The 72,089-nt window shown below is 31.0% G+C and overlaps 1 protein-coding gene across 3 annotated transcripts; it reads right to left on the reverse strand.

Moving 5' to 3' along the window:
• Positions 1-1,190: 1,190 nt before the first annotated feature.
• BCHE (butyrylcholinesterase) lies at positions 1,191-51,301 on the reverse strand. Of its 3 annotated transcripts, XM_016142835.2 has the most exons (4): positions 51,040-51,299; positions 43,809-45,333; positions 7,320-7,486; positions 1,191-1,612 (listed from the first exon to the last, which is right to left on the reverse strand). In XM_016142835.2, the coding sequence occupies exons 1-4, from the start codon at positions 51,152-51,154 to the stop codon at positions 1,488-1,490; spliced, it is 1,932 nt and encodes a 643-aa protein (XP_015998321.2). In that variant the 5' UTR covers positions 51,155-51,299; the 3' UTR covers positions 1,191-1,487. The 3 variants fall into 3 exon arrangements, with proteins under 3 accessions (XP_015998321.2, XP_015998342.2, XP_015998331.2); XM_016142856.2 differs by lacking the exons at positions 1,191-1,612; positions 7,320-7,486 and adding an exon at positions 43,114-43,405 and having other exon boundaries at positions 51,040-51,301; XM_016142845.2 differs by lacking the exons at positions 1,191-1,612; positions 7,320-7,486 and adding an exon at positions 43,114-43,408 and having other exon boundaries at positions 51,040-51,301.
• Between the last annotated feature and the right edge of the window lie 20,788 nt (positions 51,302-72,089).

Below are 72,089 nucleotides of genomic sequence, written 5' to 3' on the forward strand. Positions count from 1 at the left end.
TTTTTCTAATTATTGCCATTATCAAGGGTACTTTTAAAGGGTCTCTAATGCTTTTGAACAGGCATCATCCTAATATTTCATATATTAGGGGATTCTGCATCAAAAGGAGTATTAAGTGAGTCTAAAACAAAAAATGGAATTTGGACAAATGGCACCCGAAATCAAGATGATGGTGTAGAACGAAAAGCCTGGTAATTAACCTATCACGTGTTCTTCTTCATCTTGGGATGAAGGAAGAACTGTAAAGCAAAAATGTTCATTTACAGCAGCACTAAGTATTATCAAAACCAACTTGGCTTGTATAACAACTCTCTCTAACCAGCTGAAGCTGATAAAGTATCATGAACTTTGAGGGTGGCAGACTCATATTGGATCTCATTTACGACAAATAAACAATGGGATATGCAGTAACCAACAGTGTACAAACCTATAGACTTACTTTGTCCTATCCTAAGGCCTAGTTTTCAATGCTTAATTAGCATAATCAATACTGCCCTTTTCTGAAACTTCTCTCTTTTCGTGAACTATTCAGTGAATTTACTCACTAGGTGTATTCCTTTGTCATGCAAGTTAGTAAATGCAGCTTCATAATTTTTTAAATTATAAGAATAATGTCAGTTGTCTGTTGAAGGTATAAACATTTCTCTCTTGGAATTGAATGATTTCCTATGAAAATCCTGATATTTATGAGTCCAGCCAGGATTCTTCTATCCTATGTTACATGACTTCTGACTGGAGTTTTCATCCACATTTTTTTATTTTTGAGTTATAGGAAAAGTATTCACATATATATGCTTGAGGAGAGTCAGGGAGTGGGGAGTTGAGAAAGGGCAAGAGTTGAAAGAATATACAATCCGAGGAATCTAAGCATACATATTTTAAAAAATATAAGACAGAAGTAATTATTTTATTTTACGTTTTGTCTCTTGATAGCAACATTTTATTTCTATACAAGCAATCAGCTTCTTATTTTGAGTCTCTCTCATGTTATATAAAAAGTAAAAGGGCCAATTATTTTCTGTTTGTTTTTATAACTCATATTGACATTAAATTTATAAATTAGAGGAAAAAGTATTGCAAATTATAGATAGTATCCAGTGGTTCAAGTTCTAATTAATTTTAAAAGATACCTTTTTATAAGTGGTAATGAAAATAAATATGCAACTAACAGCAGAATACGGACACTTTTTGGGGAAAAAAATATTAAAGTCGTTTGATAAAGAGAAAGTTTGAAGCTGCAAATCATTGTAATATGCACATAATTGCCAAACTTTATATTGTAAAATATAATTAAACATGTTCTAGCCATTTGGGTTTTGAAATGCTAGGTGTAATGCTAAGTGAAAGATGTGAAAAATCGATATTATCCTTCTGGCATTTTTGTTCAGCTATATAATAGCTTTCTTACTAGGTGTGTAAGAGAGCTACTGATATTTTTGCCTTGATCTATAGGAAAATGAACATTCTATAAAGGGTAAATCTATTAATTAGAGACCTGCACAACTTTCTTTTTTGCTAGTGTATTCGTTAAATTGATTTTTCCAGTCCATCATGTAATTGTTCCAGCGATGGAATCCTGTTTTCCATTCTTGTTCTGCTTCATCAATATTTCCTGTAAAACATGGAATAAATTGAATTAATATAAATTTTAATCTCTGTTTATGTTTAAAAAAGAATTTTTATTACAGATGCCATTTTTTCAAGTACACTGCACAGAAACTTTTTATTCGTTATTATTTGTCAGCTTTTCTCATAACCTGAAAAGCTTTTAATAAAATTTTTATACAGTATATGAAAATGCAACTAATACATATGCATAAAATGTATATAAAATACAAAATGTGTAAAACATAAAATGCAAAGATAAGTGCATATATTTTGTGTGAAATTATATTATATTACATATATTTGTTTTTGTTTCTAAGAAGATATATAGATACTATTCTATTTTCTTGACTCCTCATTCATTACAAACTTCTCATTTAATGAATCTCACTTACATATATCGTTATATAGCAGAGTATCATTTCTAAAGAAAATGTTCATATCTCAATATTTTGCTTAGAGATAACTCGACAATTGGCATTCTATATAGATTTTACACTCATCCTATTAAAATATATCTTAATTCCAAACAATGCATAGTCATTGAAAACAATTTATTGAAACTCCTATAGGAAAGCAGTTTATGAATGGCTTTGCAAATTAGAAAGACAACTACAATAGTCTCTGCTTTTTAGTAGTTTGTAAAGTGTATATAAGTATCAAGGCAGAAAGGTGTTTATGCCAGAAATAATGAGGCAATAAACCAAAAATGGTTTATCTACTACAAGAGTCTTGAAGTTTTGACTCATTTGAAAAGGTATTACATTAACGAATAAAGTTTGTGAATAGAAACTCTTAAATTATAAACTTGCAAGATCATATATATATATGTTTCTAATATAAATAGATATGATGAGTTTAGAAGATGGTTTAAATTATTTAAATTTATAAGTAATTTGTACCTTGGTAGTTCTCTTACTCTTTAAACTTTTAAGATTATGAATTATCATGATTGTATTAAAAACACAATTTTAAGTTATTTCTACTGTCCTAAAAATAAGAACTTATAATTTTTTAAACATACACTTTTAGTCAGGAATTTTGAAATTAATTATAACTTTATAAGTTGGTAATTTAGAAAAGACAGTTCATATGATCTCATATGGTATAAATAGAAGAAAAAGCTTCTTCCTTTCATTCATACTATTACCAATGGAGCACATTCAGTGATTCATTTTTAGTTTATATAAAATCAAAATATTGAAAATATATGTATAGCTATTAAAATGTTCCCTGTAATTTAAAATAAGTTTAGGTTTGAAATATTCATAATGCCTGGACATTGAATAAATATTTGAGAATTTATACAAAAATGTCCTTTTTTTAAGTAAACATGGCTTTTAAATGTTCAATGACTATAGTTTCTTTGTGGGTGATAGAACTTTTCTGAAGAGTCAAAAAACATTAGCTGTGGAAGAAAGATATTAAATATCATACCAAATGATCACTTTTATGTTGTTTTTTAATGATAAAACTGTTTAAAATGTTACATGAAATAAGAACTCTAAAGTTCAGAAAGAACACAATTTTGATAGAATCAATAAATGCTTGGTAATTTAGCATTTAGATCATGAATTTTAATACTTAGAGAATATGTTCTGGATCCAATTTTCTTTTCTTGTTGATGGAATAATTGCAAATCCATTAATTTATACATATGCAATTCTTTTTCCTTATGTGTCATAATCAAACATCTATATGATTTAGTGTGCAAGTACTCTATAAACCTGCCTACATTTTTCATTTGGAAGTACTGATTGAGACAATAAAATATAAAACATTTAATTATTTTCTAACGGAATCTAGAGGAATTGAATATATCATAATAAAACAATAATAAAAAGTTTGATCCCCATGACATAAATCAAAACCAAAATCAAAAGCTTTCTCCTCCCCATCCTTCTCCTTTTTCTCCCAAACTGGAATGCTATTTAAGTGTCTGTAGATTTACCATCTGTGAGATGTAGAAGTATTTGTTTTTCAGTTAACAAAATACTGCAATGTGAGATAAAGAAAAGAACATCGGGTATAGGCTTGAAATGACATGGATTGAAATTCCAATTTGACCACTGCCTATATTAGTGATAGAAAAATATTCATAATTTCTCAAATTAATTTTTAAAAATAGTTTTCCAACTATAAGTGGAGTTGGTAGTCCCTATTTTGCAGTGTTCTTGTAAAGGATAGATGAAATGGTATTTACATTATGAAATGAAGTTCTGTGCACCTATTGGGAGCTCCAGTAATGAATTTACTGCCCTCGTCACAACAACTTTATTCCTAACTTTGCTCTTTATTGAATCCATGTAAGGCTAGATCAAAACCAGTAGTTCACAACCATAGTAACATTATTTTTCAGGATTTTTGTAATCTGTGTTTTATTCACATTGCAATCTCATTTGGAAAAAGAAAAAAAAAGTCAGTCTTTATTCTCTACAGAAAGAATTATAATAATAAAGCTACATTTTGCTTTGTCAATTAAAAAAGAGTGAGCGATATTTCACTAGCACTGAGTCCATTTCAAGTCTGAGAAGTTAGGAGAGAACACAGGAAGAAGAATCAACTCAAAATCGTTAATGGAAGTCAAGTTGAAAGAAGAGATTAAGTTGATTTTGAATTCTGCTGAATATTATAATAAAACTCCCACCATATTTCATGTATTTTAAGAGTTCACTGAAAATCTCTTCTGTCCTTCTTATTACTTGCTTATTTCTATGTTCGTCAAGCAACTAAAATTACCAAAGAATGCATAATTTTTATGCAGTAGATCATATTTACTAGTTGTCCTGTTACAATTTTGAATGTGCATTTGTTAATAGACCAAACTGCTATAAACTCAGGATAGGCTTTGTGAAGATTTCATGTACTTTTAAAGTGAAACAAAAAGATAATTTAATTTAATTATTAAGTTACCCAAAGCCTTTTGTTTTGTTTTGTTTCACTTTTAACGAAGGATAGAAAATTCAAAAATATGAAAATAGCAAAACAGTTTGATTTTTTTTTTCCAAACAGACTTTCCACAATCATTTTTGGTTTCCAGTCTTGCTAACTGATTAGCAAATAGTGGTGAATAGTTTTTCAAGATGATCAATCCAAGTGGTATCTCAGCTCTTAAATTTATATTTGATCCTTTTTAGTTTGGGCAAGTAACAATGTTTCATGATTTATTCAAAGGCCAAAAGAGAAAGTACTGTATCTAATGTTTGTTTTTATTGGGAAGATGTGAAGGTCAGAGATTTTTTTTTTTCCTTTAAATAAATTTATTTCCTTTAAATAAATTTTTCACTTTTAGTGAAAAATATTGATATCTTATTGACATTGAATGAGTCATTTCTCTGTTTAATTTTTTTTCTTTTACAAATGATTCTGAGATAGAGTACCCTACATTCTTAGTGAAAACTCTAAATTTGATAACATTAGAAACAAATGTACATTTTAATTCTTGCAGGTGTGTACAATCACACAGCATAAGCATGTACTAAAGTAGAGTTGAAAGTTAAGTGGTAGAATTCATGTGTTTAAACTAGTCTTAATGATCATTTTATTTGAGAATATTGCTCAAATGTAAACTACTACTCAAGTGGTACTTATAAAGCATATTGAGCTTCCATCTTGAGTGAAATCAGTATTATATATCTCCTTTGAAGAAATACACCCTTTAGTTATTCTTTGAAATTTTCTTTTACTTGTAGAGCTGCATTTTAAAAAAATGATATTTTCATAAAAACTTCTGCCCAGGTCATCTGAATAACCTCAATTTTCAAAACATTAAAAATCAAAATGTTTGAAGTTTTGCAACTTCAAAAATATAAGACATGGCAAGAAAAATGTGCTCTTAACCTTTTTAAACCCTGCTATTATTTATTATTTATAGAACCTAAGAATATGTAATTTTAAATTGGTTTTGTTTCGATGTAATTTTTATTATTAATAAATATATTGTTGATGTTATAAAATCATATGCATTTACTCTAGAATTTATAAAATGTTTACTGTAACTTTTTAGAGGATTTATCTGAAAAAAATAGTGCTAAAATCTTAAATTATGTTTTCAAGGCACATGAAACTATCCCAGAGCATGGTACTAATCCAGGGCAGATGTGATATTTCCATCCAGTGTTGCTCAAACTAGAAAGTTGGTCAGCACTGGAGAAGATGAAACAGTAGCCAGCCTAAAATTTTGGAGTTTGTTTATTATGCCTGCTTTATGGCAGTTGAGTATTTATAAATAGAGATTATGAAATGTATCTTCAACAATTATTGATATTCAAATTTTATTTTACCAACAAATAAATTATAATAGACCATATGTACCTGAACCAGAACGATTTCGTTTAGTTTCTAGTAAATTAGTCATTTACAATCCCCTCAACCTTTTTTTTTTTAAATTTTTCCTCAAATTATGACCCTCTCATTTAAAATTATTTAAAGTAACAATTCAGAGTGTATAGTTTGTGGTATGTTAAATGGAATCTCTTCTGGTCTCTTGGCAGAGTAAACGGGTTACCTCATTGTTATTCACACCCAGAGGACACAAGGGCAGCACTGTAGCTCTGCCAAGGAATGCAGAAGCCCATCTCTGGATATACATTATGTCACAGAACATTTAGTAATACACAAAGCACTGGTATATTAGAAAAAATTCCCAAACAGATGGAGTACATAATTATAATTTTGGTGAGTAATGTCTGATAATCAAAAAGGCATATTAAACAATCAAAGACAGCTCTGGATGTTCATATTTGTCTGAAACTAATCTCTTCTTTCTCTAAAAAAGAAACTCAAAACATCTACTATATTTGGATACCTCATATATAGTCTGAAAATTATGGTGTTACAGTGAAAAAAAAATGGTAGATTGTAAAGGAACTGGACTATATGTCTGATAGTTGAAAGTCAATTGCATTTATTTGAACAATTAAGGTCGAGAATAGACCAGAAGAGCCACATGGGTTATAAACAGCTGGATATTTTAAAACCAGACATTGAATTGGATATGTATTTAATTTTCTCACAAAAGATATGATCACTCAAGTTGATTGTTTAAGTTGATTTTAATAATTTCTTACTAATGTATTTTGAAATAATATAACTCGAATCAATTTTCTTAGTATTTCTTTACATGTCTAGGTAATCACTTCCTGAAGATTTAGTTAACTAAATTACTATTTGTTTATTATGTTATGTAATACATATTCTTAGATGAATACTTCCAAGTTTGGAATATTTAGAAATATTTGGATTGTGTTTTTAAACATGTAAATTTTAGTTTTTTCTCCCTTTAGAAACCAAAGGTTATATTTATCAATAAATTCTTTTTATCTTTTTTTGAGTAAAATTATATTTATGACAATATTACATTTGTTTTATTTTTTGTTTTATAAATTATTGATTTTCTATGTTTATTTAATCATTATTCATTAGTTAATTCCATAAAGATTGTCTGAATAGCAAGTAGTGCCCTATTTTAGTTACACTAATAAGTTTTATACTCTTCTAAGGGAAAATTTCTACTTTGATTTTCTTTATTTAACTACTAAAGTGCTGCTTCTATCCAAACTTGATGGAAGAAAGTTCTTAATATAATGTATCCAATGGAAACAAGTAATTGTAAAGTCACCGATTCATATCGTAACCGCGCCTTGTGTGCTCTACCTTTCCCCTTTTTACATAATCCACAATCAATTATTTAACCAAATACTAAAAAAACACACCTGTCATTTCCAAGACTTTAGGAAAAAATAGTGTCCAAAATCGGCATTGTTGAGCCCGTAGCTTAGTATATATTTTTGGTGACTCTGTATTCAAGGTTAAATATTTTTGTTCAGTGCTCTTAAAGACAGGCCATCTCATACTGCTATTCTGGGTCCCATTTGGATTTCTAAAAAATTAAAGAAAGACATTATAATTCTACTGAAATCATTGTTAGATAAAAAAATAATATTATTCTCAACAACCAACAAAAGCTTTTTAAAAAGTCAGAAAAAAATTGTAAATTTGTTTTGATGATGTTGAATATAAATGAGTTGAAAGTTTTTAGTACCTTGAAGCAATATGTGAGTTAAAATTGTAGAAAGCAAAATTCAAAGAACTTTTTTACATGCATTTCTGCTTAATATACAGGGAGAAAAAATTTTTCTATTTTTATAGTGCTAAAGTTTTCTTTTTTAAACATTCTCAAAAGAGCAGTGTTAACTTCTTTTTCACCTTTTTCTCTTATGCCAGGCCCAGTCTTTTCACAATGAACATTAATACCATCTGCTCAATGTCTCTTGCATCTATTTTATTCTATTTGTTCTTATTCTTAGTGTCTTTTTCTTATATACTTCCTTATTATGCAATAACCTTGTTACTTTAGGAAGCTGCCTTCAGTCTCACTTTCAAGTTAATCTTACAGTCTTATAGATCAGTTCATTGCTTAAAATCCTTTCATTAATTTCCCAGTAGGTTCAGATAAAGGTTAATAAACATGATGACACCCATACTTCCAAGCTTATTTTCAGATAGTCTCTTCATGAGTCAAACAGAAATTAGAGATAGTTCCTTAATCATTTCCTCCTTTACTTCATTTCTTTGCCTTTGCCCCAGCAATTATCTCTGCTTGAAATCTCTTTATTCCTTAAAACATCCTGTGCCTAAGTCAATTCAGAACCTTCATACTCTCTTTTTATGTTGATATTTCTTATATCTTTCATTGTAATTTTTTAATCAATAACACATGACTATGTTTTTAGAAATGTACAGTTTTGGGTTTGTTTACACCTTCATAGCACTCAATAATATATTATTACCTAGGTCATAAAAACAGATACTTGAAGAGTGAACATTTTGAAAGTGGCTGTAAGTAGTCACTAAAGATTCTATAGATTTTGCTCTAATATATTTTTAAGCTATAATTATGAGTCAGATATTGCTTTAGACTCTAGAAATACGAATAAATATGGGAAACATAGCTTCCTTAGGAAATTTACAAACAAGAATATCCATGAAATCAAAACAAAACAACAACAACAACAACAACAACAAAACAATATATGGCAGCCTAAACCAAGCGTAAACAAAGAAACACAAACCATCAGAAGAGGGAGCAATCATTTCATGTCTGAAAGGAAATTACCTGAAGAAATGAGATTCTACCTGAATTAAGAAGAGAAAACAAGGAACTGAACCAGAAAGAAAAGTTGGGAAAGCTAAAGAGAAGAAACAGAATTAACATAGACACAAATAATAAGTGTTCATCTTAGATTAAAACAATAAAAAATGAGTTTTCTTGGATTCTAGAATAGAGGAGATCATATAAGTGTTATAGCATTAGGATATAAATGTTATCACATTAAGAACTGACAGCCAGAAAAAAAGTGATTTAGACTTTAACTTGTAGGCCTTTACTATTCTTGAGGAATTTTTGACTAAATGGCTTACTATGAATATAATATTTTAGAATTATTGACCTGGGAGTGGTTTCTAGAATAATTAAGAAACCTATAAAATCATCACAGGTATTTTCATCATAAAGAGAAGACTAAAGTGATAAGGATTAGTAAATCATGCCTTTCTCTAGGATTCATTTTACCTTAAGCAAAATCATATAAGAAAAATTCTAGTCGAACTTTCCTGAAAGCTCAGAACACAGAATTCTCCATCATTCAATATCTTCTGTAGATGTTTTAATAGACAGAAAGTTGGGAGTAATGATAGCAGATTATATGTAATCTGCTAAAAACCTCTGAACCCAATAGATTTTGGGAAGAGAAGCAAGCATTCATACAGCATGATTATCTAGAGATATATTTTGCCATCAAGAACTTGTATCAAATAAACACCATAAATTCATATTTTATCACAGAAGTGGACATATTCAACCATGAATTTAGGAGCTTTAGTGATAAAGAGCTACTTGATGGACTAGTTGATTTTATGTAGGAATTGGATGATTTAATAAGAATTATTAATAACCAGAGTTATTCAAGCTAAACCCATATCATAATAGGATTGAAACGTCCTGCTTTAGGGTATTATTTGAGAGAAGTCATGAAGAAAATTTCTCCAGATCACAGATGGCACACTTGTCTAGGTGAATTATGGAGTCTTTTTTTTTTTTTCTTTAAAGCTTTAGAAACTAACAAGTACAGCTGCTGGAGGCTGGATATTAAACCAAGAAAACCATTGGTCTGATTCGGTACAGCAATTCTTATGTTCCTAAATTGCCCACTTTCCTTCTAATTCCACTCTAATTAACTTATGGCACCATTTTAACTGCTCATTCATTTCAGGCTTCTGCAAATGGTGACTTAAACAGAGCTGACTGGTACTTGAGTTCAAGAGTGAAGCACTAATGGCACTGCCAGTGTTCATTTAACAAACTTTGTCCGATGAAATAACTCATGACATTCCAAGTTACAATTCAGAGATAATAAAATTCCTTTGCCTATGGAAGCAGATACAGTTTTCAAAAAGTGATTGTAAGAGTTATTGAAGTGATAAAGCATTTTACTCTACAATTTGAAGAAGTCTCCAAAGATTTTAAACTTAGCGATAGAATCCTCTTCCAATCTGTGTCCATTAAAAACTTTGTGAAATGCAACATTTTTCCAGATACACAATTTTGGAACATTATATAATTTAATCTCAAAATTATAAGATACATTTAGAAATCTTGACTTTGCTATTTTTCAAAAATATTTCTTTTCCTGTCCCAAAATAAAGACTTCGAAGTGATACTATCTAAAATCCAGGAAATATAGGAAGTTCTGCTTTATTTTTATTATGAGACTCTTTTTCTACTTTGTGGTATACAAAAGTGGTCTCGAGATCTTCCATTACCCTTTTGTTCTTCTGTAGGTTTGAAAGTTTTAAGACAGCTATTTAACCAAAAAAGGTAAATTACTTTTCTAATATTCGTGTTTCATGAAACTGCTTGCCATTGATATTTAAGCCCAGATTTTATAAACAGATATTTTAAATAACATTAATTGACTCAAGTTGCCTGATATTAAGAAGTAGTATGCATTTAGCTTCATGCATCAAGCTTCCTCGGGGTTATAAATCCCAATATTGCCTACCAAGCTTAACACTGAAATCATGATTTATTTTTTTACTAAAAATTCAAAGACAGCGATGACTAAGTAAGCTATACAGTGATTTTAAAGTAAATATATTTGTTTTCTTTACAACTTTGTGAAATGAAGCCATGATTAGTAGTTGTAAATTAAAAGGCCATTTGAAATATTTCACTGTCATAAAGGGTTAAAAGGGTAACAGTTTATATTGGATAATTTTTTAACTATACAAATATTCATAGATTCATAGTTCATATCATTTCACACTTAAATTGCATTTCAGCTTAAACAATAGAGGGACTATAAGAGAAACTGAATTTAGAAAAAAATCATTCATTTATTCATTTATTTGACAAATATTATTGAATGCATACTATGTCAGACTTAAATCACAGAAGATTCAAGAAAGACAAAATAGGCAGAAATTCCTGCCTCTTACTGTTGTCATTATTTGAGGAAGATAGTTAAAGACACAAATAAGAAAAAGATATCTTAGAGTAATAACTTCTAGAGATAATAAAATGGAGAGTAGGGATAGTAGAAAATGACCAGTAAGTATATGTGGGGAGGAGCAGTGGTGAGGATGTGTGTAATAATGAATTTAATTGGCTTTTGTCCACAGTTTCTGTGAGGTAACATCTAAATCTTGAAAATTTCCCATCATAACTGATTGTTTAAGCTAACAAGGTGACTAATGATGGGCACCTGATGGCTTTTGTTAATGACATGATCCAGAGTGAGGCTTCTCATGCTGATAATTTTAGGGAAGGAACTGACTATGGCTGAAATACCGACCATATGATTAAAGGGTTGAAACTTTGAGCCACATGATGTCAACCTGACTTCCAGGAAGGGGAGAGGGCTGAAGATTGAGTTCAACCACATTGCTAATAATTTAGTTACTCATGCATATATATCACGTAAAACTCTGGACCTCAAGCTCTGGTGAATTTCCTGGGTTGGCAATATTCTATGTGCATATCACCACAATTAATGACATTGAGGTTCTGCTTCTCTGAAGATACAGAAGCTTTGCCTTTGGAAACCTGCCAGTACCAGATTGTATTCTATGTATCTCTTCTTCGACTGGATATAATGTATATTTTTTGTTATATTAAAACTTTAGTTGTAATTATAACACTTTCCTGAATTCTTAATAACTGCTAGTTATTAAGGTGAATTATCAAATCTGAGGAGTCCACAGGGACCCCAAATATCTAGCTCTGAAGCGAGGGTGGTCTTAGGGTCCCTGAACTTACAACGTGTCAGAAATCTTGGGCTGACTTGGAAATCTGAAGGACTGCAACCTTAACCTTGGCTTTGGCTAACTCTGGGTAGGAAAACTGCAATACTTGATGGAAAAGGGACTTTTAAGTGAAGACGTGAAAGAGGAGAGGAGTCATGCAGGTTTTTGGAGGAAGAGCCTTACAACAGGAGGAATAGAAAGCAAAGGCCATGAGACAGATGGGCGTCTGGAGTTTTCCAGGAAAAGCAAATAGGAAAGTGTGGCTAGAGTATAGCCAGCCAGGGAGGAAGTAGTCTGAGGTGAAATTAAAGAGGTGACAGGAGGGCCACATTATTTCGTGACCTGCAGATCCTTGTAAGCTTTTTATATCTACTCCCAGTGAGAGAAGTAATTAAAAGGTTTGCACAAAAAAAGGACAAGATATCATGTATTCTTCTTTCCTTTCTTCCTCTCTCTCCCTCTTTCTCTCTGTTTGGAGGAAAAGATCAAGAATTCAGTTCTTCACATGTTAAATTTGAGCTGCAAATAGAGACGGTAAGTAAGAAATTGGAATTTAATGGTTAATCTTTATTTACTGAAGGAATCTAAAAGTTTCCACCACATAGAATATCATATTTCCATGGCAATCATTTCCCTAATTAAAAAGAAAAAAAATCGGTATTCAGAGCTAAATAATGTCAGATTCTGTTTCAAACAGGTTTTTTTACTGTGGCTGTAAGACACTTTGTGACAGTTTTGACATGTGCATTACCTGTAAACTCTTTTTTTTTTATCATGATATTTTAACATTTAAATAAAACTGATAACATAGCATATAACCAGCGCCTAAAGGATCCACATTTAAAAAGTGAGAATTAGGACTTTTTAAAAAAATTTAGGGACTGATTGAGCAAAACTGAGCAAAAAGAAAATAAAAAAGAGACGCTGAGTTAATATCACTATTAGAAATAGTAGCAACAAATGAAAATTTTCACAAGTTGCTTTATTTATTTTGACATATTTATATAAAGGATAGGCAAAGTGATTTTCATATAGTAAACACATATACTCTTCAGATTTAACTGTAAAATGATGAACATGAGCACACAACATAATCTGAAGGACTGCAACCTTAACCTTGGCTTTGGCTAACTCTGGGTAGGAAAACTGCAATACTTGATGGAAAAGGGACTTTTTCCATCAAAAAGTACATGGAGACAGGTGAAATGGTGCCACTAATATACAGCAAAGAATAAATAAAATCATGTTTTTTCTAAGATCATAGTCTCTGCTTCATTTTGCATACAGAAGACTCCTTAGGATCTATGTAGGCATTAAAGAGTAGTTTTTGAGTCCTTCTAGAAGAATTTTCTTTGTCTGCAATATATTTATAAATTTGACCAAGTTCCATTACTGATTTGTTTTATTAACTGTCCTAAAATCTGTAATTTTAAAAACTGACCTGAAGAAAGCTTTCTTCAATTTAATTAATTGATTAATTATAATATTTATTCTTAATTGTATAACCAACCAAAATGAGTTTAACACTCACTTAATTCTACTAAAGTAACTTAGTGTTAGTTCATGAATGCATTTCCAGTATTTCAATCATATTGGCTCTATTTTAATCTACAAAGCTAATTCTGAGTCGATTGATTAGTTTATAAAATTTATACTAAACTTCATGATTTCCAACAAACTTTCAAGATGAATATTTTTAAATGAATGGAATAGTTTAAATAATTTTATTTGCAAATATACACACAAATATGCCCATTTTTGTGACTCATATATTGCATATATACACATATGTGCATATATATGTGTGAATACATATATATATTCTGTAACTTGAATATTAAGGATACCAGAAATATTTTAGCAAATATCATTTGCATAAAAATTTAATTTATATCATAACATACTATTGCAACTCACTATAAGGGTGCCAAATTATATAAATAATGAGCTTCATAGCCAATCACATCTTACTTATTTTTGCAACTATCATAAGCCCAAGCAGAATGTATATGCTCAATAAATGCTTGTTGACATGAGGACTAAATAAACAGGCTTTAGATCTTAAGATATGTTTTGTATAAATTCAGTATCATTTGTCAAATATTAATTTTCACAGTATTAGAAGAGAGAAATTCACTTTATTATAATGAGTTAAGATAAAAAATGTAAGTATTACACTTTTAAGATTGCAAACTTGAAAACTCACACTGCCTCTTCAAGTACCTAAAGAAATAATACTGTGTTTGACTTCAAAGTTCTACATCAGCTAATAAGAAGTAATGATATGCATGTTTCTCTTAAGTCTGTTCACAAATTGAAACTCAACTCTTTACAAGGCTCATTTATGTCTGTCTAGACTCACTATTGTTGTTAAGAAGGTTTTTTGACTATATTGTTTTTCCTCTGGATGTAATAAGGGCAAATATATTAGTTACTTAAACAATGTGGAGTGTATAATAATGCAGTCGTGCATAGAGAATTTTTATAAGTGGAGTATTTGCAATTTAGATTATATTTAATGCAAATATCTAAATGTAGTTCACTTTTGTTACTTGCTTTCTCCTGTCTCCTGACATTTCCATTGCAAACTATAGAAATAATTATTGAAGAACAATTTCCTAGATTCATTATTTGTTAAGTTTTTTTCTTACTTCAACAGGTTTGTTTTCAACAGGAAAGAATCTGGGTACTCGAGGGGGAGAATTATATTATTATACCGGGAAAGTTTGCAATAATTTAGAAATTCTCCAACAATGACGTCTAGGATCTAAATTCATTACGTAAGTAGCGTACATGGTAAAGTTGGTTATTACATTTTTGCTATTTCGTTATTCCTAACTAGTGGATTGGGATACATTCTCAACTTCACAGACACATAGAAATACAGATCTTTACAAGAGATAAAGGAGAAGAGGAGAGGGGAGGAGGGGAGAGTAGGAAAGGTGAGAGGTGAATAGGGGAGGGGAGAAAAGAGAGGAATTCCAAAGGAAATATATAAACTGTATGATCTCATTGCCAAATTTGCTCAAAAGGCAAAACACATCAGTGGGCTAAACCTTCTAGGGAGGGGAGGGGAAAGAAAGGTTTATTTTTACTCAACACTAATACAAAGGAACAAATTACATTTCAGTTAAATAAATGTCAGTAGAAAGATGAGGTATATTTAGCTACACAGCATCTTCTAACTTTAAGAATAATTAGCAACTGTAGTAACTAGATGCCTGCAGAATACAGGATGAGGTTTCAGTACTAGTAACAAGCAAGGCCAGCTATGTTATAATATAGCTAGATGTATAAAAGTGGATGCCTGGTAGGTAAGAAAGAAACATCCAGTCTTAAGGATGATTTTAAAAAGTAAAGTTGAATGCAGCATATAAAGTGAAACTTCTTAAGTGTTCCCTGCAGTTAGGAACTTGTTTCATGTTTTTTATTTTTATTTGTTTGTTTGTTTAATTTTTAATTTTTATTTTTATTACAAGCACCTAACAAAGAACCTGGCCCAGATTTTCAATCAGTGCTGTTAAACTCAATTATATTTAAGAGGGGGGTGGAGGGGGGGGCGGGGGGGGGGGAGAAGGAGTAAAATAAGTTTAGAGTTTTCTCCTTTTAATCCACATTTAAATCTTCTAACACATTTTCAACTTTGCCGAGATGTGGTATTTTTTTGGTCTAAATTTATGACTAGGAATAAGATGCCCATTTGAAAGCACATTTTTTATGTTTTGTAAGAATATTTAAGTCTTAATTAGTATTCAAAAGAGGTTTTTGTACTTAACCCACTCTCCTAAATACTTCACTAAAGTAGTTGGATAGAGTCATGCAAATAAATTGATTCCCAGTGCATGATTCTCATTAAGCAATTAGGTTGGATTATACATCTCCGGTTGTTCCTCAGTTAAAAGGGCAAAAAGTAGCCAGGCAAAAAATTCCAAAGATCTTTACTATACTGTTAGTATGATGGATGAACCAAGCCCTCATGGCCTGGAAGATTAGTCTTTCTTTTTTTCTCTGCATTACTTGGTCTGAAAGATTTGCTTAATCAGCTGGAAAGTTAAAGAGAAATACTAGGCAATGTTTAGCTTCCTCCAATTCTCCAGAAAATAAACTGGCTGAATACTAGATTGATTTAGAGAAAAGCATAAAAATCTTTCTTCTCTCCCTCCCTCTCTTCCTTCCTTTCTTTCCTTTCTTTCTCCTTTTCTTCCTTTACATATATATATATATATATATATATATATATATATATATATATATATATATTTCCTTTTATATTTTCCTCCTTCCCTTCTTTCTTTCTTTCCTTGTCTTTTCTTTTTCATTAGTTTAGCAAGTGCATTAAGACATCCTGTCTAATTTCTAAATGTGAAAATGCGTTATATTTGTACCAATTTTTTTTTCTAGTGATAGTAGAGCAACTGTCGTTTAGATGCAATCACATGAATCCCAGAGCAGCAGTAGCACAAAGGTCTATAGAAAGTTCAAATGCACTTCCACATAATGACACTAGAACACTAATTTTAACAAGGGGGCAGACCATATTAATTACGGATAGGGAAATAGTCGCAAACTTGAAATAAATTGGCTTTTTTTTTTTTTTGGTATTCCAAATTCTATCAGTTTTGCTCTTCATCATGTCAGTTTGCTCTAATCTGTGCGATGAAGTCGATGGCAGCAAGCCCACATTTTCAGGAATAAGTCTAAGAAATGCCAAGAAAAAGTCCTGGAAACTTATTCTTATAGTAGCATATAAGAGTCTTAAAATAGCTGGATTTTAAGGGGACACTTGAACATTACAGGGGACTTAGGAAATCAAATGCTCTAAGAAAATTATATAAAACCTTAAATTATTGTGATTTTTTTCTTCAATGGGTAATTTGAGCTTATCACATAATTCTCAAATTCAAAGTTATTTTCTTTATATTACTATTCACTGGAAGTCCTATAATTGACTCATCCCCTTCGTTAGACTGGAAAGCTTCATGAGCACGGAGAACATACCTCTTTTGTTCATTCCTGTAGCCTAGCACAGTCAGTGCTCAATAAAAACTGCTTGATAAAGGTTTTACCTTCCAGAGGGCTTGCTTCAGTAAGTAAAACAGACCGAGTGTACTGGAATCCAGTGTAATTTTATGTATACATTTATATATATGTATATGTATATTTATATGTATATGTATGTGTATGTGTATGTGTACGTGTATGTGTATACATATATATACACACACACATATATATATATAAAATGTATTTCCAATGTGCCAAGAAAATATTTTAGTAATATGCTGAATATGTTGCAAACTAAAAGTTTTAAAATATCTATGTATGTTTAATTTTGTTTGTGATTTACAGAACATGGCTTCCAGGGAAAGTAAGGTTAAAGAAGCAAATTGCCACTGTAAGGTGCATGGCTAGCAATCACACTATTTTGGGAGGAAACTGTCAGTACAACAAATATTTTAAGTAAGTTTTATTGCAATATGGATTAAAGCCTCAAATCATGCTTACTGAGCACCCAAGATTATTGAATTTGTAATCATTAAAATGATTATTATACAAAATAATCTTATTTAATTTTATGATTATCTTTATATATTTTCACTAATTGGTGAAAACCTTGACCCAAGAGATATTAAATTTATACTAACATTGGAGAGATAACAGTAAAAATAATTTTGTTAACCGCTATATAAAATACCATGTTATTTTTCAATAATTTTCTATTATATTATTTGATGAATATCAGTAAATTAAAAATTATCCTTCAAAAGTTTATATTTTTTATTGTTTAAAAATTTTATGATGTCTCATTTCAGCCTTCAATTATTTCTCATTGAAACATCATATTTTATTAGCATGTAGTTCAAAATATTTTATAATCAAAGATTTCTATTCTTAAATTGTTTCTGTTAACACTTTTCTGAATATTTTTTCTCACTTTTCTATTACTTGCCTCATTTTTATTTTTTTACTCAAAGATAAATATTATGCCCTTTAAATACAATTGAAATTTTCTCGAAGCAATTTTGTCAAATCTCCTATTCAGTGTTTTATTCTCTCTAGAATATCTGCATAAAGCTATTCTAGCTTCTGTTTGCTCACTTTCCATAACAGAATGTGTGGTGCGTTCTGGACCAGATCTTATCAAACCTTGACAATTTTATTCATAACTAATTCTAGTTGATAAACAGACCTGTATTTAGGCTTTACTAGAATTCCAAAGAGAATTTTTCATTTTCATACTAAGCTGAAAAAGATCTCTCTATAAAAGTTACCCAAAGGTTCTCCCACATAGACTATATCTAAACTATCTTTTATGGTGCATTTTTTGTTTATTCAAAATCAGATACATTCACTTCCTTACAAAATTCCTTTTTTTTTTTTGGTCCTCCAAAATAAAGATAACCTCTTCATTTGTAAGACAGCAAGGTTATTTTTTATCTAGGGATATATCATATGGTAGCCAGTATTCTGTTGAATTTTTTAAAATTCACAATAAAATATAAAATATATTTTTTCCAGGAAGTTGTTTGTTATTCATTCACTGAATTTTATTGTTATTGTGTACCAAGAACTCCTCTATGGGCAAGGCATACAGCAGAGAACAGAACTGATAAGGTCCCTGATCTTAGAGATTCATCAATTTAATCTACAGAAATGGCTAAATAAACAAAGTTGTAGACATTTAAAATTCAAGCAATAATGTTGTCTATGAAGAAAGACAAGAAGTATATCCAAATATCTGTAAAGAGCATGTGGTAATTCAAAACTGGCTATTGAGCCATAAAAAGTTGTGTGAGGAACTGAAGAAGAGTAATGAAAGCAAACCTTACTTCCTGTACTGCTGCTTGGCTACAGCTTTCTAGCTTTTACCTAGAAAGAGAAATGTGAGAAGGATGAACAGAGAGGACTTTGCAGTTCTCAAAGATTCTAAATACAGCTCAGGTGATTTCTTCCAGATGCTTTTTTTGTGACAATGATGTATGTGACTTCCGAATGACTTATTAATTACAGCTAAGTCAGTCATAAAGTTTTACTTCTTTGTCCACGACAGATGCACCATAATAAAAACTACAAAGATAATTATTTCCTACTGGAATGTATGATTTAATAACTTGTGCATCTAAAGGCAGTGTTCTTGGGAAAATTTCATGAGTTTTATGCAAAAATATCTAAAGTAATGCTAAAGAATGAAAGGTATCTTTTCCATTAATTAGTATATTGTTTTCTGATTAGAGCTACAAAATATTTAGTTTGTTATGATTAGATATATTTTCAACATTTTATATAAATACATAGTTATAAGGTTTGAATGATAAATATGAAATAATATATAAGTTAATAAATATATAAACTTTTGAAATTAGAAATCTGAAAATGTCCTTAACCTGAGAGGTGTGACAAAAGTTTATTTTCTACATAGAGCATGACAGTTTTAGAAAGAAGTAAAGTATTCCTGTAATATATTCATTTTATAACTTAAAGTTTTTTTTCTGACACTGGGAGTTCTAAAGTATTACTTCAAGTACCATAATTTAAAAACAATTTTAATGTCAAGAAACGAGGTAGAAAAAATATTTATTTAAAATGTTATTGGTTATGTGATATGTTTATCCATATATTTTTAATAAGTGGTCTTCAGGAGGCCAGGTTGGCTTAAGTATAGAGAGCAGGAAGAGAATCTTAACAGAGGTAGCCAAAGATTATTTCATATAGGCCCTGTAGATAATGATGAGAAATTTGAATTTAATTCTAGATAAAATTAGAAGTCATCGGAGAGCTATTATCTAGGCAATGATAAGATCTAGTTTAGAAAACCACAGTGAGGAGAAAAAAACTATAGAGGGACAGCAGTGGGACCAGGGAGACTGATTATTACGGTAAACCAGAAAAAGATACATTAGTGGCAAAAAAAAATAGACTTGAATCTGAAAATAGTGGGATCTAAGTTATTTTTGGATCTATCTTGAAGGTTAAGTTGATAGAATTTACTTCCATGAAATGGAGAAAGTAAGGAATTAAATATGGAAAAGTTTGGGTTTGGGGCAACTTGCAAATGTAGGAGACATTTATAGAGAAGACAAACAGAATTTATGAGGATATATATAGTATTTAACATCATAGAAATAGATGAAATTACTTAAGGGAAAGTATAGAAAAAGAAAAAAAATTCGCGATCTAAGACCTAAGATCTTGGAGAGCTTTAGAGATGGGGAAGATGATAAGAATTATTCAATTCTTCATTTATTCACTTATCAAACAGTTATTCATAGGCTGCATATTATGTTCCAAAAAATGTACCAGGTATACAGATCTAAATAAAATAAATAAAAAACCTGTTTTTCTGGATCTTATATTTTAGTGGGAGAGAAAGATGATGAACAAGATCAATCAACTAAATAATACTTGCAGAGAGGTAAAAAATAAGCAGAGAAGAAAATTTTAAGCCTATAGAGAGTTGAAATGTGTTAAGGTAGCCAGGAAAGGCTCTGATGTAAAGATGACTTGAGTAACCTGAAGAAAATGAAGGATATATTCATGCAAATATCTGGAGAAGGAGGAAAAGAAACTAGGGAGGGTCAGTCAGTGAAAAAGTTGTCAGTATTTCTGGGAATATGCCAGTAACTTGAATAAAAGCAAGGGAATCTATGTGGTTGTTGTGGGATGGAGATGCTGTGTTGAGAACAGATAGAAGCTGGGCAAATACAGACAGTATAAACACCAGAGAGAAAGCTAGCGAAAAAATACAAGCGGGAGATGATGATGGTTTGAATCTAACCAGTAGCACTGGAAGTGGTCAAGAGTGGTTACTGGATATTTTTCTAACTCGTTGTATCTATTTGTTTGTTTTATTCTGTAGTACAGATATCATGTTCTTCACCTAAGCAATTTAGTATGCATCTCCCTCCCCCTAAAAAGGACATATTCCTACTTAGCTAAACAACATTGTCATACCTAATAAATTTAACAATATTTTTTAAAAAATATCACCTAATGCCCAGTTGATATTTCTAATTATTTTAGATAAAAAGATTCATAATGGACATTAGTAATTATGAGCAATTTGTACTCTCGAAGTGATTCTGGCTTGGTTATTTTTTAAAGGTCAAATTGACATAATTTACTGACTGGATGTGGAGAATGATAAAAGGAAGGTCGTACTGTTAATCCTTGAGGATTTTGTCATAAGCAAATAGAAGAATGGAGTGGTTTTTAACTGAGACGAGGAAGCATTTGAGGAGAATATTAAAAGTAAATTATGGATATTTAAAGTTTGTGACAGTTATTAGATATATCTAAATGGATATGTGTCTAAAGTCTAGGAGTTCAGAGAGAGGTCTGAGTTGCAGATGTAACTTTGGAAGTCACCATTGTATGGATGATAGCTAAATGCACGAAACTAGATTGGATCACTTAGGAAATAAATACATAGAAAAGAACATGTCCAAGGCCGAGTTTTGGAACTCTACAACAGTGAGATGAAAGGAAGAGGAGAGGCACCAAAAAAGACTAAGTTCTGCAAGTTCAGAAAGGTTAGTCAAAATCTGGCGGTTACTTCAAGGAGGAGCGAATGCACCGTGGTGATGATAGATTAAGAAAGATGATTGAGAAATGGTTGTATGACTTGGTAATATGGAGGCCATTGCTGAGAATGATGAGAGTAGTCAGCATTAGATGATAGGGGAATAGCTTAAATACAGAATGAGAGAAGAAATCTAGATAATTGGTAGAGATAGCTCACTAAGAAAGTTTTGTGGTCAAAGATTATAGGAAAATGAGAAAGTAGCTACTGAACAATGAGATCTTTTTTACAAAGATTAGACTTATTGAATATTAGTAAAATAATGATATATAGTACAGGTGAGAAAACGATAATGAAAAAGAAAAGAAAAATAATTTTATAAGCTAAATTCTTGCACAGTCAAGAGTAAAAGGTCTCTACGGAATCCCCACCCACAGTAGAGATGAGAGACAGAATATACATCGCAGGAGGAAGGTAGAATATTCAGGTATGATTTTAATAGATTGGTAGATATGGTGAGCTCATTGAGTCTGTTTGTTTGTTTATTTTCATTGTAAATATAAGTTTATAACTGAAAGTGTAAATAAAAGAGGCATTTTTAAGCTTTGAGGGGAAAAATATATTTTTCGTAGAAAGTTTGGGGAAATTAATTGGCTAGGGATGTTTAATACTAGGGAAAAATAAAGATCTTCTTGAATTGAAAGTCTTCTATTTATTAGTACTGTGTGTGTGTGTTTACTGTCACACTAAGCTCTTTGGTTGTGATTATATATTTAGACATTAATAAGGTTGTGATTCCTGCATATGAGAAGGTTGAGAGAAAGGAGTTAAATCACTGGGTGGATTATTGGTATGTATACTGAAATAATTTTAAAAGATTACACAATTTATGGTAGAAAGAAGGAAAGTAAGCAAGATGCTAAAAATCTCTGGTAAATGAGTAAGATTTACTTTGATTTAAGCAGATGACTATAGCAAGAAGGGGCAATGGGATGGCATAGTCTGATATCATCTGATAGAATTTGCTTCAGTGAATTGAATTATTCTGAGAGAATGGGAAGAATAATGTTTAAGAATGGTAATGAGCACTCAGGTAAATATATATTCATATACAACTCTGTGTTACGTGAATGGTGGAATAAAAATAGTCATCACTTGAATGCGCTGAAAGTTAAATAGAACCTTCAGGGTCAGCCAGACATCAGTTAAAGCCGAAGAGTAAAGAAAACGTTCAGAAGTTGAAACTGCAGTGAATTCTGTTATCACAATGGGAATTTCAGAAGAAACAGTTGAAGGGATTTTGGTTTGAAAAGATGGAAATTTGATTAGTGTATATTTCAATATATTTGATTAAAGGAACATAAATATATTTCCAAAAGGATTTTTAAACACCAAGTCATATTTCTTAGTGGCACGAGATATTTTGTTACATATTTTGAATATTTATTTTGATGCTTGCACACTCATATGTATATAGGCAAATGGAGAGAAATATGTCTCTCTTCATATGATTCTGGAGATCTAAGATACAGCACGGATGGATAACAATGACCTCAATCATTAAAAATAAAGGTCATGTTTCTAGTGCTTACTTTGTCAATTTTTTACCTGTCTTTTTTACAAACTGACTTTCATTGCCTTCAGAAACACCACAAATTTATTTATTTTTCTTCTAATTTTCTAGCCACATCTTACTTTGAAGTCGACACCTTTTCCTTTACTTCCTCACTAACTTTGGCTATTGACTTATCCTAGGCCTGTTAGGCTTCTCATTGTATGTGAAATACCTAATGATCACACCCAATTTGACTGATTAAATTATCATTTATATGCACATACCTACCTACTCAACCTATCTCCATGGATGCCTCATAGGTACTATCTCAATGTATGAAGGACTGGACTCGTTTAACTCTGTCATTCCCATGTACCTAACTCAGTAAAATACTCTGGCTAGTCAAGTCAGAAAACAGGATAACATTCATCGATTTCTCTTTCTTCTCGTACACTCTCTATATTTAAGTAATTAACAAAACCTTACAGCCACTGACCCTCTTAAGTCCATTGTCAGCCTAGTCTTTTCATTCCCAATGTAACCCTGGTAATCTAAGTCATTATTATTTCTGCCCTAAACCATTACAACATGCCTCAAATCTTTTTTGTCACTTTTATTAATCACTTTTAAGCCACCATCTCCCCAACATGGAAGATGATCTTGCTAAAATTCAAATTTGATTTCATTCTCTCCTGATTTAAACAAACAAACAACAACAACAACAATAAAAATGTTTCCACATAGTATCCTTGGGATATAATTCAAAGATAAAGGTATTTACAAATTTATGAGCTGATTTCTTCATACCTATCCAGATTCATGTCTCCCCGCACCTGCCTTCTTATTTTCTGTTGCTCTTTCTATCACTTTTGGGTCTTTTCAAATACTATTTTATCTTCCCAAAGGACTCTGATTCCTTGAGAAAGGTTTCCATGAGAATCTAGGACTGGATCGTAGTTCTGTTTTATTCCACAGATGTCTGTAGCTAACCATGTCATTGTCCTTATAACCATGCATGGTAAATTGCTTATTTGTTTCTCTCTTCCAGAAGTAAGTGATAACTGCCTTGATGGTAGGTTTGTGTTTTAGTCTGTACTATATTTCTACTGACTCAACATTTAGCATAGTACTCAGCTCATAGTTGGTACATGATAAATATTTGTTCAATGAATGAACTTATATTATAGAGATTGAAGTAAAATTTAATATAAAATATTTGATTATTCACAATCATCATTTATTTTCATAATATTGGATAAACCAAAAAGGGGCTAGAATCAGATGCTCAAATAGTAGTATAATCTCATCTTTATAATAATAATTATGTACTTTATTTTAATCTGCCTAGTTGGAATGATGAAATATTGTTCTGAGTGTTTTAATGACCAAATTGGGTTCTTTCCATGTGTTGATTGATTATGCAAAACTCAGTTGTTAAATTAGAAAGAAAAAAAATAGCTTGATTAGAACATTATAATCTTAGAAACAACTATAAGTAATGATGCTGTGTCTTTGGAAGGATAGATTAAATAGATATTATTATCAAACTTTAAAACAACAATGATCTATCATATTTTCCTTTATAAGTCATGACATTATTTTTTCTTTCGTTTGGTGAAATAGATCGAAACTCAATAGTACACATTTTTTATTTTCTTCCTATTTTTTGAGGTGTTACTGAACAACAAACAAAGTTTGATTAGTTTGCTCATTTTAATTTATTAAATTTATCAGCATTTGATTTTTTTTTTAAGTTCAGAATAAGAATCCTTCAGATTTAGGTAAATTAATGTTGAATTATAAAGTTTATTTACCTTTCTGACATCATATAATATTCTTTTTTATTTCACTTTTTCTGCAGTCTCTCACGATAAAGGCCATTTTCAAAGTAATATTTTCTAGTAACTTGTCTGTCCAGTAAATTGCTTAGGAAACAGTTGAGGTTTTTCCTATCTAAAACACAATGATATTTAATATGCTTAAAATATTTATAGTTGTTTTTTAAAAAAACAGTTATCACTGCCCAGCACACTGAGATATTCATTTAAAAATGATTGAGATCAAAACAAAGCAATTTTATTATTAGAATGTTTAAAGTAAAAAGTATTTTACTCACAATGAAATTTCTGTGATAAAGATTTTGTTGGATCAAATTTCATTAAGAAAAACTGACTACTTGGTATAGTCGCCTATTTTAAATCTGTTAAGTGTTCTGAAACTAGCTGTTGAAAAAGGAGTAATAGATTTGTCAGATGCTTTTTATGAATCATATACACTGCTAAAAAATAGATTTTAAGAAATTGTTCTGAACTTGTCAAGTACATACCTAATCTTTGTATACCTCATAAGGAAACAATAAAAATTTAGCATGCTCCTTTTAGTAACTTTTTGTATGTTTAATTCGTAATATTGCAGTAATATTTTATGAACAAATATCACATAATCCACTGTGATAAGACTGTGCTTGAGAAATATTTTTTATTTTAATTAAATACTAATTTTGCTTTCTTTTATAAACCTCATAAATAAATATTTAATTTTAAAGGCTATAACTATACTGTGGTCACTTTATTTTTGTTATGACATAAGAAGGCCGATTTTGAATAGCATTTAGACTGCTATGAATATACTTCCAAATGCTATTCAAATCAACCAGAGACATATACTAAAGAAAAATACTAACTATAATCTTATCTGTGGGTATGTTCAGAAAGTGAAATATAGAAAAAAAGAAAACTATCATCAATTATGGAGTAATATATTTACAGCTGTTTACTCTTTTGACTCTACACATTAAGTTTCAACACTAAGGAAGCCATGAACTATTTCACCTAATATTTTTAAAAAGAAAACAATTCATATGTATTTCTCATTATTATAAAATTATTTACTTTTATGATAGATGTTCATAATATTATTTGGTATTTAGCTTGTAGAAGACAAAACTGTGATAAACTTTCATTTTTCCATGTTGTAAAATGTTTCACCTTTATTTTATATAAGCTATTTGGGGGTCTAGATGGTAACATTAAACCAATATAAGTGAAAATATTGATATTCGATTACAAAAAAAATAGCTAAAACCAATTTCCAAGTGGTTTCAATTTTTAAATTTATAAAAATTTTCAATTCATGTTAAGACTACACTACTACCAAATTTGAATTTTCATGATTCTCTTGTGTGGCATTATTAATATAACTTATATACTTAATCTTTTTTATTATAAAATTGTTATAAAATAAGAATTTAAAATGAATAAGTCAATTAAAAATTTTCTTTGACATCTAAGTTGTTTTAAAATTTGTTTCTTCTCATTATGTATGTGTTTATGCTTACATGAATAACTATCTAGATCCATTGTTCATACTTAGCATAAGTTTATCAGTGGTATATAAGGCAAATTTTTGTTAGGTCTATTCCCCTCTAACAATCTCACCCATGTTAATATGTATGTTTTATAATCCACAAGTAACATACTTTCATATTACAGTAACTTTCAAGGTAAAGTACATAGTATACTATATACAAGATCTCTAAAAGAAAAGGCATGGTTGTTATGATTATTAAATTTATAATAGCAGGAATTGACTTTAATTATTTCTAATAAAACACAGCCCTTAAATTTTATTAACTGTTAACCTTTTTTTTTAAAGTGTTATCAAGCTAAACATTTTTTATTATCATAACTTGTGGGAAATTGCTACTATTTCCTTGGTATTTTATAGAGGTTAGTAGAATTTTACATGTTAGGATTTTTTATATTTATGATTACTAGTAATATCATTAAAATTACCATTCTTAATCATGCTCACTATATGACAGACATTGCATTAAGTAATGTAAATATGTTCTCTATTTTCACACTAATTACAGAAGTAATATTTATTTTGGAGGCAAAAAAATAGTAAGTTTCAAGAAGGCTATATTCTTGCTTACTGAATTTTTAAAAATAGATACTTGATGATAAGAATTAGTTTTATTATCTATAGTTATACTCAACATGAGCTATGGATAATATTTTTCTGTTCAAGTTGTGATTTTCTAGCAGCAGATTTTATGATAGTTTTTGACATTGTCCCTAGTAGGAAGATTTTTCAAGTTCATAACATCCTGATGTACAATACATACAGAGTCCTGGAAAAGTGCACCTTCCCAGTACATATACTTCCTTCATTGGTGTGCTAATGTATTTTAAGGGATTCATTGCACACTTTGCACACTTTTATCACTTTATAATGTTTGTTCCCATTTGTATTTGGATGTGTTTTTGCCAGTTTTTCAGTGTGAGGGTAGATTGTGATATTGGGACAAACACCACTAGCTAAATTGCCACTGGGAGAAAGGATTCATCAGCCTTGCTTCAGTAGTCATCTGGAGAATGAAGTTCTTCCATTTGAAATACATAGTAAGTTGCTAGACTGTGGTTTCCTTAGCAGTATTTGAGACAAGCCATTCTTCTTTTCATTCCTTTAGAATTTGTTTTTCTTTAGTAAACCATTAAATAAAGAACTTTTATCTTATAGGACAAACTGTGGCAAGATCAGAAGATAAATCTGAGGAAAAACCGGAAGAACTGAAACATTTGACTCAAGGTTAAAACATGAAAACAAACATTTAGTAATAAAGTGTCCTTTTTTTTTTCACATTTCACTTGCTATAAAGAAATTGACTGAAATTTATTTCACAGCAATGATAAAAATGAAGCTGCTACAGTATACAACCAATATAGATGCAATAAATCTTTAATTTAAAAAAAATCAACCATGAAAACAGTAGCGATACTAAATTTTAATTAGTAGAGTATAAAACTGAAGAAATAGAACAATCTTGCTCAAAAGTTAAAGACTGAAATTGCAAATTAATCTTAAATTGAGAGATTTAGATTTCTCCATTTAATAGGCAATTAACAATCCCCACAAAAGAAGTGAAGTTAGAAGTGATTCTGCACATGTGGGTGGAGGTCTAATCCTTCTTCTAACTAAATTTCCATGTATTACCAAAGGACACCAGACTGAAATAAAAGTGAAGACATACCTACTTATATATATTCATGAACAGATGTTTCACCTGCGTGCAAGCATGCCTTAGAGAAGGGTAGAAGTGAATGTGGAGTCTGCACAAATGTAGGATAAATGGAAAAATAATTTTAAATATGAGAGAGGTTTTGCATGAAAAGAAAATGAAAATGTTCCAGAAATAACTGAATCCTCTACATCTACCAAAAACATAAAGCTCAATTGATAAAAGAAATTAATTTAATTTGTTCTTCAAAAATTATATTTTTCATTTTTGTTTTTAGTATTAAAATTTTAATTTATAAATTTGAAATAAACACAATTAAATGTCAGAATTTAGACTTATTTCCTCATCAAGATGATAAGCATATGGATAACCATTGTTTTACTTTCCTAATGCATGGAGTTCCAACCTAAACATGGAATCGTGAGTAAGTACTAAACATAGTAGGAATTTAAAAATAATAGTAAATCGGTAAAATCTAAAATGACAACGTGGCTAGGTGAGCTAGGGGAAACAAATGGACTTTGTTATCAGAATGACTTGGGTTATTGCTCGTTTTAAACTATGTCTAGCTAGTTGATTTGTCCAATTTAATTCACCCTAGTTCGTCATTTAACTGGTAAGCATAATAGCTGCTTAGAAAATTTGTTATAAAAATTAAGTTGGTTAACATATGTGGAAGCACTTAGTCCAAAGCTAGAAGCTTGATAAATTAAAATTTATTTATTTTTTCCTTTTCTCCCTTTATCTCCTTCTTATCCTTTATTCTCTAGAGATTCTTTATAGTGTAGATTAGTTCAAGAGTTCAGAATATCTGCACACTGGATCATAAAGACTCTGCAAATACTGACTTTCAAGCACAGAAAAGGGACCACCTCATTTCTCTCAGAAATAAACAGAAGTTTATATAAATAAATCGCTTTGGTTTTTCTCTATCTAATCTCAACACTTTGGTACCACGTCTGAGATATACGACTTCATCATTAGTTAAATAGTTTGAAAAGATAAAAATATACTATAAGATCCTCATTCAAATATTCTTAAATATGAATTCATAACTGGATAAAAATGGTATCTTATAAGTCTTTAAATTTTTTTGTGGTTCAACTACAAAACTTAAAAAGCAAAAGTATTTATCACCATTTATACTCTATGTTTAAGTTAAAGGCATTGATTTGCTCTTGTTGGCATAATAATCAACTATTTCACATGCTAAATGTAAGAAAACTGTAAAACTATTATAGTTTGAAATAAATGGCATTTTCAATTTTTAAACTGTTTATCTGGCATTTCTAATTTTTTAAATTACAATATCTTTATTTCTCTTTAAATTAACCGCTTATATTGCATTTATAACTTAGCTTTTTTAGAGCTCTAAAGAAATAAAAATAAATTTAAATATTTTACATATTTTTTTCATATATTATTTTACTAGTTACCAGTAGTATAATTGATATTTATTCAGGATGTCTTTAATGTGGTTATTTTTCATGATTAAAAATGTTTGACCAATATTCTATGGAAAGAAACATAGCGCTGTGAATAGGCTTACACACTAATAGTATGCAGGTGTGGGAGGAAGTTTCTTCTTAAACATGGATGTGTAGTCTAGTCATTAAGGAGCTATGCTCTAACGCATTGTACATTGGCTTTAGTTCTTCCAGATGTTTTTCTAGACTCCTTTCTCTATTGTCTCATTTCAAGCTACTAAAAACATTCAAAACACCTTTCATAATGTTGTAAGGTTTCCACAATTCTCTAATTGCTCAATCATTTTTACTTTCATTCTCAACTGTTTCATGAGGGTCCTTTGCATACATTTTTTTGGGGGGGGAGGGTCAAAACTTTGGTTTAAAACTTTACTTCAATTATTTCAAGGTTCGCTTTGACTATTTAACAATAAAATTTAAAAGATACTTTAACATGTAGATGAAATCTTTTTGAGGTTGAACTCATTTTTTATATTCACTTTTTAGGTATTAAATTATCAAATATTTTTGCTAATCATTTCACTATAATCATCTTTCATTCTCATTTATATTTTATTCTTTATTAAATTGCTATTTTCCATTTGCAAATATCTAATTGTGTTTATATCTAGGTTCATGACAGAATTTATATATAGTGCACTAATATTTAGTAAAGTCTATACTACTTTACAAAATAAAGATTATTAACCCTAAGTATGAAGAGCTGGCTGAAGGTAAATTCTGTTTGAACCATAATTAATCTGCCAATTAGATTTACTTATACCAAAATCTTTTCCCAGTTCAAAAAATCAAGAAGAACATTAAAACATAATGCTGAAATAAATTTATAGGCCCAAGATGGAGATGCTTCTGCTTGATGGGTGCCTACATTAGTAAATCAAAACAGACATTTTTTGTGTTCCTGTAAATGCTCCACTTGGCCAGAAATACAGTATATCCGGTCAGCCAATCCCCAAGCATCGAACCCACTCTGAGCTCCATTCTATTTTCCTTGTTCCTTGATCTCTTTAAATAAGGTCAAATATGCAACCTCAGCTAGTCGCATTCTGTTGTTGTGTTGCTGCTTTTAATGCTCTATGAAACTTGCTCTTGTTCAAACATCCTTTAGAAAAGTATTCCACTGCTTGTGAGGCACTGTACTTCCCAAATCCATAGATTGTTTCCCCTTGAAAAAATTAAACTCTGTTATTAAATTGTTTTATTTTTGTCATTTGATGACAAAAAAATGTAAGCATAAGTTTTAAACAAGTTTTCTTTAAAAGTTTTAACATAAAAATGGACAATATTAAAGATAAAGTTCAAATTCATATTAAGTAAATAATTTTTCTCAATTTAATATTACTTATTACATATAATTGATCTCCATTGTGCTAATGGTAGAAAGAGAATGTAATTAAATAAGAAACGATATAAAACAACCGATGTGGCTCTATACATTATACAGAGATCAAAAAATTTATCTTTATGTATACATAGTCTATTATAAGCCTCAGTAACCAACAGACTATCTAGACCTAAAGTTGATGAAGAAGATAAGATCAGAACTTATGCATCTTTGAATTTTAATCATTTTTATAATTGTTAGGTTTCTATTACTTCTGCAATGTAATACTCTTGTATTACAAGGTTTAAATAATTTGTTTCTTAATAACTCAAATTGATAAGTAGATTGAACACTGCAAATTGTTATTTTTATAATAATTTGAAAATGAAATATGAGCCTGTAAAGTCTAGTGTTATAAATAGAATTAGTTTGAAGATTTTACAAATAACATGTTTTCTTGTTTATGTTATTTTCCACTTATTATTTATTTCAGCGTTATATATATACTTTCTCAAATTTCCATGACAACCCAGAAGATGGGTAGTAGTACTCTCATAGTAAAGACAAGGAAACTAAGGGCAAAAGGGATTTAATTATTTCCTCTTTTCCTTTGCTACTGGTACACAAAAATTACAACAGAGAAGGAGCAAAGTATAGGGAAGATATGCCTGATTTCCATCAGACCACAGGGTTCAAATTGGAGCTCCGATTTTTACTAATAACTGTAGAATTTTGGGCATCTTAAACTCTTTAAGCCTCAGTATCCTTAACATCACCACCTGTTGATGATGATCATACTTCCTTAGAGGGCTGTCATAATGAAAGTGAAATCCTGAGCACAGAGGTAGCATATATAAGCAACTAATCAATTTTAATTAACATTATTATTAACACAAATGATAGGCTTAAAATATTAATCCAAAGACTACTCGGTCAGTACTTTTTAAAGAATATTCTGACCACACAATAAGGCTAAATAATAATAATAATTATTATGTGCAAATGGTGTCCTTCAAGTGCTTATTTTTATTATAACATATTCATTTTACATTAACAAATTAATTTTTTTAACAAACATTTCATATTTCTCTCAATGCTAGAGGACACGTGGAAGACACTACATAGCATGTTACATAGTCTCAAGGTCGATATTTTGTCACTATTTTTACTAGCTTATATATCAGAGGTTATTCCTCTAGCTACTCTTATTAGCTTGTGACTTCTTGGACTGTTGTTCTAAGAAAACTACAGCTTTTGATTTGTCACTCATCTTAAAAAAGTAAAATAAGAATTCTTTAGAATTTAAGGCACAGTACAAGTCAATGGTTCCAAATGATGAAATACAACACTTTCTATGGAATAAAAATCAAAAAAATATTTTATGATAGCTTTTATTGATGTTTAAAATATTTAGGTGGTGGTTTTATTTTCCCTTTGTTTTTCATCTCTGGATTCCCTTAGTTTGTCCTCCACAAAATTCAAGTTACTGTTTGACTTCTAACCAAATGGCTTGCATTGTATTTAAATGCATTGCTTTCTTAAAAGACAATAAACGAACCAATAAATAGATAAAATTAGGTAGATGATTATGATGCTGACACTAAACCAAAAATAGTCACATTAATCACTGTACAATTTCCATCAGCACAAAAATATGTTGTAATATTCCCCATATAAATGCAAAAACAATTTTTTAAAAAAATCCCATCCTTTTTTCCCCCCTACATCCTTTGATATGATTTCCCTGTTGCAATTCAGAGTAAAGATCTTTGAAAAAGTTGATTCAAATTTCAATTTCTAATTCCTCTTCTCTCGCTCTCTTTGGAATCTCCATTAAGTTTTTATTTCCCACTCTTCCTTTAAAACATCTCATGTATTTGACACAAATAACCTCCACATATCCTAACCTACAGATCTTTATATACAGTTTTATATAGTTTTTGTTATACCCATTCTCTATTTGCTACAAATACTCACTCCCTCTTTGAAGTGTTTTCTTCATTTGATCTTGGGGAGATATTCTGTTCTCCTAAATGTCCTTCTGACTCATTGGCTACTCATTCTCTCTGTTGATTGCTCTGCCTTCTCCTGACCTCTAATTTTGGAAGGCTCAGACATCTGCTCTGGCTACAGCCTCCATAAGTGATATAATCTTGTCTAATGGCTTTAAATAACATCGTCATGTTATTAGATATCGAATTTATGTCTCTAGCCCTTACCTCGCTCTTGAATTCCAGACTTCAGTGCCAGAATAACTATTTTATTGCTCCAAGTGTCTGCAAAATAGGCACCTTAAACTTAAAATGTTTAAAATAGAGCTTTTGATTACAAAATCCCAACCATATCCTCCCACCAACATTTCTATTTTAGAAAATGGCACCTCTGTTCTGTTAGCTCAGGTCAAAACCTTAGAGCATCCTTGTCTCCACTTATTCTCTCATATCCCACACTCAAATTATCAGCAAACCCTATTAGATCTTCTTTCGAAGTATATCCTAAATCTAACCCTTTATTTCTACTTAAACCAAATCAAAGACACTATCTTTTCTCACCTGAATGACTATAATGGCCTTCTAGCTCTTCTCTCTATTTTACCCTTAATTATATACCAATCAGAGAGATGCCTATAAAGTTAGAGTCTAACTATGCCACTAAGCTGCCCTCAATCTTTCATGGCTTACTCTTTCACTCATATCCGAAGGACTTAGCTAGGCTTCAAATCCTGTATAACTTGGCCCTTTATACTTCTCTGATTCTACTTTCTACCACTCAGCGCTCACATATACTAGGTTTCTTGTTGTTCCTGCAACATCTTAAATACTTTAGTCTTAGAGCATGTTCTTGCTCCTTTCTCTTCTGAGAAAACTTCTCTAAGATATAGATATAGTTATTTCTTCCCAGATGTCCACATGAGTAACTCTGTCACTCTGCACTAATACAGCTTTGTCAGAGGCTTTTCATGACCTCTGTACAAATGACATTACAATCTATTCTATGTACCCAATTATGCTTAATATTTTTTTCCAGGGCTCTGGTCACTATAAAATATATTATATATTTATTTGTTTATTGTCTTTTTCCTTCTCTTAGATTGTAAGGCCCTTGAAGGTAGAGATTTTTTCTTTGTGTTACCTCCCAATGTTTTCCTTTTTGCTTTTTTTATTTTTCTCTGCACATATTTTTCTTTACTACTGTATCCCCTAGATAATAATTGGTGCTCATAGGCTTTCAAATATATTTGCTGAATGACTTAAATGAGAGAATGAAAAAACAAATCACTATAATACATGATCCATCTATACACAAAAAAAATTTTACTTGTGATTAGCAAGTGCTCTATATAAATGTAGATTATTTTTTAAGGAGTTTGATAAAATGCATAATTTTTTATACTTTCATAAACCTTATCAAACAAGTATGATTGACATTATAGATTCTCAGCAAAACATAAAATCTAACACATGTGACAATACTGGATATAATTTTGGTTTGTAAAGGCTTATCAGATAAAATATATTTTTAATTAATATTTTAACTCTAGTAATAAAACAAATATTATTTTGATCTCAATCCTTACAGACTTATATACCAAAAATAATTCAACTTAATTTGTGTAGACCGATTTGCTTTTACATAACAAAGGTCTGTGAACAAGTTATTACTAACATTTCATTTACAATAAATGTATAGATCATCTCAACAAGTTAATAATTTCTATTATGATTATAAGAAGGAATCCAGGCAAAATATTAACATATAGGAGTAAAAGGAGTATAGTTATCTTTTTCAGCACTCGAGTTTGAATGTTATTGACTGGGAAGGCAAATTGGATTAAGAATAATTTTTTGAACCTCATCGATCTGGTCAAACACATTTTAGTTTTATCTCATTAGGGAACAGTCAAAAACATGTAGCATTTTATAAAATAAATAAAGTCCCTGTATTTTATTCTTTGTGAAATTTGCAATTATTTTGTATCTGATAATTTTTCAAAAATATTGCATTTATATGTATATTCTTGAAATAATTATAACTTAAATATTTAAAAAAATAATCGATTAATTCTAATTTCAGACTGAAGTTAAGATTTACAAATGTTATGGTTTTTTTCTAAATACAGAAAATACTGAGAAACAGAGAACAAAGCACATTAAGTTACTTCTAAGTACTGGATCTTATAAATATGACTTTCTATGTTTTAATGAGCCCCATTATACTACGCAAGCATTAGTTTTTCTTTCTTTACTGTGATAGAGTATTTTGAAACACCTAGTCAAACGTATTTTAGTTTTATAGCTGTCTTCGTAGATGTAGCCCTTTGGGGATCTGGTTTTTCCTTCTTGTTCTACTGTCACTGATGGTAAAATACTGTTGCACTCTGAAATGGTTTTACAAGTGATCTTATGTACACTTTAAATTGTCCTGTAACATCACATAATTCTTTCCTTTCAAATAAATTACACTAATGTATATATGTCACTTTTCACCTGCATTTATATTCTATCTGGTAAACTTAAAGTACTTTAACAGGAACACTGGAGCTAACATTTATTGTTCTATTTTTTGCTGAATAATTCGTCACCTAATTCTTAAGGAAGAAAAAGGACTTGAAGTAGCAAAACATTAATGTTGTCAACATAGCAGTAAAATAAATCCAAGGAGATCTGAACCCTGGTCCTTTTGCAAAGTCATCAAAATGTTCTAGTTAGGTTAATTACAATAATGTACTACGAATAATTGTAGAATCAGAGGGTGAAGATTTTTTTCTTCATTTTGAAAACCACATGAACTATTATCTGTCAGAAGATATAATTATAAGTCTGATAATAATTGGACTAGATAGCCAGATGACAGTGTTTCACAGATTTAAACTTCTCTTTATATGTCACAATGTCTAATTTTAGTCTGTTCTCTGTCCTTACTTCTGTAACATTAACCAGGCAGGTATCAGCATGCTAACATGTTAAAATTATGAGTTTGCAACCAAATACATTTTCTAAGCATATTTAATGACTGCTTTTAATAATTCATGGTGAAGGCAACCTGGTGAATAGATTATACAAGGAAATGAAAGCTAATAGTCTTGAGTCATAGTTAATCTTTGTTCTGTCATCTATTAGCTCCAATTCCCTTTTCTTCTACGGACCACACTTTTCTCATCTGAAATAGTATTAGATAGTATCATCATTTCAGCATTTTTTTATTCTAATAGAATTCATATATTTCATACCTCATCAGCATAATGGTTCCATTCATGTTAAAACTATCATTTTGATATATTTAAGATATATCTTAAGTGCATTGTAATAAAGTCCTAGAATATTATTTTAAGTTGAGAAATATATTTAAAAAAAAATTTGAGTGTAATTTGAAAATTTATTTCCTGGTGAAGGAATTGCATTAACTCTGTTGAACGAGTACAGACAAATGCTAAATTCCTGTACAGAGATTTAGAATGAAGGAGCACTGGGTCTTCACTTATACTCTTTTTTGACATTTCTTAACATATTCAATATGTTATTATTGAATATTTTTTGTACTATAATGAACTATGGCAATATATATGAAGCATCCATCCCTTAGTGTGTGTGTGTATACAGATATATATATATATATATATATATATATATATATATATATATATCTCCCAAATAATCCAAATTAGGAAGTTTGCTGCTTTAGAAATTTTTCAAATCTGTAATTTTTAATGATTACAATTATAAGTTAGTACACAGAAGAGTGCCTATTTTTTAAATTGTCTCAATATTTCAAGAAATCTTATGCACTAAGAAATTATGGCTTAGCATTTAATTTAATCACATCTACTTTCCATTAAAAAAATCAGGAACTGTTCTTATCTATTTTTTACAAATCAGTAAACCATGGAACTAAAATTTCAGTAATATATTTTTATTTCCATTTAAAAATTCAATTATTTTGTGATAAAGTTCTTTACAGTGTGAAGGAATAAATAGTAAAGAAATAAAATACATGAGAATAGCAGCAGGCATGCTGCTGTAAAGTTATTTACAAATACTTTGTTAAATAATTTTTGTTTTCATGATATCAAAATAGGATAAAATGAAGTGATTTGTGTCATAACATTTATTTCTGACAAAAACGTGTTAGGAAACATTAACCATTTTAGAGGGGCTCTGAACAAATAAATTCACACACACACAAAAAAACCCAGAAGCACATTAATTGCCTCAATTTTGCAATTTACTTTTGTTTGTTCGAAAACTTCAGATTAATTAATGTTAAGCCAGGAAGTTAAACAATTACATTTTTAAGGGGAAGCCGAGTTTAATCTTAGATAAGAATAGATTGAAGTAGTTTGTGTTGGTAGTGGAAAAATTGAATTATTTAATGGAAAAGAGGAATGATATTTTCTGTCATTGATAAGGCATATTCTAATGTGTTAGTTAGAGAGGTATATTTATATCCCCATTTTACAGATAAGAAAAAAAACAGTAAAAATTTTAAGTAACTTGCCTAAGGTTATATATACACAGAATCTGCAGAAGGTTAACACTATACACATCAGGGCAGTCACATACTATGGGGAAGCCTGTTCTGTGAATGACAACCCCTTGAAGTTGTATACAAGAGCTCTGAATAGAGTACCCAGAGAGAGTTTAGTAAACAAAAGATGTTCTGCAACAGTCACAGGCAATTGGATGGGTACTGGAATAATGATCTTCCCTTATCTTACATTATGCTACTAATTCTATTTTGGCTTATTTTTCTTCTTTAACTGTTCCAGTCTCTGATAAATCAAGTTTGATTTGACCAACTTCCTGTATCGCTGGGATAGTGCTGGAAGGATGTTATTAAGTGCTGCTTAATTTAATTTGTTAGTCATCAAATCATTACTTGGATGAATAATTGATGGTGTATATATATATATATATATAATCTATTGTATTGATATTTCAACATATATTAGCAAAGGATTTTGAATGTAATCCTATATATATATATACCTGTGTGCTATTAGGGTAAGCTTTTAAGTTCACTTTTAGAGTTGGGATTGAGGGTAAAGCAGAGGCAATCAAAGTACATATGGGTGGTAATTACAATTAGCAAAGCCCTAAATTCTGTCATGGCTTCTGTTTTGCAAGGAATCTCAAACACTGCTAAAGATACCAAATGTGAATACCATATACTCTTACCACAGAGTGATTTTTTTTTGTTTTTTCTCAAGAAATCAAATTATAAAAGATTTTATATATCTTGGAAATTAGTAAAATCTATTAAAGTAACTGAAAAAATGAGTTCATATAACTGAATGAAAAATATAAAAGTTAAGATTCTCTTGAAATATAAATGAGAAGAAAGGTTGTGCTTTTATCTTTACCCATGATGGAGTGATGAAACTAGATTAGCCTTCTTACCATAAACGATTATTATACTGGACAATGAAAAAACAAGGCAATAAGTTTCCTAAACTGGATAATAGGCAGCACGAATCTGATATTTGGGATGGGGAACTCCAAGGTGAGCCCATATTAAATGTGGTTATTCACATGGTGATTTTTTATCAAAGATACAGAATACTTGAGCCTAAGTAGAGTATCGTAGTTCTAGTGAAGTTAAGAGACAGAAATAAGAATTCTGAGAATTGGAAGAAGCTAGAATCTGGGGAGTAGGACTTCAGAAAGGAGGAAGCTAGGCAAGGGTGTGTGCTAGAATTCTCCCTGCAGATTTTTGGTTGGGCTAGAATTCTCCCTGCAGATCTTTGGTGAGAGTATAAGAGGCTCTTCAGAGAGACAATGCTGCAAAGCTGAGAGCAGAAAAATGATTGGGCAAGTTGGAGAATGAATAACTATAATAATATTGACAACACTTTGTTTGTATCTCATTAATACCTCATTGATACTCAGTGTTCAGCGGAGTGGAAGTCCAATACCTTAGAAGTAAGGGAATACAATGAGACCTAGTCTTTGCTCACCCTAACGGATTTTAAACCAAGTACCTGCAATATTCTCAATATAGACCTTGCCAAGTTGGAGCGTCAATAAAATTTCTTGGACCTTCTATAGATCTATCATAACAAAATATAGAGACAAGCCTGTTATACATTTAAGTCAAATTCAAGTCTATACACACCCTTTAATTGGACTGCCTGGTGAAATAAAACATGTTGGTTTGTTTGTTTGTTTTTTCCAGTGGTAGCTATATTCTTCAGAGAAGGATAAGATAACATAAAATTTCTACTGCATATCATCCACAAAGTTTAGTATAAATTTGAAAATTATTAGATATGCAGAATAGGAAATAAAAACTAAACCCATGAACCAGATGTTAGATGAGCAAACAAAACCTTAAAGGTATATTAAATATATTCAAGAACTTAAAGAATAATATCTTCTTAAGTAAGAAATAGGGAGGGAATCCGCAAAGAAATGAAACTACTAAAAAAAAAAAGGAAATTTTTAAATCTAAAAACTAAAATAAGTGAAATATAAATTCAGTGAATGGACTCAACTACAAATTGGAGAAGGTAAAAATCAGTGAGCTTGCAGAGAAATCAATTTTAAAAATTATCTAATTTGAAAAACCAAAGCAAAACTGACTGAAAAAAAAAACAATCTTAATATGCTATACAGCAATATTAAATGGCCTTGTATATGTGTAATTGGAGTTTAAGAAGGAGATAAGAATGAAAATTAGTCAAAAAGTATATTCATTGAAATAATCACTCAAAATATTTCAAATGTGACATTAAAATTCACCAAGAATAATTTTAGTGAACCCCAGAACAACAACAACAATATAAACAAACAAATCACACATCATGGACCAACTACCAAAAATCAAAGATAAAGAGGAAATGATGAAATCACCTAGGTTTGGGAAAGGGATGATTGCATGCAAGAGAAAAATCATGTGAATAAAGATTCACTTTACTTCAGGACTGAAGAGACAAGAAGATACTGGAACATATCTTTAGACTGATGAAAGGAAAAGAAATAAAGATCAACTATAGTCTATATTTCTAAAAAATTCTTCAACTAAAGTAAAATAGACATTTTTTTAGATTAAAGAAAGCTTACAGAATTTGTAACTAGCCAACCTACATGATAAAAAATTCTAAAGGATGTTCTTCACTACAAAAGGGAAACGATACCATATGAAAACTAGAATTCACAGGAAAGAATACATAACGTTGCAAATAGTAAATTTGTGGGTAAATATGAAAGTCTATTTTTTCTATTCTTTTATAAATGTACATAAATATAACTGAGTGTTTAAAACAATTGATATTTAAGAGAGATTTTATAATATATGTTGCCTAAAGTAATGACAATGATATAAAAAACATGGAAGTGAACACATGAAACTATATCACTGATTTCTTACATGGATGAAGTAGTCAGAGTAAAATAGAAAAGGGGAAACGTGAATGTGAAGAAAGTGGGAAATGTCAGTTGCAAAGTGGTCTAATATAACTTTAACTCTTTTATGCTAAAAAAAAAATTGTTAACCATAAAGCAAACATGGGAGAAAAAAATTAAAAGCAAACTAAAACATCTATATAAAAATAGAACAAAACAATAAAAAAAGTTTTCAATTAATGCAAAAAAAGCTTCAAAGGAACAATCATAAGAACAAATTAAAAAATAGCAAGATGGTAGAATTAAACAAAATCATATTGATAATTACATTAAATGCTAAGTGGATTAATTATACCAACTGTGTGAGGAAGATTTTTTGTTTTTTGTTTTTTAAAAAAACATAGATGGGTTGTATAAAAATATGGAACAAAATGTATTATGTAAACATAACCATGGGAAACTTGATGTGTCTATCACAACATTATAAAACACCAACTCCAGGACAAAGAGAAACATTTCATGACAGAACAGTCAATTATTCAGAAATGCATAATCCTAAATGTGCATGGAATTATTAACATTGATTTGAATTACTAAAAGGAAAATTATCAGAGCTAAATAGAAAAATAAATAAAATCACAATTATATTCAAAGATGTTAATAATCTCTCAGTATAGAAAAAAGTAGACAATATTAGGAAGAGTATTAGAAGACCTGAGCAACCATAAACTAATTATTTATAGAACACATCATATCAAATAACTGAAAAGCACACATTTATTTCAAGAATATATAAAATAATCACCCATAAAGATCATACCTTGGGTTATAAAATAATTTTCAATATATTTCAAAGGGGAAATCTTACAGAACTGGCAGTTCTTACTAGAACTGCCTTAAATTAGAAATACACAACCAGATAACTAGAAATTGTCCAGATATTTGGAAGTTAAATAATATTACTAAACAACTTAGTGGCAAAATAATCGTAAAGAAAAATTCAAAATTACTTTGAATATAATCATAATGAAAAATACAGTATATACTTGACTCATTATTTAAGAAGGAAATAATCTATTAAAACTTATTTTCTTGAATGATAATTACAACTCAGTTCTATTCTTTTACGTTTTGAATATGTCATTTTGGGGTTATGCGAATGTATAAATCTATGAATTCTAGATATTGGTATTATTGACCTTTGGAATGAATAATTTTTTGTTTTGGGGTCTCCCTAGTGCATGACAGGATGTTTATACTTGACTCATTATTTCAAGAATGTATAAAATAATGTTTATACTTGACTTATCTTCCTTGGCCTTTACTTGCCAGGAGCACCCACACTCCCAGTCATGACACTAAAAAACCATTCCAGACATCATTCCTTGGGATGACAACCATAAAGTTAGAGCATCATGTTTGTGGGCAGACAGATGTGGTTAGATTCCAAACCTAGCACTTATCAATTTTGTTTCCACTGCAGTTTACTTAATCATTTTAAGCTTCTATATTTGTTTGGCAGTATGCTTTGAAAAAAGATAATGCATACCAGGATATTAATTGTTTGCCATCATGTGAACTCTCAACACATATGTTTTATCTATTCAACTGTGTAAATATGGGCTATAAAGAAACTCACCAACTAAAGTGACATCTTGTTATGGGTAAACTACTTTAATCTTTTGGTTTATAATATTATTTATATGAATTTATTATTATAATTAATGTATCAACCTTCATCTTTTTTCCATTAAACTATGTTAATCATAGAAGTAGATTAGGATTAAACAATTTATTCTATTAAGCGTCAAAGATTCTCTTCTTCGATCTGTTTCTGAGTGCCATAAACAAGACATTTACCACATCTGATTCTCAGCGTTCTTCACTGTGACATGAGAAGATATAAATTTCTTGATGCTTTCAACATTCGAAGTTGAAACATAGAAAGTCCTTTAAAAATTACAAGCATCAATAATTTTATGAACTATTTCTCCTTAAATTATTTATAATCTCTAGAATTGTGAGAAAGAATTAAAAACATGCAAATGATTTAATATGGATATAGCCTTTAGGGAGAGAACGGAATGAAATATAAGTAATTCTAATGAGTATCCAATGAAACCACAGTTTCCCTTTCAAGAAGCTAGTTTAGTCTAGTTTAGGATGCTCAGGACACAATGAAAGATAGCATATAGTCAAGGTATAGTCAATAACTTCTGTGAGAGTGAAAAGCATTCTGAAATGATTACAACTCTAGGAATTAAAGATATGCTTGATAAAACATGCCAGTGCTGAGGACCTTAAAAAAAAAAAACAACCCAAAACTAGTAGGAATTGTGCCATTAAAAAGGAGAGGGCTACTGGATGTCCTAAATAAGGCACATAGCAAGGAAAGGCTCTAAGGCACAGTTAAGATTTAATCTTTGGCATTAATGAGCTACGTGGCCTACCACACAACGAAGTGGTGTTGGGGAATATGGGTTGTAGCAAGATTACAGAGACTTTTTAATGCTTCAGAGGGAAGAATTTTAGCTTTATACACAGTATAAAGTACTTTATACACAGATAAGTATCAAACATTTTTAAGAATTATATAAGAACTTTGTAGAAAAATACATACAGTAACATGAGTACAATGAATTTCACATGGAAGATGGAAAAGAAACCAGAAAGCAATCATATTACTATTAACATTCTTTTAAATTATGAGACAGTATGACAGATGGGATTAATCCAATAGATCAATTTGTGAGTTTCTCTAAGCACTCCTTTTAAAGATAGGTGCCCAAATTTCTATTTTTTAATGTATTCACATTGACACAAATTATTGCAATGTATAAAATTTGTTTTTTAAGAAAAAAACCTTATTATCTATATACATACATTTATATCTTTAGAAAATATACAAATTACAAAATATATTCCAACAGATTATTTTCTTTAGACCCTTAAAGACATAATATTACACTATTTAAAACATAGAAGATTGAATGTGTTCTTTTGTAGTCTCTGATTATGCATATGAGTCACATGAGTGCTCAAGTGGAAAACAGCTCAGCTAAACATGAGGAGCCTTGTAGCTCCTGTCCAACACATGTCACTTGAAAGTGCTGACAAATCTATTCAGGAAAAAATTTTGATAAAATGGAAAACTGTATTTTGGGCAATCTGCAGGCCAAACATATTACCATCTTGCCCTTCGATTTTCCAGAGCAGGCATGTGTTTCTTCATGTAGCAAGTACTCCTGCTTAAGAGAATAAAGAGAAGGAATATTTCTACTCTTTCCTAAACCTGTGAACATTACAAACTTTCATGTTAAAAAGCATGGTCACAATAATTCTAGTTCCTATCATTTATTTGCATATAAAACTTAACTTTGCTAAAGTGCTTTGCAGTATTTTGGAAATGAAATTAGAAAATATTTTTCATCCAAGTTCTTCGATGATTCCTTTTAAGCACACTGATGCAAGGAATTGAAATTCACTAAATAATAATAATAATAATAATAATAAACCAGCTTAAGGTACAAAGAGAAGGAATATTTACATTTCTATGGCTTTAATGAAATCTACATCAGACACCAAGCGACGCTAAGCAAACAAAACAAGCACAACCAAGTAAGAACAATTATAAAAATTGACACTTACCCATATTTTGCAAAATTTGCCCAGCGTTTCATTATGGATCTACTCAAAATTTCCTCAGCTTTTGTGTAATTAACTCTTCTATCCAGAGGTAAACCAAAGACAAATTCAATTTCATAACCATGCATCACTCCCATCCATTCTGGCCAAGGAAGTTTGGAGGATCGATGGTCAAAATAGTAAAAAAAGGCACTATTTTCCCATTGTGAGAACTTTTTGATGAACTCTAAGGCAGGGCATATGATATTGTAATCCCCAACAACATCATCCAAGGCCTCACGGTAATTTTCAGCTCTCTGGTCATCTAACCAGTCCATGTAATGGAAGAGGATTGATTCCCTTCCAAATTCACTCACTCCTGGAAAAAATATTTTTAAACCTTCTTGAAATTCTTTTCTAGTTATAATACTATTGTTATCTTTGCTGAAACCAGGAGCACGGTATACCAAAAATGCTGTCCCTTCATCTTTATTAACACCCACCAAGATCTGGGTTTTTTTGAACTGTCCAATTTGGAGCAGTGTGTCTGGCAGGTCAGTGAGAAAATCACCATCTACAGTTGGACCAAAATTTACTGATAAGAGACTATCATAGGGGACAACAAATACTTCATTCAGAAGAATTTCCTGGGGATCTTTATTTCGAAGGCATTTGATTATCTCAGTCTCATTTTCTCTAGCACAACCAATAAATTTAGCTAAGGTGAATGTTCTGTTCCTAGCTTCATAAAGAGACATTACTGCCCAAGGGGCGTTAGAAGATCCACTTTGCAGAATGGCTCTAGTAAACAATAGTTGGCTTCTAGGAGAAAGTAAATGAAGGCCGACTGAAGCTGCTCCTGCACTTTCTCCAAAGAGAGTTACACTTTTCGGATTTCCACCAAAAGCTGCTATGTTTTTTTGGACCCATTGAAGTGCCAACTGTTGGTCAAATAAGCCCACATTCCCTGGCGCCTCAGGATTTCCTGGTAAAGCTAAGAATCCTAGAGCACCCACCCTATAGTTCATTGAAACTACGATAACTCTTTCAACCCGTGCCAGAAACTTGCCATCATAAACATGTAAAGATGATGTTCCAGTTTGAAAACCACCACCATAGATCCATATCATTACAGAAGCATTTTTGGGTTTAGGTGCTGGAATCCACACATTCAGATATAAACAGTCTTCACTGAGGTCAGTATTCGGATTCCACATCTCTGATCCAAGGAAACCTGGAAAACTTTGATCTGTGTTTTGATAGCAGGAATTTGCATATTTTGTGGCATTCCAAATATTGGACCACTTGGCCAAGGACTGTGGCTTTTTGAATCGAAGACTACCAAGAGGTGGCTTTGCATAGGGAATTCCGAGAAAGGCTGTTACTGTGCCACCAAGAACTGACAAGTTCATCCCTCTGACTTTACCATTCTTGGTTGTAATAATGATGTCTTCTTCAGTGTGTGACTTCCCAGTAGGCATCCAGAGCAGAAGAAACCGCAAAAAAAATTGGATGCATATGATTGTACTCTTGCTCTGCATATTGGTTTCTGAAAGAGAGGTAAATAGGAAGTTTTAACAGTCTCATGCACCTATATTTTCTTGATGCTAATTAAAATATAGTAGTTCTTATTAATCCTACAAATGATGAAAAATAATAAATCTGCTACCACTACAAAGGCCTGTGCAAAAAAATGACAGAATTGGAGATATTTCCATTTTTGATTTCAAAAAAAAAAATGAGTGGAATAAAAAAATTGAAATTATTTCATCTTGGAAAAATTTATTATCAAACCTCTGTAAGGAAGATTTAGCATTTTGAAGAGAAAGTTTGTCTCAGGTGCATATCTATCTATCTGTCTATCTATCTATCTATCTATCTATCTATCTATCTATCTATATACATATGTATACACACACTTATATATATACATACACACATATATATAGTAGAGAAGAATATATATATGTATATATGTATACATATACATATACATACACACAGCCCTACAATAAGTGGCATTCAGTAGTAGACTACTTATGATAGATATGATTTTTACCTTGGTTAGAAGAAGAAGTATAAGATCCGGTATCCTTTGAAATATGTACAGTTTTAATCATGGCTGGCTGGCTTCTGACAGAACTGTGAAGTAGGTTAAGATCATTTAAGGATCCTTAGACTTCTGTTATTATATTTTTTTATTTCCAAGGTCTTTTCTGTGATCCTTTTTGCCTAGTAGTTTATTCCTCTATATAATCTTAGTCTATGCTCAGAACAGATTTTGGACTATCTATTCATTGAATGTTAAGTAACAAAAAAACAGTAGTTACCTTTTATCCTACAAATTATGAAAACTAATAAGTTTGCTACCACTATAGGGGCCTGTGCGGGGAGAGGGGGGTGGGGATATGTACCGATTTCTCTGAAGCTGAATAACTATGAAGGGCTTCTCTACCTGAATTACAATGTCAATAGAGAGAACCAGTGGTTGATAATATGTGTGGGAGGAGATAATGACTTAGAAGGAATTTTACGCTGAGATTATTCAATGCATATTGTTAATTTGTTAATAGATTAAAGAATGTGCAACTGGCAAAGTTAAATGTGTTAGCGATGGTCAGACTTACTTGTATTTGATAGTGGACAAAATGAATGAAATAAAAGGACCAAATCTGATAAATTACTTGGAAAAGTGGGGGAAGTGAAAGTAATCTTTGAGACCTACAAAATCATAACTATTTGTAATTTTACAAAATAATATTCATTTGATGATATGAAAAGACCATTTTGAGAGATCAAAGCTTTATTAAAAATTTATAATGCACTCTTGAGTTTTTAAAAACAAAATAATTTGAAAAATCAGATTCTGAAATTCCATGTGACAAAGAGACATAGAAAATGTAATGCAAAATATCATTTAAAAACATTAACACCTTTGTATAATTGAAAGAAAAACTGATTCAAATTGTCAGATACAAACACTAAACTCATCCACATAATAACAACAAAGGTCCACAAACATACAAATTCTTCTCTTTACTACTTTTTGATACTGTAATTATAAATCCAACCTACGTGTCCAAGAAGCTAATTCTATAAGCATTAAGAATTATTATTATTTCAATTTAGATTGTTTTATAAGGTAGATTATAAGGCTCTATTAGGATAATTGTCCCAGATTTGGGATACTCAATTTAAAATCAGCCTCATTCACCACTGCTCATAGGAGCTAGTAATCAACAAGTATTTTTGGTTCTCTCGAAATATCTGAATATACTAATTCATTGAGTATGATATTTTGTCCAGTGCCCAGGACTTACAGATATATCTCTGTCTCTTTTTCTATCTCCATCTCTGTTTCTATCTTTGTCTATGCCTGTGACTGTGTCTATATCTGTATATCTATATCTAATTCTATTGATATTCACATATATATGCATGTATTTATACATATATTTATATATAATTACAGTTATATGGTTTTTAAAAATCAAATAAGATTATTATTTTTTATGTTCTCCATTTTGATACAATTGAATTTGTGCCAAAACCAATATTTTATATTATTTAAGTATATAATACAATAATATTTAATGCTATTTTTATACTTTTATAATATTAGGTACCACTATAATTATAATAAACATAATTTGTTATATTATAAATAATAAACAAATATGATAGAATAATAGAAAGGCTCCTATGACTTGACAGTTACTAATTAAATTTTATATTTCTGACAGTTTAAGAGTATTAAAGGCACTGCTACCATAGTTTTTTCTTTTTCTCTTCTATAATTTTTAAGCCCTTTCTTTTAAACTAATGGGAGTGGGTATTTGGAGAAGAGCAAAATATTACAATGCCTTTTTTTTTTTTTTAACTTGCTTTGGAAAGCAAAAGGAATTAAGATACAAAACTGGTCTACTCTAATTGCATTTTCACAGATTAATCATAGCATCTCTGGTTGGATTCATTCCTCTCTTCAGCTTAACTCAATGAATGTTCTACTGAGGCTAACATAAAGATCATCTGTTTTTTCCCCTTGATTATATATATATATATATATATAATTTTGTGTTTATAAACCAAACATCAAATCCTAATAATTTTTGTTTTCTGATAATTTTCAAACTCTTGTTCTACAGTTTATTAATTTTATTGCATAGCGAGTATAATTATAACTAAAATATTTTGTTTTTACAAGTAACTAATAAATATAATAATTGTTATTGGATATGTTAAAAAACAGCTACTATAACATCTAGAAGATTGTAATGTTATTCCCATGTCACTTCATTGAATTTACTTAACAACTTCATGTATGTATGCTTTTATTTATATTTCGTGTTGAGTAGACCTTAATGTTATGTAGTATGGTTTATATGAATAATATTGCTTTTTCAACATTGATATCTATGAGTCATCACCTTATAAATAATGTAATTGGTAATATTCAAAAAATATTGGAAGCATGTGTTCATTACAAGAGAGTGTATATAATTCCAACTCACCATACTCTCTAGAAAAACGTTATATGCCATATTATTAAATCTAGACTTTAATACTAAAATATACATGTACTCACACACTCATTGCTGGAGTAAGCTAATATTTTTATATTTAGCAGCAGTACTTTATTTAAATAAGTATTATTTAAATTATTTTGTATTTTTTATAGCCTGGTATTCTCAAGCCTAACTTGTAGCTCTGTAGTTTTACCATTAAGAGATCTTTACATTTTTAATATATGTCATCACATGATTAAACTATCTAAAGAGAAATAATTAAAAGTGACTAGAAAATGTTAGTCTATATCTTTAACACTTTATTAATAATTAAAATGTTCAATAAAACTATTGTTTTTCCTCATAATTCTGGTGCAAATTGAGTACTGTCACATCAAATAATTTAAACACTGAGCAAACATAACATGTTTATTATAAAAAAAAATGAGGCAAATTTTTAAGCCAAATACAGCTATCTGAATTTAGATCCACAAACTTATCATACAGTTCAATATTTAAAATAAAGTTTTGAATTTTTGTTTGGAATTGCAAAAGCAATGAATGAGAGGAGTGGGAAGGGAGAAAACCTGAAAGATAATGAATACTATAGTGTTCCAAGTTTATCAAATGTTCCTGGATATAAAAATCTACTGGCAATTTTGGGAAAATATTCTAAACTCTTAAAAATATAACTTTCATAATAAAAAGGCAAAAATTGCCATAAAGAACTATTTATTTGCCATATATTTGCCATAATTGGATATCAATCAAATTTCAAAATAACTGGCCAGATAAGGACTTCTTAAAGGACGGTCAGGCATATATTGATAATAGTTTTCATGAGTATAGGGTAACTGTCCTATATTTGAAAAAAATTACAATAGAATATATGTTTCTATATAAGAAAGATAATGGCTCTTAAAGCGGTGAGAAAAGAGCTGTCTAGATAATATGATTTAGCACAAGCACCATTAAAATGTATTTGGTCAAATTAAAACAACTAAACCTTTATACCGACCCTAAAAAGCTTGTTTTGTTGCAGGCTATGTGAAGTGGGGGAACTGTGGAAGTCTGTTTATAAATAGACTATACCACTGTCTTTCCGGAATCCTTCAGAAACCCAGTAGGCATGAAAAGGATGTGTGCAGATAAAAGACACTATATTAGGTATGAGAAACATAAGATCTGTATCCGTTCTCAATCAGAAAGAACATTCACAAACTTTTCATTGTGTGAGTAATTCGAACGTTTAGTATTAGAGAGCTATCTTGGGTTTTCTTTGAAAGTTAAATCTGTTCTTAGGTTGACATCTATTCAATTATAATTCTCTAACATCTGAGACAGTTCAGTATTTATAAGAATGAGAATATTTTGGCATAAAAGCATTAAAATGATGACAACATGCAATTTAAATATGTTTTATGAATTCTTACAAAAAAATGAATCAAAGCACAAACCATTTGTAAATAAGATGTTATTAACTTATATTTTAAAAACTAAAATGTGGAGTAGATCCCAAATATTTTCTTAAATTAAAGAAGCAGGACTTTAAAAACAAATAGCAATAACAACAAATCCATGAGAATAAAACAGAACTTTACTAATTCAGTTAGAAATTTTATTTGGTATACAAAAGGGCATAAGGTCATGTTATTTCAAATTCACAGAGAATTCTAAACATTTTCATTTAAGGTATAAAGTCATTCTATAAATCTCATGCCATCCTTAAATAATTTATTTACGTGAAATATAATTGTATTATAATCACGAGATAGTTTATATTATGGAAGACATTACACAGATTAATGATAGTAACTCCTGATTGAGCTTATCATCATTCAATATATTCACAGAAACTTGGAAAGCATAATCTAAAAATTAAAAGAAAATTACAAATAGAAATTATAAACAATGAAACATTTTTGTTTATATTTAGTTTACTTTTAATCATTTATACATTTTATACTTAATGCTTAATCTTTTCATTAAACAAAAACTGATATAATCAAAATAAAGGTAGGTTTACAAGATTATAAGATGAGCAGAAGTCTATATTTGCTTTTAATTTCTATAATGCTAAAAACAATAGTAAATGTAAAATATTTTGCTATAATTAACATGCAATATTAAAAGAAAGAGGACAAACATGACAAAGGGGATGGTAGTCGTAAATCTAATTAGGAAATAGATTTGCCTTTTAGATAAAAACAAAAACTTAGATCTTTACTTTGCCAGTTGATATTGCTAAAATTTCAGATGGCAAAATGTTAAGAAAAGTACCCTCAAGCCAGACAGTAAGAAAACTATTTATTTTATGAAACTTAACAAAAAAAACAAAAGAAAAAATAGATTAAAACTGGTCAAAGGAAAATTTTGTTAGTCTTTTCAGGAGAAATGAACTAAACAGTGCACTTAAGAGTAAAACAGCATGAAATGTTTCCCCTTAGATTAAGGGTACCAGGAAAACACCTAACAGTGATTCCACAAGTGCTACGATCCTTTATACAAAGTTGAATAAGTTTATTATTTCCTTAGCAGTTAAATGAATTCAGCCTGTGTTGCCTGAATAACAGTTAGATTTGATGCATGTGCCTGCTTACTTGTTTCATCTGTCCAATTTGCAGTGACTGTCCCCCACAGAGCACCAAAGGGGCATAGCAAACACATGAAGAGATCACAAGCCTATAGAATGAGCTTCACAGTGACTTGCATCTATCTCTACACGAAGATGTTAATTCAGAGCAACTTACCCGACTCACTGCAACAAAGATGATAAAGTTTGCAAGGAGTACAAATCATGTAATACTTCAGGGAAATGCAGTATGCAGCTGCTGCTCCAGCCTGTAAATTGGACTGCACTGACATTACAATCAACTGTTACTGACAAAGCTCGCGAGAGTTGGCAGCAGCAACTTGATCTAGAAGCAGCCAATCTACTTTCTGACATCTGTTCAGAGGCTAATGGTATGAATGCAATAGTGATTCATTTACAAAACTATTACCGGATTCATGCTTCAAGATTGCAGGAGCTCATCTTAGAGAGAGGGAGAAAAAAATAAAATAAAATAAATAAATAACAGAAGCTGAAACCGAATAGAAAATGCACATTTTTTTTTAACACTACCAGAACTTTTATGAGATTTTTCCCTCTTTTATTGAATATTTATTTTTCTTATACTCCTTTTAAGATTCAAAGATAAATACATTGTTCTAAAAAAATGCTGTTATGGAAATCTTTGTACCTTCAATCTGTGCCCATCATGTAATTATAAAGGAATGTAAAAGAAATTTTCGGAAAATACTCTGTAGATAAAATGTGAAGAGCAAAAGATTAGTTATATTAACTGAATGAATGTCCCTGATATGTATGCTTTTTCAACACCCACACTCCAACTCTTTTTTAAGTCATAGGAATCTCAGCATTAATAATTTCCTATTCACGTACCCTGCAGGCAGCTAAGTGTAAAGAGAAGCCACAATTTTCTGGTCAAGGTAAGGAAAATACAAAGGACAATCTTCACCAGATTCCACAGAAAGATACGTTGGTCAGCTGGAAGTGCGCAAGTTCTGGAGGATGTATTTTTGTGTCTTTGGCTTATCTTCTTTCAATTAGATATTTGGGAATTTGAAAACAAAAACAATGAACTATTTAATGCCTGACTCCTCAATGCATTTACGTTCTTTTGCAAAGGATTGCTTTCACTTTTAAACCTCTCACTTTGGGGCTCACCATCAACTAACCAGTAAGCAAGTAATTGTAAGGCAGCCCAGTTTTGTTTTTTAATATTGCTTAAAAATTCAAATATGTAATAAAAGAACTGTCATTTGTTACTGATACTATATTGTTCCAGTCATTGTAATTGACTGTTCATATAAATTATTTTATTTTATTCCAACTAATATATGAGTTAAATATTATTAACCACAATTTCAGATGAAGAAACTAAGGTTTATAAAGATCAGAAACTCGCTACATATCCTATCACTAGTACCCGTTGGAATCAGAATTTTAACTTAGATTTGTCTGATATCATTTCATGTCAACTGTTTCCAATACCCATTTTGATCCTTTAAAATTATATTTTCCAGAAAAAAAAATGTTACTTAGAAAGTACTTATTAAATAATAAACTTCACAATCACAATGATTTGTAAGATATTTAAAATATAGTTACTCAAAGTTACATAAAAGTTACAAAATACATGATCTATTTAAAGGAGGAAACTTAAGGTATGCAATGGCTTGTAAGGAGATGGCATTTTTGTTTAAAATGTAGTTATTCTGGTGGCCCACACGAAGGAGAGTTCATTGGTAGAATATGTGTGATTTTTAAATATAGATGTCACAATTCTCTCCAACACAGCTCCTCTGCATTGTTCTCTGTGCTAGCATTTGGTTGGTCTTATTCTCAGATTCTGCAATTTCTGAGGGATGTTTTTGATGTTAGAGAATTCAACAGAGCATTATGTATGCTACTAATATCCATTTGCCACTATGTAAAATATATCGCATGTATATATACACATATATGTATATATATACATATATATGTCATTTTTGTCTTAAACTGGAAGATAAAAAATAAAATAATCTGTTGCAAGCAGATTTTTATTTTTAACATATGTTTCAACTGGCTGACTAACAGCATCAACTGACTACAAAACCTGACAAGTTTTCCTCTGCTCAATAGTTTTGCTTCAGTGAACCACCTTTAGCTACTGCTCTTTTAGATCATTTTCTCTCATGATTTCTCGGCTGTGTCACATTATTTGATGTAATATTTCAGTGTATTTCCTCTTGTTGTCTTATTTGAGGGTTTCTTCCTTTGTGGCTGAACATACAGCCTCTGTTTTACTTCTGTAATGTCATTTTTTCACACATATCCAGCGGAGGGTGTAGGTCACACGCAGTGAGTTGTGTTTCAGGGTTAGTGGGCAAGTGATATTCTGTTACCTGACAGTCTGATGGTTAATGATCATGCTGTTAAATGTTGAGTATGCCTTGTAAATGACACTGCTGAAATATCACACCACTCGACACAGGTTTAATGCTGCTCAGATTCTGTAACTATATATGTTGAAGCTCAGACAAGACACCCATGATCATCTTGACTATAATGATTCTTACCATATTACATTTAAGGTTTAATTGTAACTTACCGCTGGGCTGGCTATTTTCTAGGTAGTAGTTTGTAAGGAGATTTACTAGAGTGTGGGAAATATTAATCCTGTATTATACATTATCTTCTTTAGGCATGCTGATGCCACAAAAATGCTCTAATCTTTTATTAATAATTTCTCTTTTTTTACAAGAACAATGCCTTCTCGAAAGAAAATATGGATTACAAAAGAAGTTTATTCCTACATTTTACATTTGCAGAGATGGAAAAGTTTATTTGCTGTATTCCATTCTAGTTTCTTTTTTAAAAAATCTATGTACATAGTTATAGTTACAGAGTTATATGTAGCAATAAATAGATTATCATAATTATGTTTTCTTTTTAAAAATTTATTTCATGATTTAAATTTTTAATAAAATATTTGTATGAGTGATAATATATTATCAATGAGTATACCTTCATTGCACAATTTGTTATTAATGACAATAACAATTTTAGGTGCAACTATTAGCTTATTTTCTTAATTTGTTTTCTGGAAGTAGAATAACAAAGTGACTAGTTTAAAGTAATTTTTTGGTGTTTTTTTCTTTCAGTCTTCTGAGATCCTCTATTAATTTTTAAATAAGAATAGGTTTTCAACAATTACTGCAAAAAGAGGAAAATGTTCTTAATTAGAATAAATCTGAACAAGTCTCTGGAACTAAGAGACTAGACATTTATATTTGGATGTGCTAGGTGTTTAAAAGTGAATTTCCAGACCGATTTTAGAAGTGGGCCAAGCCATACCGGCAAAAAAATTCTTTAATAATATGGTGGCAGCTGATATGGAAGTACGTGCAGGCGGTGGCATCATTAAGAGAAAAAACAAAGATCTTTTGGAGTTAAGGGAGAATGGATGATAGGGAATTTGAACTAGTCAAGTGCTATTTATACAGAGATACAGGTAGATCATGTAAAGGAGATCTGGAAAGAAGTTTGTAGACAACAATACTTCATTTAGAGTTTAGAATACTAAACTTTAAGAAGATAATAAAATCAAGAAAAAACAACAGCTTCTGAGGAAATGTGGTACCAAGCCAATTTTCATCAAAGTTACAAATGCAAGAGAATCAAAGTAAGGAGATAAACTCTAAAACTACATAGGGCTTGAGTAAAGAAAGAAAAGGAAATATTTTTTTAACATGAAAAAAAGAGAGAAAAAGAAACAACGTGCTTCTTTGTTTATAATCTAATTTAATGAATCGGCTTCAATTTATTCTTACTGAACACTTGATTAATCTTAGAGTTTTACTCTCAAAAAAATTGTATATTAGCATGCTACCAAATCATTCTGAGTGCTCTTTAAAAATCCAGATTCCTGAGTTGTTACATCCTTGAGCTTTGGCCTCCATAGATCTGGGGTGGGATGTTTTAAACTAGCTTCCTATGTGGGACTGTTTTGGGAAATTCACAGATCACATTCTAAGAGGCAGAGTTCTGGGTCTTGGCTTCTCAAAAAATTGTTATTCGATCACGTGTATGGTTTATGTTTTTTCTTTTTCCTATTAACTCATATGCAATTATACATTTTATTTAACCTAATTTGAAAATGTGTCAAATATATTTTATTATCTACTTTTATGTAATTGATGCTATCAAATAGTTTTCTTTAGCTTAATTTTATTGCCTGTATATTTATCGGTTTTATGGATGTTCTATAATTTATCTAACTCACTTTTGCTGTAAAGGTAGATTATTTTAAATTTATCAAAGAAATGGTAATATGAAAATAGTCATAACAATTGTAAATATTATGATGCACATTTCTTATTCTTCATGGAATAAATACTTAAATCAGACTTTTTCATAAGATATATGCACTTTAATGGCTAAGACACATACGACCAACTACCTCCATGAAATATGATCAATTTACTCTCGCCAACAATGTAAGAAAATATGTATCTCCTTCATGCTCAAAAGATAATTGGTTAGTATATTTCCCATTTTTCGTCATTTAATAAAACATGACTTTATATTTAATTCATTTGCTTATTACTGTGATCAACCATATTTTCATGTCCATTAGTTTCTGAAAATATAACTTTTTATTTAGATTTCAAACTTATAGAAAATTATCAAAACAGTATAAAAAACTTTCATATACCTTTACCCAGACTTACTGCATGTTACTCTTTTGACCCATTTTCAATATCATCCTCTCTTTCTTCATATATATGTATATAAGAATATAAGTATGTACATATATGTGCTCAGTTTTTTTGCTGAACTATTTCAGTATTATTTGCAGCCATCATCCTCCTTTATCCTTAAAGATTCTTATAAGATCTATGGGAATCTACCTGCTCTCTGGCTGTAGATATGAGTGAATTCGATTGACAATCTAATAAATAGAATATAAAGCTAACCCTGTTACTAAGGGACAATTCTAATTTAAAGAAAAATAACCAACATATGTAGAAGGAAGACTATGTTAGAAACAAAAATTTCACAAACCCTGCTGAATATAATGAATTAGGCAAGAATTAACCATTGGTATTAAAATCATTAGGTGTATGAGTAATGGAGAACTGGATTATTGATATTTTTGAGAGACCACACAGATTACATTCAGAATTTTATAACAAGCAGACGGTCAAATTTAGTATCATATATGCTGGCATCAGTAGAATATTGGGTACAAACAGCACCTAGTCTACATAAAATTTTTAAATTGTATCTTTTATCATCATGCTTTGAGATACAACTTACATTTTATGTGAAATAAAAAAATAAATGAACAAAATAAATCATATCATAATGAAGTAACCAGGCAATACCTAAAAGTGAGACAGTCTGGACTAGTCATTATGTAATGAAACAATGAAGAAAGGTTTTGTGCAAGACTGGACAACACGTAAGGGACATAATGAGACGCAGTGCATGGTACAGACTAAAAATGGATTTGAATATTAGAAAGAATATTTTGGAAGTCAATTTTGGAAATCTGAATAATTTGGGGGTATTAGATTAGATGAGAATAACTGGTGAAAATTCTTAAATAGAAAGAGTGAGTTGAAAACATAAAAATGTGATCCCATCATGGTATGCACACACATACACATAAACACACAGAGAGAAGGATTTGGAAAGATCTGTATTAAGATATTAATGATAGTGCATATATCAAATATTTACTTCCCTCTATTTTCCAGTTTTTTTTGTAGTACAAATGCATCGTTCCTGTACTCATTATTTATATCTAGCCAAATAGAAGATAAAATTTAAATAGATAAGTCAAAAATTCCAGCTTGCACCTTATGCTCAGATGATCTAGCAGGGAAATTTTATCTTGCGTTGATTGTTTTAGAGAATGAGGACTAGGCAAAGTGCCCATTTAATATTATTGAAATGATATAAACTTTATGGCAAAACAAGTTAAGGACAATAAACAGAAAAAGAGAAAAGCTGTAGTTTGCAGAAGCTGGAGTAAAGAGATATTAAGGTGGGGCCAGGTATATAAGGCGAGAGCAGATACAGTTTAAAGAGAAGGGAGTGATGTGGGGAGCTGTCCTAAAGAGTAAAATATTGGGGAGTTACATGTACAGTAATGACTCTTAGGAAGACGCAATATTTGTGGTGCAGTGTAAATTCCTCCTGAGAATCTTTAAATTTGTTAGTAGCAACTGTTTTTCAATGATTCTAAAGTGTGTGTGTGTGTGTGTGTGTGCGTGCACTACAGAGACACTGGCTGTAAAAATATGCAGAGCTAGGTCTAAGATGGGGGGAAAAAGATATATATATATCTATATAGATAGATAGATAGTATAAAATAAAAGCTATGCTACTGTATTTGTAGGTGGAAAATTGTAACAGTTCCTCTCCATTTCTATAATTGGAAATTTTCCCAGTTTGCACATAACATGTTTAAACAAAAATAAGCTTCCTATAAAATAATTTATAAGAGCAGATTTTGGAGTCTTAGAATAGCTTCTGAGACAAACATTGAAAGAGAGCAACCTGCGGAACCTCCCCAACCAGGGTTTTGCTTTCATGCCCATAGTAATATCTCAGTATTTTTTTCCCTTGACATTCTTGTCTTCTATGTTTTCTTTCACTTTATCTTCTTTGCAATATTTCCAGATACTATTTTACTGCTTTTTCTTTAAACTTTACTTTTATTATTGCAGGATGACTTCGCAAAAGGCAAAATTTAAATCTTATATTTGGGAAGAGTAGGGAGAAATTGAGTCAGAAGCCACAAAGTGGAAGTTGTGAACTTCTTAGATTCACTTGTTTTGCAACTAGGTTATGATTGTAATGCTAAATAGTCTGACATTTAGCTAAGCGTTGGATTCCCCATGCATTACTGCAGTTACTAAATATAATTAAGCAATTAATAATTAACCTTGCTATGTTTTAGTACAATCTGCATCTTAATATTTATTGTTTTTCAGTCTGTTCATATTTGGTGGTCACATACAAAGAAGGGTTTTATCATACAATAGAAATTTGTTCATAGTATATTCATAAATACGGAGAAATTTATTTTGCTAGCCATAAGAAAACTTCTGTTAAGATAATTTGCTCTGTCTAAGCAGTGGTTCTACCTTTGATGTCCTCTTTAAAACCAAGAGATGGCACTTTAGTCCTTCTCTGTAAAATCATTCTTCTGATGACAGATTTCTGGGTCTGTTTAAATGATCAACATGACATAAGACACAGATTAGTGCTACAAATTTCAAGAAACATGACTTGAAAGGGTGACCTAATTTTAGACTTTACAAAGTATTCTTCTACAAATGGATATACATATCTAACTTATTTTTATGCAGTAACTTAAAACTATGGATGTATAAGCTTATGCAAATTTATATCAATGGATATAGAAAAATAATCACTTCGTTTGAAACATCTGAATAGGCCGGGATAAGTGGTCAGAGAAAAAAGAAAAGAGTGTTTATAAGTACCTTATCATAGTTCCATAAGTGTTCATTTTTTGTGTGTCACCCTCTTCTATTCGAGTTTATAAAATAGATGTCATTTTGTTTATCTTTTTATTCACAGCACCTTGAAAATTCCTTGGCACATAGTAGGTACTATATCAAAGGTCATAGTTGCTTGAACGTAGATAATTTTTCTCAAAACCATTTAAAATGTACATGATGCTTATTTCTCTAAAAGTTTCATTGTTAGAAAGAGAAAGTACATTTAAAAAAAAAAAAAAACAAGAAATGTTTCTCATCACTGTGATATCTTTTGAAACTATTCATCTGTTATAGGTGGTTATCTACTATAGGGATTTGTCAGTACCTTTCCTCAAGGTATTTTCTGAACCAGTTCTATTCCAGCTGGATACACTCGATGAAGCAATTTATTTGAAGGTTAGACACGTCTCTTTTGTCTAAGGAATACAATAAAAGATCTGGAATATAAAATTCAGAAAGATGTTCTTGAGCTAGTCACACACATTCCCAAGGTGGGTTACGCTGATTGTGGTAGTCATAAAATACAATGGCAAAGAGAAACTTTACAGAATGTATAGGTACACTATGATTATACTGCTGATGCGTTAGTAATTATAACTGAAATGAACACCTTGTTATTCTTGTCTGGAAGAAGATTTTTGTAAAATTTACCACACCCAAGCTTACTTATGATATTTTAAAAGCAAATCATTTGTAGGTTTTTAGAGAACATTTTGATAAGAGCTTAAATTTGTACTTGAATTTTACAATATTTAATGAGACCAAGCTTTCTAAAAATTGCAGACTTGTACTATATTGGTCTGGGACACTCCTGGTATATGCCTTTTATCTCTGCATACTTTTAATAATGCTGTGGTTTTTAACCACAGAAATTTAAAGACAAATTATATAGGTAAAAAATAGCCAATGAAAATATTATACATATATTTAAGTGATAAAGAACAACTATAAACTCAGAGTTTTCAATATCATCTTTTTATGCAATAACATAGCAGTTAATGACTTGTATATATTCAATTCAAGTGAAGAACAGATTTTTTTTTTCCTATGAGATCACCCTATAAACAAAGCAAGATTTTCAAAATCGCATTGGAGTGATTACTTTCTACTGCATTGCCAAAGCATTTCTTCACTTAGTAGGATAAGCCAGGCATATGAAGGATTTATTGATGTGTAGTCTGGAATTTGACATCGTGATGAACACAAACCCTGCTTCTTGCCATTGACACTTCACCTTACAGGGTTGCAGCTGTGCTGAGCAATAGAATGCCAGATGGCACAGAGACATCAATTGATTAGTACTCAAGAACAATGTCACCTACCAGAATGGACTACAGACAAATTGACAAAGACAATGCTATGTTTACAGGCCTGAATGATGAAGCCCTTTAAATAGGTTTATGGTTGCATTTTTAAAATGTGTGCTGTTTGGAAACTTTTGCTTGTAGAAGATACAACTTTAATTATATAACCATGCATATTTTGCTGGAATCTTTTCTTTAGTGCTTAATCCTGTTTACTTGTCTACATATCTAGAAGTATAATATAACATATCAAAGCTCTTTATTGTCATTGCAAGTCCAAAATTATCAAAACTTTCATTTTAAAATGCATCTGTAGCCATATTTTTTGTGATAATCAGTGAACATCATAAATTTGGACCCGAGAGAACAGCCAATAGACTTGTCTGAAGAATTCTGAAATTCATAAGCTGTCAGCATGAGTTATTTATCCACACACAAAAAATATCTTTTATGAATAAACCTTATTTTTATAGAAGACGTTCGTTATCGCATTCAGCATCATTTTATGTAGCATATCTTGAATTGTTTGCACTCAAACCTTGGCTATAAACTATATCTGATGACCTTATATGGATATAGGTTATCCATATAAGGATACCAATATTTGAAAATACGCATGCCAGATTACTCAACTTAGCTTTGGTAAAGAAGTCATATTTCTAGGAAACTTCTTGATTATTGTAGCTTCTTCTCAAATTTATCTGAAGAGTTGCTAACATGATAGTAAAAATTCTCCCTCAACAAATATAGTTTACTGCTGCTTTTATATAATGCATTGATTACCAGTAACTTTTGTTTCAGATAGGGAGTGTGCATTTACTTAAGTGCATATATAACATCACTTTGGACTCAAAATTGATCTACTTATCTTAGATGTTACTAAAGTGCCTCAATTAATGCAAGCGAAGGCTTTATTGAGGAGATCTAAGAAGGATTATTAGAAACGAGAAGCCCATGGATCCTGACTGGTGTGTTTAGTTACAGATTTTAACCCTGGAAACATACCTTTATTATCTGGAACTGACCTCATTGTCTTTTGGGGCATACATTCATTTTGATCATAGTGACACAGGAGTAGACCTGACATTTGCTTATTAAATGTAATTTGATTTCTTCTGATTTAAAATAGTTGCTTTCACTTAAATATTTAGTCAGTATAAAGTTTAAGCATAGTATCAGGGCTATTTTATACTTCAAGAACTCTTTTCTCACTGTGACTTTCCAGTTTGATACCTTGGTTCAAAGCGAAGCTTTCTAATCTTTATATGGAAGGCGTTGTCTATGGATGTATTGTCCCCATTGAACACTGCCCACAGTTTGCTCAGGTGCACCTGGTTCAACCTGGTTTTAGACCATCAAGTTGTTTCTCCTCGATGATGATTTGGTTAACTTCCTACTGCCTCAGATCACAAGGTTGCCAGATTCTGCTGCTCCCTTATTCCAACTTGGGGCACCCTGGAGGTCACAAGTCCTCAGTATTGCTGTGTGTTGCAAGAGTGATAAAAGAGCATCCATAACTCTTGTATGTTTCAAGTAAGCTCTGAGATGGATCCCTGTGGCACCATTTCCTCTGCCTATGAATGTCAAGCTGCGACTTCTACTCTTATGTGGCTAGAATGTGCTTCAGGTACCAGATCTTCCCTTTCACCTTGCTCTTTGCTCTGTGTTGCATTCATTTGATCTATTTCCCATTTTTAAGTGGGAGATTTGGTCCTTTATCATAGGTCAACTCAATATCTTAGCAAACTTTCTATTCTATATATTCACTTTCCTATCACTACTTATACATTTATTTCTTTTCTAACTCACACTAAAGCTGTCTTCATATTATTTATATACTATTTCTTTTCTACACTTTGGCTTTGGCAAAAAGCCATGTTCAGACCTTTAAATTTTATCCTGATATTCGAAGCTGCTAAAATGTAGAAAAATATTAACAATAAAGTCTATTATCTCCTGGATGACTAAAAAAAATGTCTAATTTGAAACTCCCAATTGATCAATAAATGGCTTATGTAGACTGTATGTGAACTTCCTCTGTTACAATGTATACCCTTATTTCAATGGATATGGAAGCCAGAGTATAACTGAGATTACTGAGAATAGAACTTGACAGTTTTCATCTGTAAAAATATTACCTCAATTTCATCCTACGCCAGTAAAACGTTGTTTCCCTGATAAAGACGCTTATCTTATGTAAGGGTGACATTACAGCCTAGAAGTTGAAAGTTAAATGTCAAACTTGATATTTCTATCACTTTCCATCTTGCCAACATCAGAACACTGGAGGATGCTTTGTCTTACCCTAAAACTGGTTCTCAAAGTAATTGTGCATCATCATCACCTGAAGGGATTGTTAAAGCAGATTTCTGGGCACTACTCCAAGTTTCTGATTCAGTAGATCTGCAGCCCAAGAAAGTTTCCTTCTCTAGTAGCTTTGCCGCCAGCATAGGCGAAACTTTCTTTGAGCAGTTGTGTATCATTATTCAGTTGTGAGTCACAATTGCATCTGATTCAAGAGGGATGCCAGTGTTCTTCTGTCCTAAAAAAAAATGCAAGACTATTCTCTGGCTTCCCAATGTTACCAGAGAGTGGGGACCTCTCCTAGTGCGTTGTCCAGGTTCTTGATGTCTCGAACAAAAAATTGAGCAAGACGCCGAAATACAGTAGAAAATAAAAGTTTCATTAGAAAGGAAAGTACACTTCTAGAAGTGGAAGCAGGCCTGAGCAAGAGAAGCGTGGCTCAAAAGGCCTGGTAACAAAGACTTCAGAGTGTTTATCCCTTTTTACTATGGATAGTTACTTAGAGTAGACTCCCTTGGTTGACAACTAGGATTGACAGGACTCAGTGATTCATCATTTTGCCTTCTGTGCATGTTTATTCCCAGAATTCAGTCTGTTATAATAGTATTAATGAACTTCTAGGCATATGCATCATATTATAATGTTGGTATAATGAGACTCAAGTGAGTTGATGGTCACTGGGATCTTCTTTGGGCAGGTGCGAGTGACTGGCTTAAATTGGTACCTAAATCTCTGCCTACTGGTTTCTTTGTGTGAATTAAAAAAAAAAAAATGCCTTCCGGTTTGCTTAATTGTGGGCAGATTAGGACAGACCCCTTCTAAGATAGGATGACCTCAGTGTCTTTGCAGGCAGACCCCAAACCCCCTAACTTTCCTGCCTACCTCTTTTCTAAGAGCCATGAACCCCCTTATTAGTATGGATGTTGAGGGACAGGAGGTCTCTTTTGTATCTGCTTCCTGCTGAGAATGGCTGTAGTTCCTGACTACAGGAACTCTTCCCCTTTCTGCCTTAGTCAGGGTGGAGTCTTGGGTTTTCTGCTGAAGTGCCACCTCAGTCCCTAGACAAGGAAAAGAAGATGCAAACTCATTATTTAAATCATATGTCTATTAATTTCTATTATTGATTTGCCTATTAAATGATAAAGGGAAACAGGCTTGGTTAATATGTTTTTTAAAGAGTAAAAAGAAAGACCTTTGGCTTAAAGTATGTCCTCTCCCTCAGACTCTAAGGGCCCTGCCTGGCTTAACACCATTTCTGCTTAACAATGGACCCTTATCGATAGCTAGGGCCCATTGTTAAACCAGGGCAATTACCAGGATTTGAGGGAGAAGGCTTTTTTTTTTTTTTCCCCACAGAAAGGAGAGAATAAAATTTAACCAGGTTTACTAAAAAGATTAACTCTGCAAGAGATGTCCTATTTCATTTCCTGCTAAAAAATTAAGAATTTTACAAGTCACATCCCGTCTCACTAGTGACCTAGTGTTCAGATTATTAGCTGCACATTTTCTTTCTAGCTTGCATATAGAGACCAGTCTTTTCCTACAAATTTCAACCCCTTCAAATATTTTCTAGGCCACAGTATTTAGGACTTAAGCTGTGGAAATTTATATTCTATACTTGAAAAGATGTTTCATATTTTGGAAAATCAAAGTCCAAGAAAGAAGTTTATTTTTTATGTTTTTTTTCCCTTTCTTTTTTCTTCTCTTTTCTTTTTTTCTTTCCTTTTCTTTTTTTTTCTTTTTTTCCTTTCTTTGTTTTCAATAACCTTTTTCTTCTCTGGGGTGATATCTATTTATCTAAATCTATCTATATCTACCTGTCTTTATCATCATCTATCATCTATCTATCATTTATCTAATCTTCCCCCTCTCCAAAGAGTCATGACCTTGGCTTGAAACAACTAGGTTTCTACTTTTTATTCTATGGATTGATAATGACTCTGTAGAACTGATATAAATCCTCATGAGTAAGAGGTCTAAGATGCTTACACCTGGACATCTGTAGTCTAGTAGCTAAGGTGTTTCCTTTATATATTATTCTAACTTTACGAATTTTCTGGAATTATTCTGAAAGCTTGCTAGAGATTTGGAAGTAAATATGGGAGCCCCCACATTTGCCATTTTGAATGGAGTGCTGAAAAATCTTGCAGCATAGGTGAGAATCACTTTCGTTTGATGATTCATGGGCAATCTGCAGGAAATCATTGATGAAGGTTCTTTATCAAGCAATGATGAGAAATATAACCCATGTGACCTCTTAGCCCAGCACTTAAGAGGAACATACTTGACCGTATGGGAATTGATGTGCCTCAAGCATTAATCTGCATCCCGTGTAGCTCTGTGATGACAGTGTGACCCATGCAGACCAGATTCATGATGCTGTATTTGCTTCTCGATATACAGCCTTCAGAAATCTAATCTCTTATTTCAGTGTCTAGCTCCATTCCAGCACAAATGAGCTACATCTTCCTCGTCTGATATCAGAAGCTAAGTAGGGTAGGGTCTGGTTAGTACTTGGAGGGGAGAGCACCTAGGAAGACTAGGTGCTGTAGGCATTTAAAAAAAAAAAAAATTCAGGATTACAAATAGCATTTTTATGTGAGTTATATCTATTAATATTTACAGTTAAAACTTAAAGCAGAAGACTTTAAAAATATTCCTTTAAATGATAATAAACATTATATGTTAATTAAAATATATTTTAAGTAAAATAATTTGATTTTTCATCATAAAACATTAGAAAAGTATAATTACATTTTTGAAAAACTTTTAAATGTTTGTCTAAATACAGGACAGTTGGGTTCTCAAGTCTGCTTTGGATTTAATCTTTTGTAATATCTCAATCATGTGGCCTCTGGAAAACTTCACGGCACATTCATGAAATAATGAATGTAAAAAAGACAAATGAGGTTTCAGTGTTATGAAAAGAGTTTTCCCTTTATGAAACCCCTAAAAGGGTCTCATAGAAGCCCAAGGAACTCCAGACTATATTTTGAAAACTTTTGACCTAATTATTTTTTGATAGTTTTCTTGTTTTGTTATAATCACTAAAACATAATACCTTAACATAAAAATAAATAAAAGTAGAGAGAAAAATTAAGGAAAATATAGGGAAAAAACTGCTCTTCTCTCATGTCTGCTTAATTTATCTTCTCATAAATTTTTCTGTGTATTAAAAATTTTTTTCCTTAATCAAAGTATATTTAACTTGAAGTATAAATGGAAGGAAGAAAAAATATAGCTCCCACATTTTTCTATTGATTCAATAATGGATCATTATATTCATTTTAATAAGAAAATGACTATGGACCACATAAGAAAAATAAAAATATTGTCAAATTTTAAGTTCCAGTTTTAGTATTTACTATTACAGTTTGCTTCAATGAAAGTTCCTGATATTTAGAGTTTTTAAAATAAATAAATTTTATGTCTCTAAATTTACACTTTGTTAGTGCCTAAGCAAAAAGTGTTCATAATTCATTTTAGAACTATAAAGCTAAAAGACATGTGGCACATAATTTGGCTCATAATTATTGGTTTATGAACTTAAAGCTTAATAATGACTGCCAATATAATAAATACACAGATAGATGAGAATTTCTTATATATAATTTAGAAATATCAAGTCCAAAATGAAATTAACAATGTATATGCTCCTCACAGTCCTATGTCTGCTCCATTGAATTTTTAGACAATGTATTTATGTGTGAATAGTGGTCTGTGTATGAGAGACACATACATAAAGACAGAGACAGAAACACAGAGACAGAGAGTACATATAAATAAATTAGGGCCTGGAGTATGTTAAGATTTCCGTGTTTCTCTTCACATGTAAGTTAGAGAGATTGAATTTATGCTCAGAGTTGAGCCTCAGATATTGGAATATTAGCGATTTAAATATTTCAGTATTAAAGAACCAAGAAGTAGATTGTTATAATCCATGTTTCTGCCAGTGATTTGTATTCTTATTATGTCAAATGATTTATCTGCTTTCCTAGGGAATCATCACTCAACATTCTAAGTCACTAGCTTCCTATTAATATCATCATAAAGTCTTTTGCAACGAAAGTTGAGTTTTGTGCATTTGGAATAAAATATATATATATATTTTTCCCCCGAATGGTCTACTTTATTTGCTTTTCTGTAATCTGTATTTTAAGTAGAATTAACATAGCATCACAATTCAGATATCTTAATATCGAAGTTTTATTTTTTACTTGAAACAATATTTTCTCCATATTACAAAATGAAGTTTTCTTCAGTTAACATTATGACAGCCTGAAGAGCTCTGTGGTTAAAAATTAAAATTGTATTGAGATTCGAAAATGTAGTTTTATAAACACCTTTCAGCCAGAGTATTTTCAACTCATTTTATTAGAATGTATAAATTCTAAATTGATCTTTTCTACCAAAAATTTCTCTGAGAAATATTTACCTTAAATATTAAAACCACCAAATATATTAAATGTATTTCCCAGGGAATATATCACCCTTAAATCAAAGCAACATCATTAAAATTACTAAAAGAAACCTCACCATATAAGTATCTTTTACAACAGAAGGCTCTGTCATTCTCTGAATGTGCAAATGGTATGTGATCATGAACATCTCATTATAAGCATCTGTGCAAAGTTTCCAGATTCATGCCATGATTCCTACATATTGGATAATTTATCATAGTGCCATCTGTTAAAAAACTTAGTTGCCAACATGGATGGATTATCAAGAAAATAAATTATTTTGTGTCTTTATGTAAATGCTTTTGATGATATATACACGTGAATTCTGCTGAGATCATTAGTTTTTAAAGGCAAAATAACATTGTAAAGATGGCATACCCATCAAAAATAAATAAATTTTAATCAAAGCAATAACTCTTAACAAAAATGATCACCAAATATAAGTTGTTCTGGTTAGTTTATGAGAAAACAGTATGAAAAAATAACAAAGTAGTAATTTTGGGGGGAAAAATCTCTCTTTTTTTTTCTTTCTTGTCATTTGCATAGATATTATTTGAATGGACACTTATTTCCTCTATTTTATGGTTTGGGAATTATTATTCAAAGTAGTTAAATATTTACTGTGACAGAGATACTTGTATTAATCAGTGTTCTCCAGAGAAATAGAAACATTAGGATATATAAGTACATGGAGAGAGATTTATTTTAAGAAATTGGCTTACATGATTGTGGAGGTGCAAGTCCAAAATCTGCAGAAGAGGCCAGCAGGCTGGAGACCCAGGGAAGAAAGATAGCTAAGTTCAAAGGCTTTCTGCTGACAGAATTTCTTCTTGCTCAGGGAAGGTTAGTCTTGGTTCCATTTAGACCTTCAACTAATTGGATGAGGCTCATCCACATTATGAGACTATCTTATTTGGCTCAAAGTCCAATAATTTCTAATATTAATCTCATCCAAAATCACCTTCACAGAAACATGTTTCACCAAATTTCTGAGCACCAGGTTCCAACCAAGCTGACATCTTATAAATTAATCATTTTGCTAGTGTATATGCTGTAACTTCTGTGTTGTGTTAACAATGATGGGAGAGCTATTTGTATATTTAGACATTTCCTTCTGCAAGTATTTATTACACACCTCTCTCTCTTTAAGGAATTCAATATAAAATTGTCATTGCAAAGTATATTTCTAAAAAAATGTAATAAATGCATGATTTCCTATCAAGTCAACTGAGATGTCTATTTAAGTGAAATAATCAATTTTATGATATTATATAAATATTGAACAAGTTTGTATAGCGTTTTTCACACTTCTTATAAAATTTAAATATAATCCCAACTCTACATTTATTTTTGAAAGAAAAGGGCCATTCGTTTATTAGAGTAAGTAGTTAGTAAAATGTTTGCACCATCAATCACAAATATTGAAAGAAAACTTCTCAAATAGACTTGATAAAACATTTTAACTAAAGATACATGTTAGCTCTTAATATACCATTCTTTTTTATTTCTGTATCTTTATTCTTGCCACTCCTTCTCTGCTTTTCAATCCTTGCTTATTCTCTGAAACTAAATTTAACATCTCCTGAGTTACTAAATATTTTCTGGTGACTTCCTTCTTCCATGCTCCCAGGACAACAATGTGTATTTCAATATCACCACCTCCTGTGACATAGTTTATAAGTTTAAGTGAATTGGTATTATTTTCTACAATAAAAATTCTAACATACTTAGTTCCTTAAACATTCTTATTATTAGAATACTAAGTCAAAATTTTCTGGAACTATAAAAGGAAGCCATTCAATTTTTTAGGACTAAACCTTGGCAATGTTATTAATTAAAATAAGTAGAATTCTAGTTTTTGATAAGAATAAGTATATAACTCACTATAACATCTATATTTGTTAATAATTTTTCTTTCTTTTTTAAAAAAGTATCTGCTCAATGTTATATTTTAGTATTTAATATCAAAATTTTGTTCGCAGTTTTCTCATTTACTAACAGTGGAAGTACGTGTGTTTTTTTTTTTTTTAATTTCAACATTAATTTTACTTATTTTTAAATTTTATTTATTATTATTTTTAAGTATACAGTACATTGGTTAGACATTTATATAGTTTATGAAACTATCCCCTGATTGCTCTTTCTCTCCTCTGGCTTTCCACCGAGCCATTACATTAATGCGGACTGCATTCCCTATGCTGTGCACCCCATTGCCATGATCATCTATCAATTACTAATTTGTACTTTTTTAACCCTCAACATTAATTTTAATCAGGGTTGAATCAAATATATATAGATGTGTAATATTTATCCCTTAGTTGTGAATTATATGATAAAATGTATTGTGTGTTATTCACCTCTTTATTAGTGGCTTATGTCATGTGCCATTATAGGTACTATTCAATACTTACTATCTTAAAAAAAAACTAAATAAATCATAGAAACTATGTGACTGTTATTAAGAAACTTGATTTTGGATTTCTACCAAGGCTAACCATAATAAAATTACAAATATATTTTTCTATGCCCTGTATATCATTTTTAAACACCCATTTTACTACTAACACATTTTTATACTTCACTGAATTGAAAGACCCATGTTTTCTTAGTTTCCTCTCATCGGAAAGAATTCTGATTTAAATATCTCTCATTAGAGACTATTTAATAATAAATAGATTCATTATTATGATTTTTAAAAAAAATATACATAACAAAAATAGCAAAACAAATGGGTAGAGATAAATATAAATTTATATTGATCGTTAACTGCTACACTTGATATTTAGGTACTTTTTACTTTGCAAATTATAATAAGTGGAATATAAATACCTTATATGCAGATAGAATTCATGTTATAGTAAACACATACACTTACATTCTCAAACCTGACCCTCTTCCCGAAAGTCTGTGAGACATATAGGGCACTCTGTAGTTTTAATGGCATTAAGATAATCTAATTGGCTCAGTTTGATTTTCAAGCAGGAGCACCAAGGTCACAATATCTCTTAGTTGAGAAACTGGCAGTTGTCCAATCCTGGGATAGTAAAATGCAGCTGGAAAAGTACGGAAAATAGTCTCATTTACTAAAAATTTGGAGGGAGAGGTGGGGTGCTGTTGATATGATAGTATCCTTTAAGTGTTTTTGCATAGGGAAGCCACTAGGGTTTGCAAATTCAGTGTATTAATTATCCATTGCTGTGTTAACAAATTACCAGAAACTCAAAGGCCTAAAACAACACTAATTTATTATCTCAAGAGTTTTAGTGGGTCAGGATCTGGGTGGACCTAGTTTAGCTGGCTTATTTACTTAGAGTTTCATAAGGCTACGATAAAGGCCTAGCTTATTTGGAGGCTGGACTAAGAAAGAATCTGTTTTCATATTCACTCAAGTTTTTTGGAAGAATTCATTTTTTCACAACTGGAGGACTAAGTGCCCAAGATTCTGGCTGACTAGAGGTTAGAGGCCATTCTAAGCTGCCAGAGTCTGCCCTCAGTTCCTAGAGGCTGCTGCAATGCCCAGTCATGTTGTCTTCCCTGGAATTTCATTCTACTTCATCAAGCGAACAGAGAGAGTCTCTAGAGCAAGTTGACTTGCAAGATGGAGTTTTATTTAATGTAACATAACCACAGGAGTGACACCCATCGTGTACCTTTGCCAAATTCTATTGATTAGATGTAAGTCCTATCCACACTCAGAAGGAGAGTATTATACAAAAGCATGAAGCTCGGTTGGCCAGGATAATGGCATGGAAGTAGAAGGACCTTAGAGTCTGTCAGCCATATTCAGTAGAAACAAGTTTTATAAGCCCAGATAAAAACAGCAGAAGTAAACATTTCTGTCAATTCTTATATGACTAGCAAATGACGACACTAAGACTTAAAAATAAATTTTTCTTTTTTCCCAGAATGAAAACCTCAACATGATGAAAAGTTGATATCTGGCCCTTTTTCTTGGCTCTACAACTTCAATTTCACATCGCAGCATCATGAGCCAGTTCAATCCTGGCTCTAGTCCCCACATCAGCTTCATCCTTGGCCTCCAACCAGTGCTCACCCTGCATCTTGTTGGCAGATGATGTGTTTCAGATGCTGCACTACACACCTGCTTCTGAAATTTAACATACAGAGGCAAGGCATGGGAAACAGGCCCCAGGATACTGTTTGGGAAGACAGGTCCCAAGACAAGCAGCAAATATCTCATTACAGAGCAGAGGAAAATCTACTGAAGAACAGATAAAATAATATTACAATTTTTAAAAAATGGGGAAAATAGTGTCTCTCCTCCTTATATTCTGCACGTGATATCTGGGATTTTAAAATTGTGGACGTGCCTATACGTACAAAATTGTAAGTGACAAATTACCACCCTGAGGGTTGCATATTTTAAAAATGTAAAAATGAAGCAGGTTGCTATCTATTTGCTCCCCTTTGGGCAGAACGACAATGGTGATCCTGGATGAATGGTGAGCAGGCATGTAACATAGAGATTAGGATGGAGGGGCAAGAAGCCCACTGGAGCCCAAACCAGTCATCAACATGAAGGGACCAGAAGCTGAGGCACAGTTGTCTGAGGTATACTGAAGCCAGTGACCAAAGACACAGGACCAGAAAGACAGTACTAGAGAGACAGCTAAGCAGGAAGGTTTTCCGAGTGTTATCTGGGGAAATACCGAAAAACTAGCTTGTACTTGAGGATGATTCTTTGCTGTTCGATTAACTGTCTTCATCAGGAGTATTACTGACCATGGCAGACAGAAGATGTGTATCCTGCAGCATCAGGAAATTCTGAATGCCCTTTGCTTTAGTTATTCTACATGAAACTATATATTCATTCATCAGCTATAACAGTGAATAAAAAATAAAAAAATACCTTCCTGGAATTTCTATTCTAGCCAGGGGAATCAAACTCTAGCATAATAAGCACACATATAGTAGTGGGGGATAAGTTCCACAGAAAACAAGTAGCATGGCTCTTGAAAGAAGTAAAGGTATGAGCTAAACAGACACACTCTGAGGAGAGTCCTGCCTGCTGTGTCTGAGGGAAAGCAAAAAGGCAAGTGCTTCTGCAGTGGATTGGACAAAGGGTAGGTAGTTGTAGATGACAGCAGAAAGGTTATGGGAGTCCTTATCATATAAGACCTTGTAGGTCATCAACAGGGTTCGGGCTTTGACCCTGAGTGAATAAAAAGCCATTTGAGAGTTTAGAGAGACAGCAGTAAGCCTGGAGATTTCATTAATGATAAGTTACATCTAAAAGTAGGCTTCAGTGTCCTCCCCTGGGACTGATTTCTGTCTCTACTCTTTCCTACTTCCAAGTAACAATAATCCTATCAGACTTACAGAAGTCTCCTGACCTTGTTCTTGTCCTTAATTCCAGCAGTAGATAACCACTTGCGTCCTTTAACATGGTTTGGGAAATAATATAGAGGGACTGACAAATACCCTTTTAAACAAGCCATAGCTGATGGATGTATTTAAAATTTTATTTATTTTTCATGCTGATGTTTTGGTATTGTAATAACATTTTAAAAATCTGTCTAAGCCTGCAAAGAACTCTTTTGATGAATTTGTAAATCATCAGAATGCATGATAGTGACTTGTATTACATCAGGTCCAGAACTGAGGTAAGTGATACCTACAATTCAT

The sequence above is a fragment of the Rousettus aegyptiacus genome, unplaced genomic scaffold (genome assembly GCF_014176215.1).
Source record: "Rousettus aegyptiacus isolate mRouAeg1 unplaced genomic scaffold, mRouAeg1.p scaffold_m13_p_4, whole genome shotgun sequence".
NCBI classification, from domain to species: domain Eukaryota; kingdom Metazoa; phylum Chordata; class Mammalia; order Chiroptera; family Pteropodidae; genus Rousettus; species Rousettus aegyptiacus.

Bases quoted from the DNA above. Each gene is read 5' to 3' on its own strand.
- BCHE (XM_016142835.2), bottom strand. From the start codon at position 51,154: ATGTCAGTGCAGTCCAATTTACAGGCTGGAGCAGCAGCTGCATACTGC. The intron at 7,487-43,808 runs GTAAGTGTCAAT...TTAATTTTTTAG, and splicing joins GCAAATTTTGCAAAATATGG to AAATCCAAATGGGACCCAGA. The intron at 1,613-7,319 runs GTGTGTTTTTTT...CATGTTTTACAG, and splicing joins TAAAGTCTTGGAAATGACAG to GAAATATTGATGAAGCAGAA.